The sequence below is a fragment of the Garra rufa genome, chromosome 7, assembly GCF_049309525.1.
Source record: "Garra rufa chromosome 7, GarRuf1.0, whole genome shotgun sequence".
NCBI lineage: Eukaryota > Metazoa > Chordata > Actinopteri > Cypriniformes > Cyprinidae > Garra > Garra rufa.
This window is the reverse complement of record NC_133367.1, coordinates 24503359-24575447: the sequence shown is the minus strand read 5'-3', so window position 1 is coordinate 24575447 and position 72089 is coordinate 24503359. Positions and strand designations below refer to the sequence as shown.

Sequence of the window (72089 nt, the reverse complement as noted above, 5' to 3'; positions counted from 1 at the left end):
AGAACTATTTTAGATTAAATGTAAAAAATATTAGCCTTAATTATAGTATCTATGGTCACCTTTTAGATGAAGACCCCCATGGCTCCTTGCATTTCACAAATACAACATCCTGAGCTGAACTTCCCATTTGAGGATCTTTCAAGCAAAACACCATCCTAAAAAATGAAGAATGAAAGTGCTTAAAAGTGTGTAAATGTCAATGCTTTAGAAAAAAAAAAATCAAATCAGGTGACTTTTATTGTGAAGAAAGCAAACTTTTAAACCAAAAGATTTTAAGAACATTACTTTGAGAAGCTAAAGCAGTAGATATGTTCAAAAGTATGATATGGTAGTGAAATGTTGGTAGTTCATAGTTAATGTGATGAACTACACCTGGTGTTACTCAGCTACTCTTAAAAATAAAGGTTCCAAAGGGTGTATTTGCAGTGATGCCATAGAAGAACGATTTTTGGTTCCCCAAAGAACCTTTCAGTGAACAGTTCTTAGAAGAATCATTTTAGACTATAAAGAACCTTTTCTGCATTTAAAAGGTTCCATGGATGTTTAAGGTTCTTTATGGAACCGTAGATGTCAATAAAGAACCTTTATTTTTAAGAGTGTCGTACACTTGTGTGAACTTGAGGAGATCCGAGTTCCTTAAAATCAATTAATTGATTTCACTCAGCAAAAGTGGATCGGAAATGTGAGTTTGAAGTGTACGAAAGCTTTTTATGTTCACTTTATCTTGTAATAACATCAGAAACATACTTCTTTTGTGTCTCCCCGGCTCTGACTCTAATTTTGTGGACGTGTACGCCAGAATTTGCAGAATCTCCGTACCACCACGAGGAGAGCCGAGTGAGTAAATTGGATGTGGATTCCTCCAACTTAAACTTCAGCATCAGAAGATCTCCAATGGCCTTCTCGGTTACCACGAGGAATGAGTGAGTTTTATTGGCCGTGATCTTCTCCTGTCTGTTTAATGAAGTTAGTAAAGAAAGTTAGCAAACAGAATTTGATTGGTATGCTAATTATATACTAATCTTTAAGATATATTTTTTGATTTCTCACATGTTCAACTGGAGATCTTCTGCTTCGCCATTGGTACCGTAAAGTGAGACTGTCAGTGCTGGCTCCATCGCTAATTGATTTGTCTCTCCATGGAAGTTGATTTTCAGCTGATAGTGGAAAACTAAAAATGAAAAAAAAAAAATGTTTTAGCATCCCACATTTGTTCTGCGTCTTCTAATCATGTCACATAACGTTGTGTCTTGTCATTATATCCTGTTTTTGGTTCGTTTAGATGTATTTGGTCCTTGTTGCATTCATATTTCATTCAAACCACACCAGAGTTCATTTGGAAGCAGGCCAAGACCCATCTTTTTAGATAATGTACTCACCCTCTTGTCATCCAAGATGTTCATGTCTTTTTTCTTCAGTTGTAAGGAAATTGTTTTTTGGGGAAAACATTTCAGGATTTCTCTCCATATAATGGACTTCTATGGTGCCCCCGAGTTTGAACTTCCAAAATGCAACTTCAAATGGCTCTAAACGATCACAGCCGAGGAAAAGAAGGGTCTTATCTAGCAGAACAATCAGTTTCTAAAAAAAAATTACAATTGATATACTTTTTAACCTCAAATGCTCGTCTGGTCTAGCTCTGTGTGTACTCTGTGTAGAGATCAAAAAGTATATAAATTGTAAATGTTTTTAGAAAAACCGATCGTTTCACTAGATAAGACCTTTCTTCCTCGGCTGGGATCATTTAGAGCCCTTTGAAGCTGCTTTTAAACTGCATTTTGGAAGTTCAAACTCAGGGGCACCATAGAAGTCCATTATATGGAGAGAAATCCTGAAATGTTTCCCCCCCAAAATAATTTCTTTACGACTGATGAAAGACAGACATGAACATCTTGGACGACAAGGGGGTGAGTACATTATCTGTAAATTTTTTGTTCTGAAAGAGATTACAGTTAGGGTGTGTTCACACTTGTCTTGTTTGGTTCGATTAAAAACGAATTATGGTGTGAACGCTCTGTTAGTGCGGTTCATTTGAATAAGTGTGAATGCTGCCATCCAAACCCTGGTGTGCACCAAACAAGTGGACCGAGACCGCTAAAAAGATGGGTCTTGGTCCGCTTCCAAACGGTTCAAATCAAATATGAACGCAACATGGACTAAATACTTAGTATTGACAAGTAATGATGGCAAGATGCTATGCAACATGATTTCATAAAGGGAACAAGCGGTGTACCCAAATCAAAATAAGCACAGGCAAGCGTAGAGCAAGGGTGGACGGCATTAGGTGTATTCGACTTAAAAAGGCACTGAGCAGACCAACTGGTGAATTGGTATTTTGATGTCATATACCGATCAGTCTGTGCAGCGCCACTTTATCCTTTTCAAACACTGACCTCTGAACGGCATGGCGCCTCGTGTCTGGGTAAACATCTTGACGCTTCTTGCCTTGCGAACTTTCCTGACGTCGTAGCCCACGGTGTTGCAGCGTTTCTTGCGACATTGGAGGCACATGCCACGGTCAAACATGTCGTTGCTCCCACAGCTATACGCTCTGCTAGCTTCTCCCTCATTCAGCAGCGAGTCGATGAACAGGTGGACGGACCTCTCGTGCTCACATCTGATGGCATTATTTAAGGCTAAGGGTATTAATGAAACATAATTGATTTGATTTTTGAACTTTTAGTCATACAAGTAAATAGGGCCAGATTTACTCAACATTTTCTCCTACAAATGCATATTCAATAAAGTCAGGCGCAAAAACTTTGTAAACGCCTTTTCAGCATGAATTCTTCACTGCGCGTCTTTAGTAAATCATGACAGTACTCTTTTAACGCCAAAAGACGGACCAAAAGACCTCGGCATCCTGGCCAAATTTGCCATCATGGCCTCCAAATCATCCCCATATTCCGATTGGCTTCATCACTCTGTCTTCTCTCCACCAGTAAGCTGGTGTGTGGTGGGCGTTCTGGCGCACTATGGCTGCTGTCGCATCATCCAGGTGGATGCTGCACATTGGTGGTGGACGAGGAGATACCCCTGACACTGTAAAGCGCTTTGAGTATCAAGAAAAGCGCTATATAAATGTAATGAAGAATTATTATTATTATTATTATTATTATTATTATTATTATTATTATTAAAAGATGATTTGCCCTGATTTAAGCTGTTAGTAAATCTGGCCCTCTTTTTTTTAGCAGATGAATGAGGTCATTGTAGAAAGGTTGTAGCAGGTTTCATTGTAAGTTGCCAAAACAGATTTGAAAGCCAGATTATGAACATAACTAATCTCTTTCCATCTTTGGGAAAGTTACAAATAACAAGTGGGATCTTTACCAAGGATTCCATAACTGGCAATTTTCTCCAGCGCTCCTCTCAAGTTGCAGCCAGGCTGGAAGCTTCCTCCATTGGGGTATATATCCACGTGGCCGACCGGCTGCTCGATACCGATACTGAGACCCAGAGAACCTCGGGTGAATGTGTGAAGGACGTCTACAAAATTAGCATCATCTGGTGAAAGCCGTCCATGGGCGTGGGCTCCTTCGAAGTCTGGTCCAGCTGGGTCTAGACCTGCAAAAACCCAAATCGTTACCTCATACGTTGCGTTTAAGACCTGTCCTAGGATTTATTTCCTAAAGAACGCCAAGGAACCTACCTGTGATTCGTCCAACTTTATTGGTTGCATGGCTTCCTGCAAAACCTGCGACGTGGGCGCCAAGACTGTAGCCAATGAGATGCAACTTCTCCAGAGGAACACTGGCTGCCTCCTTATGAATTGAGCACAATGATGCTTATTAAAAATCTAGAATAGCAGTATGTGTGATTTGATTTGATTAGATTTGCTAGCACAAACCTCTAACCAGTCTATAAAAAGTCCGATCTCTTGTCCCACCGTCTTCGTGTTTTGTGCCGCCACCACGTAATGGTTCTGCGCCGTGTCCAGCCAGTCCACGACAATGACGTTAGCATCCTTCTCCCTGTTATAAAGTGCAGCAACCATTTTCTCAACCCAGCTCTCAAACAATCCACTTACCTAAGGGGAAAAAGAGCTAATTTAACACATGGGACAGCTTGAAAAAGAGTCTGAAGTTTATTAAATGATCGAAACTGTTGATTTACCGTCCACCCATGAATGACCAAAAAGGTTTTTGAAGTGTTTTTGAAGTCGCAGATGTTGAGAGTGTCTGGTTTGCCACGTACAATGTAACACACGTCATCATCTGGTTGGGACGGGTTTCTGAGGGAAAACTTGACTTTGGCTTTGTTGATGTCTGACAGGTCCCTTAGATCCTGAAGGATATTATCTATGTAAAGATGAAAAAATAATATAGTACTTATTAAAACACATTAAAATGCCATATCACATAAAAAGTACATTTTTACGATTTTAAGAATTAACTGTAATATTAGAATTATAAAGCCAAGTATGTAAAAATATAACATCAATATAAAGATGTAATGCAAATACATTGAAATAAAACATAATATAAAATAAGTAATAATAAAAATTAGGTTTAAGGTGCGACATTCTTGGCATGCTTTATGAAACAGGTTCAGAGCAATAAATATTTCCATAGTTCAGCTCAGCTGACGTCCTATAGGTGGGTGGAGCCATAATATCCTTACTATACAATATTATCGCGCCTGTAATCGATGGGATATGAGATTGTACTCTGAAGATTAGCTACCTTGTGATGAATATGAACTTGAAATGTACTTTTAACAAATCCTCTTCTTAAAACAGCATATAAACATCATCTAACATCTAGTCAACTCGAAGAAATGTGAGGTAAATTGTCACTGGCAGTTACTACAGGCAAATTCATGGATTTAAAAGCTCAGATGCCGGATATTAAAGTTCACCCATCATAAATTCAGGATTTGCGGTGGGAAATCGAAAACACAAATGAAATTAAAGAATCGCGTCGCTTCTGACTCAAATAACGCCTCAGGACAGGTTATCCGCTTGCATTTCTCACGGCGCATCAACAAACATTTCAAATATCTTACCAAAGAGTTCGTTCGTGATGATTTCTTTCTCCAGAGCAACGACCAACAGACCAGCGAAGCTTAATATGAGCCACAAAATGCATTGAAATGACAAAATGTTCATGTCTTTTCTGCGTGAACTTTTGGCGCCCGTGATCCTCACCTTTCTGTCGCGCGCGCTGCCTGCTATAAAACACTCTGAGAAAATCAAATATTCGCAAACTCCTTGTCCCGCTTGAATAGTCGCTAATGAAATCTGAGCTTCAGACTTAAGTTCCTAAATAGCACTAGTAAGAGCCACTGGTCTCAGCCCACAGGCGGGGTAATACGGTTTGTTTAGGACTTAGTCAAGTGAGCTGTGTAAGTCTCACGAGGTTCTTTACCATTATAAAACATGCGGTTTTCACCTTGAACTGACCTTTTTACTCAAATGTGAAAATTCTGTCATTTACTCATGCTCAGGTCGTTTCAGATCTATGTGGACTTTTTTTCTAGCTTGAAACGGAAAAGGAGAGGTTCTGTGAAATGACCATGTTGCTCCTTTCCCTTTGGAGAACATCTTTTTTTACATTAGTTTGACGTTCTTCTAACGTTATTTGAATGTTATTGTTTCAGAAAGTTCTAAGAACATTCCCATAATGTTTGCAAAATAATGAAATAGAATGTTTCCATAATGTTTGTTAAAGCAATAAAAACGTTTTAAACATTTAAATGTTTATACATTTCAAAACGGGTCATTTTTGAATGTTCTGAGAACATTCAGAAATAATGTTTTAATAGCATAGTGAACATATTTAGAACATATTTTGTTAGCTTCTATCTATCTATCTATCTATCTATCTATCTATCTAAAAAAACTTTTTTATGTATTAGTTTGACGTGTGTCTAACGTTATTTAAATGTTCTTACTTATTTCAGAAAGTTCTGAGAACATTCAGAAATAACGGTTTATTATCATATTGAACAATAGCAAAACGTTCTTAGAATATAATTTGTTAGCTGGTATCTATCAAAAATGTTTTTTTTTACATGTTAGTTTGACATTTTTCTAACGTTATTTAGACTAAATGTTATTACTTTTACTTATTAAATTTGTCATGTATTTGCCTCACTTTACATTAGACACTGCACAGATCTTTAGCTTTTATCTAAAGCTTATAGGTTAAATAACTGTGCAAATGGGTCAGACAGGTTTTAGACCACTTCAAACTGACCTTTTATGTCAACAACCTGTTATGTCACGAATATTGCCATAACAGGTTATGTCAATATTCATGCAAAACACTATCAACATGGAGGAGAGACATGTAAAGTCTCCTTACTTGACATTTGAGAAAACAAAGAATCATAACTCATTATGTTCCAATACCCTCAGTGCCCTTTGCACGCATTGTGTCATAATCATACAGTAACACTCCGATCCTGCCAAAACTCAGAATGACAGCTGCTTTGTTGTAACAAGGACCAGGCTGCTAATTGCTCATCCAAAATATTTTGCAAGAACAAAATCGTTACTAATAACCTGTCACATGCTCTTTAGCAGATGGAAACGCTTTTAGAAATCATTGCCTACCATGCAAGAACTCAGAAGAGCTTGAATATGTATTCTAAGAAGAATTCAGATTTAAACCTCCATATCTAATGTTGATATTTCTTAATTTATATTTTTGATAAACTGGCAAAAGTAGGATATATTCCAAAATAATGAAAAGCTGAAATTTCGCAAGTCTCTTGCAGGAGGTTCTGACTAATGAAAGTATCGGAATGTTGTATTTTCATTCCCAGAACTTGTTCTTCCACGAAAAGGGGAGGGCATTTGGAAAAACAAGCTCCTTGTGTTTTGATTCGAGGTTACTGCACGTGAGTTGCTCTTCCATTAAACAATGTAAGTCAATTCACTCGCATTTTTTTTAAACACATTGTTATTTCAATGGATGACCCTCCATTCACTTAATATTTTATATGAATGAAACCAACATGAAGAAAATAACAGCAGGTGGTTGTCTTTTTAATTACTTTTTTCATTAGAATAGATTAATATATATATATATATATATATATATATATATATATATATATATATATATAAAATGCAGACATGAAATTTGCACATAAAATAAAGATTTAAATTAAAAACGCAAAGCGCTCACATACTGTAACATAACGTTTATTAAAATGACATCATACAGTGCACGGCATATAGATTCATGTGATCACAACTGATCATTTAATTTCCTTTCAGTCACTTCAATCAGTCAATGTTTGCTTATAAAAAATAGAGAGGCTACATTATTTAAAAGAATAGGGAAGGGCACTTTAGAAACATGGAATACATATATTATGTGCATAATATACAAAAATATACATTCAATAAATAGGAAAAAGAAACAGTTTTGATGTATTTGTGGCTATTATGTGGGGCAGTCAACCCTGGCAGGCCTGTAATACTGTCAACATTTCAGATCAAATGCATCTTGTTTTACTTTTTGGCTGGATCGTGCATAAACTAAAGTAGTTTCTTGCCTCATTGCTTTCTCAAAATGCAGACGGACACAATCTTTGAGTTTCTTTGAAGCGAGTTGCGAGAAACGCAACAAAAGTGGCAGAACTGTTTGTTGATTTTTCTCTGTTACCAAACAAAACTGAATTGAGGGAGGTGATGAAAAACACAACAAAAGTGGCAGAATCGTTTGTTGATTTTGTTCTTTCGCCAAACAATACTGAATCAAAGGGAGGCGAAGCCTTTAAAGTGACCTGTGCCAGACACAATAACCCAAGAAATGAGAGAAAGGTAGACATCTGAAGAGCTGTTTGTAGATATATATATAAATGACAATTACACATATTTACAGTAATAATTTTATCTTGATTCAGCAGAGAGAAGATTTGGTCCCGTTTTTTCGTTAAAGCAATTCATTCAGAATGGTTTTCAGTTGCAACAAACACAAAACTGAGGCAATAGGGATTAGCATAGCTACAAAACGGCTTTGGTATAACCTAATTCACAGTACAACCAAACAAACAGCTGGAAAAACCTAGTTTAGTCTCCAAGTGAAATTTTTTAAGAGTAATACTGATAAACCAAACAAACCATAACATCTTTTTCTAAAAGAAAAGAGTCTCTTTGGTGGACAACTAACTAATCCTTTTAACTAAGTGCAAGTCATTTTGAGATAGACTGGAACTGATTACTTGCATGAATATGTTGCATAGAGACTTGATTATCATTTTTATGGATTTAAGTCGCAGAGAAGATTGTCTATCCAGATGAGCATTATCCGAAGTGATGTTTTGTTCTAAAACTGCACAGCAGCAATGTTTTCAAGATGCGGATTCTTGCAGGATGTGTTTCTGGATTTGGATCGGGTGAAGGTTACTAGTCCGGATATTCGGGAGAGGTCAGTCTCTACCATTCCAGTTTTCCCTGGCAGGTTCTGTGCCAGATCCCAGTGGAGGTGAATTTTGATGTGCGTCTTTACTCGCTGCTCTGTTTGAACGAACTTCCGTGCATCTTCAACTTGTGCAATCTGCCAGTGTAAAGTGCAAAGGGTTTAGTCAAACAAAACCCACCACAACAAATAAAACAAGAACATAAAAACTGAGCGGGGGAAGGTCACGAGTGCCGTGTCAGCAGCTTGAACGGATCTCGGATGGAAATTTACCTCTGGTTTTTGCGGCTCGATTGGGATTCTTTGTCTTTCACAAAGACGGCGGCTTCGCCTCCACGGGAAAGGTAGGAAAATTCACCATCTTTGGCACTGAAGATGATCCTTGATCAAAACAAAACATACTTTTAGAACTCTACATGGTTTAAAGAAGGTTTAAGTTGTCAAAATAGGTTTCTCTGCTTACTTAGATTGTGTTTCTCCAGATTTGATGCGCAGTTTGCGGATGTGGAAGGCATCGGGGTTCCACCATGGCCAGCTGATGAGGGTGTCCTTCTCCCAGAAAAGTTTTACCATCAGCAGCTCGCCGATGTCCGCATCCGTGGTCAGCAGGAAAGACACAGTGCTGTTTGTGTTCAAAGCAGGCCTGTGGAAACAAAAAACATCTCAGTTCAGGACAGAATCCAATCTGAGGCAAAACGTGGTCAAATAGTTGCACAGTTTGTTTTTGGTACCTACACTCTTAAAAATAAAGCTTCCAAAAGGGTGACTTTGCAGTGGTGCCATAGAAGAACAATTTTTGGTTCCACAAAGGACTTTTCAGTAAACAGTTCATAAAGAACCATTTTGAAGAACATTTTAAACTTTAAGACTATAGAACCTTTTCTGCATTTGAAAGGTTCCATGGATGTTCAAGGTTCTTCATGGAACCAGCGATAAAGAATCTTTAATTTTAAGAGTGTAAGGTCGTAAAAATTGTTTTTTCTTGGTAAACATCTCAACATTGCATTTGTAGTTAATTCAGAACCTGTGGGAACTAAATACTGACATAGCCACCAGGAAAGGCTGATGACTTACAAAACGTAAGGGATGTTCTCCTTCTCGCCATGGAATCCATACAATGAGATCTTTATGGGCTGATCGTTGTAGCTTAGTTTTGTCTTGCCAAAGAAGTGGACCTTCACTTGATAATGGAAAACTGTGGAAAGATTTATATTTAGAAAGGATTTTTTTAAAATGAACCCCCCCCCCCCTCACAAACTTTGGTGCTCCTCACCTTTATATGGCATCACGTCTCTGGTCTTCATGTACATCTTGCTGCTCCTGCGTGTGCGAATTTTGTTGACTCCGTAGCCCACCTTGTTGCAGCGGTTCTTGCGGCAGCTGAGGCACATCCCCTTGTTGAAGCTGTCTTTGGAGTTGCAGCTGTAGGCCAAGCTTTCTTGCTCTTGGTTGACCAGCGAATCGATAAACAGGTGGATGGAGCGCTCGTGGGAACACTTCACGATCTGATCCATGTCTGTGGAGAACCAAGAGCAACGTTGAAGCTTATGTTTGAGATTTGAAACCTAAGAATATCTGAGGACAATGGGAACGTACTTCTTAAACCAGTGGTGGCCACCATCAACACGGTGTTCTGGAGGTCACAACCAGGTTGGAAGGTTCCTCCATTGGGGTAGATATCAATGTGGCCAACAGGCCTCTGAATCCCAATGCTGCGATCTGGAGAACCGCGAGTGTTGGTGTGGAGAACATCCACGAAAAGAGCATCGTCCGGGGAAAGGGTGCTTTGGGCATCTGCGTACTCAAAACTAGGGCCAGCAGGATCCATGCCTGAAGATCCAAGAAGGTCCATTTGAATGCATTTTTTAGCATAAAATGAAAAATTGACACCCGAAGAAACAACATCAAGTTACCTGTGATTCTGTTAACCTTATGTTTGGTGAGAAGACCAGCGATTCCTGCTACGTGAGCGCCAAGACTGTAACCCAACAGATGGAGCTTCTCCCAAGGATAGCCAATCTCCCCCTGGATGAAGAACGAGACAAGATTAAGTTTACTGGATAAAACAAACTTAACATCTTCATCAGATCAAACCATCTCCAAGTGTTTGAAATACCTGTAACCAGTTGACAAACTTGGCCACGTCCCTTCCCACTAGTTTCGTGTAGGCGGCTGACGTAGGGTAGTGTTGTTGTGCACGGGACAACCAGTCCACTACAATCACGTTGGCTGTTGGCTCTCGATCATACAGGGCTGTTACCAGTTTAGGAACCCAGCTTTCGAACATACCCGTGACCTGGGACGAAATAATTGGCGTTATGCTTTTGGACAACTTTGAATGTTCACTCAATGTTGTCAACAAGTGTAGCAGAAGCACTCACCGTCCATCCATGGATAACTATGAAAGTCTTGGTGTCTGGATTAAAGTTACATTCTTTGATGGTTTCAGGTTGACCCGGAACTATGTAACACAGATCGTCTTCGGGTTCCTCGCTGGTCCTGAAGGAAAACTTGGACTCGATGTCAGTGAAGTCCGTCATCCATTCTGTGGCATTTTCCAACATGTTGTCTGTTCGAAACCAGATCAACAATGAGTTTAACAGCTAGCAAGGTAAGTGCTGCTTACATTAAATATGTTTTACTTGTAAGCTGATTATAGAAATTTTAATGATTGAAGTCGTAAAGAAGAAGCTTATCTTGCACGTGCTTATACTTTTCCCTGACTTTGTATATGTAGAATTAGTTCCAAATGGCATGCTTGGAAGCTTTCCCAGTGCTTGTCTGGCTATACATAAAAATGTTTCACTGTAAGTCCTTCAATGTGTGTTCGTAACTGATTTTTTTGGCATATCAAATACATGAGTCTCAAACTCGAAATGTTTGACCTGATAATTACCATGCCATAATTCAACAAATTTGACTGTTTAATAAGTTAATAAGTTTTAATTATCTTATTAACTTTTTAATAAGATAATCAGTTTCAGAATGTTTACAAATCAAGTTTTCTGTGAAGTAAAAGTTTATGTAATTTGACAAATCACTATTAAAACAAAATAGACTGACCATAAAATAAATAAATAAAGGGAATTCGAAATTCACGAGTGCCATTCGAATTAAAAATGCTACATTATCACAAAACCCCAAAACAATAAACACATGTTTGTTAAATCCTTTTTACATTTATGTAAACGTAAAGAATACAGGTATATAATCAAAATTCAATAAAATGCAGTAAAATAAAGCCATGCCTGTAACGTTACATAACGACCTGTGCGGTCAAACTGCTGCAAGAAAAGCAATTTCTTATATTTGTAAATTGTATTATTCTAAGTTAGACACCGAAAACGTGAAACTTAAGCACTTTTTAAACTTTTAAAACAAGTTTCATTTTATGATTTCATAAAACAAATACATTTATACTTACTAAAAGTGGTGAATTCAATCGTTGGCTCAATCGTAGTTGCAAAACCCGAGGAAATGTAGACAAAGTACATCCAAGATATAAAACAAGCGTTGCTTACTCTCCCCATATTAATTTAAATATTATGATCACGGATGCAACAACTTATTAAACTAAGTGTAAAAGCCGTTGAGATCCGGGTATTTTCAGCGTTACAGCAGGTTAATATTCCAGTTGGGGGGTAGCAGCTGCTTGAGATGTCTTCTATCCACAGTTCCTCTGAAGAGTTTAAATCAGTACCGCTACAAGCGTGTCTTTATCCTCTTGTGCGGGACCGCATGCAAATCACTGAAATTCTATTGGTCGAGAGAGGCGGGGTAAGACCAGATATGACCAATAAAAGACCAGGAATCTCCACACTGACTCATCACAATTACAAGTCCGTGAAGTTGTGAGGCCCCTGAGAGTCTACCAGCAAGTCCATTTATCAAGAGCTTTCTTTTTAATCATTTTATTTATTTTTTTCTTTTGTTTTCTTTCATAACTTTCATTAGGCTATGCCGTTTTCTGAATTAAGGTATTTCAAAATATAAAACTACATTGCAAATGAAAATGATAATTGTTTACTTATAAATTCGAAGTTAATGTTAATTAAAAGTTACACTAATTAAATGTATAGACTGTTTAAAAAACATTGAGCTTTGAGATTAAATGTTAAAAATAATCAGGGACTAGTTGAAATTTATGCAATTTATTTACTTACCTACTTACTAGTTAAATGTTGGCAATATTCCTATATTTCTGATAGATTTTCAGGTTTATGTTACGGAAATCATTCCAGTTTGATCATCACAGCCTACTCAAGGTCATCACAACCGACTGATAAAATCGCCCACGCTGTTTGACCAGCGCTTTTTCAAAAGCTAAAACGTTAAATCCAAACACTGCACACTGTGTTCACACAGAATGAACTAAAACACACATGAGTGATTATTTGCCAACTTAAAAGCCAACAACAAAATTGTGTCCCCATTACAGCTTGCTCTGTGGAAGAGGTTTACAAATATTAATGTGATTTCCATTCAGGGAGACGGTCAGTGGGCGTGTTTAGCCACCTTCCGTCTCATTGGCCAGCCAGCGGTGAGCTGACAGACAGCAAAGACTTTTTAAAGTTTTAGCAAAGACAAAAATCACTGGCTTTTTGAGAACAAACGTAGAGGTACAAATATCAAATATCTCAGTACTAACTTTCTGGAACATCATAGTTGCTTATCTGGATTTCTTTTGTTTGTCTTCATCTGGATGCAAGTGCTAAACAAATACCGGGATTAATGCTAAAAATAAATGCAAGAAAAACACACGCACGTGCCTTTTCATAAACACACTCCTACGTGCGCATGGCTAAGCACCTATAAACATTTATACTCTTTGATTGCACATGCATAATCATTTATACTAGGCTACACTAGAAAAGTCACTCACAAAGATATGAAATTGGGTGCGACTGCTCTGGCACTACGGTTTACGCAAACCACATGTTTGAAAGCGTAGCTAAGGTGTTCATGATACAATAGTGGAAAAATGCCATCGATCAGAAACAATCATTTCGGTCACTGGTTTAGGCCTACAGTTCTAAATTCCATGTTTTGGAGTATTTAGTAGACATTATATCTCATTCTGTTCTCAGGAACATGAGAGGGTTTGCACTTACGTCACGGTTTGGTGAGTTATCGGCCATATTGGCGATACTCAAATGTATACAACAGCATTGCTTGCATGGTTAATGTACTACTGAATACATTGTTCTGCTAATTTATGCTGTCTAAACCATGGAAAAAACATGTGGAAGCTGCTAAATCATATGGAGAAGGACTTAGAAGGCAGGAAATGGCTCAATATTTTGACAAACTAAAGTTAAAAGGTGGTAAAGAAATGTACAAGCAGTTGAATTAAGATATTAGCCTAGAGTTTCACCTACCTCACTGGAAATGATAAGAACAAACACAAATGTTTTCAAGATTCGTGTTCAATTTGGCCAACCATAAATGGCTTTTGTGGATGGCCTGAGGGGGGTTAAATTTTCTGAATTTTTTTTTTTTTTTTTTTTTTGCGAACTATTCCTTTATGTTAAAAATAGTATTTTGGTTTGGATGAAGGACTTTTGGAAAGCTTAGGTAATCCTTAATGGCCCAACCCAGAAATTCCAAAGCAGACAACACCTGACATTTATGGTTTAGTCACATAATAATCAGTGTTAAAATTTGGTAGTTTGCTGTGCTCTGGTAATATTACGTAAATGAAAGACTGCAAATGAGATGTAGTTTCCACCTAAAACTTTTAGAGTTTGATTTGTAGTAGTAGGCCTCCACAATTGTGTTTTTACAGTTGAAGTCAAAAGTTAACATACACCGTGCAAAATCTGTAAATCGTTAATTATTTTACCAAAATAAGAGGGATCATACAAAATGGCTGTTATTTTTTATTTAGCACTGACGTGAATAAGATATTTCACATTAAAGATGTTTACATACAGTGCACAAAAGAAAATAGTTGAATTTGAAAAGTTCAGAAGTTTACATACATTATGATCCACAGCTATTTTTTCATTTAGTGATAGTTTTTTTTTGTTTGTCCTGAACAGTTAAACAGTCTGCGGCTCTTCTAAAAAATCTTCATATCCCACAAATTCTTTGTCTTTTCAGCATTTTTGTGTATTTGAACCCTTTCCAACAATGACTGTATGATTTAGAGATCCATCTTTTCACACTGAGGACATCTGATGCAACTATTACAGAGGGTTCAAACACAAAACGATGCATTAAGACCTGGGGGGTTAAAAAAAACTTTTGAACAGAATGAAGATGTGTACACTTTTCTTATTTTGCCTAAAAATCTTTTTTTTTTTTTTTTTTATCTAGTACTTTGTTTCCCAGAAAACAAAATAAGTTACATTTACCCTGATATTCATTTCAAAAGTAAGGCTCTTAATACATTGTTTTTCCTTCTGAAGTAATAAGCATTTGAACCCTCTGTAATAGTTGCATATGAGTCCCTCAGTTGTCCTCAGTGTGAAAAGATGGGTCTCAAATCATACAGTCATTATTGGAAAGGGCTCAAATACACAAAAATTCTGAGAAATCAAATATCTGTGGGAGCTGAAGGACTTTTCTGAAGAACAGCAGGCAGTTTAACTGTTCAGGACAAACAAGGCACTCACGAACAACTATCACTAAACAAAAAAAAAAAAAAAATGCTGTGGATAATTCTGGTAACAACACAGTATTAAGAATCAAGTGTATGCAAACTTTTGAACGGGGTCATTTTTATAAATTAAAAATCTTCAGGTCAGTACTAAATAAAAAACAACATGCATTTTGTTTGATCCCTCTTATTTCGGTAAAATAATTAACATTTTGCAGATCCTCCAAGGTGGATGTGAATTTTGACTTCAACTGTATACATTTAAATGGGTATTTGAGGATGCACTTGCATGGTAATGTTTAACTACATTTGCTGTTTAAATAGATGCGTATTTGTTGCATGTATAAAATGCAATGCAAATAGCAGCACCAAATACAACTCCCAGATTTACAACTTTTATCTTACACAGTTCGGGGAAATATGTTAACAGGGATTCCAAATGTTTGCGAGAGCACTAAATAAAACCCATCTGGTCAAGGCTGTGACCCAAACTTCCAAGGCTTTCATCTCTTTAGTCTTATCCTTCATTCCCATCTCGAGGTTAGCAAAGGTTTTTGATTACATAAATGAGACCAGTGCACGAGTCTCTCGATGGCTGCATCAACTGCGTTCATGTTGAAACATTAGGATTGCAGAGTCAGATCCCAATAGGCGCGAATGCCCCTTTCAGCTGCAAATGTTGTAACTTTGTCTGCTTAAATCGTCAAAGGGGGTAGTTGGAAAGATTTAGATTTTGCTTTGGTAAGGCTGTGATACTTATAAATAATTATTACTTTAATATACATTCGGTACTTTCTAAGAGAAGAAAATTATATATGTGACCCTGGACCACAAAACCAGTCTTAAGCAGCACGGGTATATTTGCAGCAATAGCCAAAAATACATGGGTCAAAATTATAGGTTTTTCTTTTATGCCAAAAATCATTAGGATGTTAAGTAAAGATCTTGTTCCATAAAGCTATTTTGTAAATTTCCGACCATAAGTATATCAAAACTTAATTTTTCTGATTAGAAATATGCATCGCTAAGAACTTAATTTGGACAACTTTAAATGTGATTTTCTCAATATTTAGATTTTTTTGCATCAGATTCCAGATTTTCAAATAGCTAAAAATGTACATTATGACTGGTTTTGTGATCCAGGGTCACATATTTAGTCATTTTTTTTCACCCACCAATAGTAAGAGGATGTGAGAAGTCTATAAACATAATCGGAAGTCTCACTTCTCAAAATTAATGGGTAAGAGGTTTATTAAAAAGATTTTTAATAAAATGTTTTATTTAGATTACGTTTGCGTCACTCGTCGGAAGTCATGTTGAAATTATGACTAATGTCAATGCAAAATGTCAAATTATGACTGATGTAGAATAAATATAAATTGCCAAGCAGCTGTTATTCATAGGAACCAAGTAAAACGCAATATGGGTCATATTACAAAATAGGTGTTTTCTTCTGGTTATAAAGTCATTTCTATATGATCTTTAAACATTTTAGGAGACACATGATGTGTTCATTGCATTTCGGCATCTTAATTCATTGTGCTTGAAGTCGTAAAACTACAAGGTGCTTCTTATAAAGATGGTTAGCATTTTAAGGTTGCTACACATAAAAAGAAATGAAGTAAAAAGAGAAATTCTAGCTTTCAATAACATTTTTTAATCAAAATAGGCCTGTTTGATATATCGCAAGATTTAAAATGGAGTTTCCCCGATTCTCCTATATGTACATCTATGTATTTTGATTTATTCAGGAGGGGTTTAGAAGTTTTGACAGAGCAAATAAAGGCTACAAGCCTTCCGGAAGAATCCAGTCACGTGTTGGTGAGGCTTTCTCTCAGCGTGTGATAATCCCCATTGTTTTGCTTGCATTTACGTACTGGACTGTGAAACCGCAAATAGTGAAGTTTCAGCGAATGCATTGGATTAGCATTACATTCACTTGCAGCTCTTTAGAGGAAGTCGTCCAAAATGTAAGGTTTCATAGTGAGCAACAGCTGGCCGACTCGCTGCTCTCAGAGAACTGTGGGAGAAATCCAAGTGTTTAATCTTTCCTAGACAGCTGGCCCCTGATGAAGAACACCCATGTGATTCCCTTTGCACACTATTATTTTTTTGGATACTGCAAGCACTGTTGCGGAAGAGTCAGACCATAAAAGACACCTACAGTTGTCTTTAATCCCCGAAGTGGTTCATTCAACGACAGCATATGCGACGCATCAGTTCATGCAACTCTTATATGGAATAACACGGTCGTCAGTAGGGGTCTTTGAGTTATGTTTTTTGTTAGCGATACTTTGCTGTACATCCCCCCCTTGTTCCCACCAGAGCATAGAGATCTCTGTTCCACATGCCACATCTGTTCCACCACATGTTCATGTTGTATGTAGCCTACGTCAAGCACGCAACAAAAAGCTTCATAACACATGGATGTTTTGCCGTAGCTCTCAGTGCTCTCTGTAATTTGAGAAAAGTTTCATGTTATTGTATCATCAATGCAGTGTTTGTTGTCTTACGCACGAAAAGCTGTTTGGAGTATTTTGTTGGGCTCCCCATTTGGAAAACGGTTTCACTTCATGCAAAGTTATTTTAAAAATAAAAAAACGGGTATAAAAATTGTTATTCATAATTAAGTTTTTATTAACTGGTGTACAGGCACAATATTAAAGGATTAGTTCATTCAAAAATAACCTTAGTTTACGCACCTCATGTTTTCAGCAAACAGGGAATGTTCTCAGAAGTTTGGCTTGCTCCGGCAAGGTTCGCGCAAATATACGAACAAACATTCTTCCAGGAAGGTTTCTAGAACATTCGTTCAAAGTTATTTCATTTTTAATAATGTTATCAAAACGTTAGCCCAAAAATGCTATGTTCATAGAACAATTTTCTTTTTTAACATTACTCGCGGTTTGTTTCAGACGGTTCAAAAGCAAAAGATGGTTCAGAACATTCAAAAGTAATGTTCTCCTGATGTTTGCAAAATGATCAAATTGAAAATTCCATTAATCTTTTCTCTAATGTTAAAGTAGCAAAATTAATTAATAAATAAATAGACATTTTGAATGATCTGAGAACATTCAGAAATAACCCTGAAAAAAAAAAAACAGCCTAGGCTGGTTGGCTGGTCGTAGCTGGTTTAGGCTGGAAGTAGCTGGTTTTAGCTGGTCTCCCAGCCTGGCCAGGCTGGTTTTAGCTGGTGATTTCCCAGCCTGACCAGCTAAGACCAGCCTGACCAGCCTGGGAGACTGGGCTACTTTCAGCCTAAACCAGCTACGACCACTGGGAAAGTGGCCAAAACCCCTCTACAACCTGCCTCCTGACCAGCTAAAACCATGCTGGTTGACCAGCTAAAACCTAGACTGGTTTTAGCTGTTTTTTTTTTCATCAGGGAATATTCCATAACATGATGGGAATGTACTTATGGTGTGTACACACCAAAAGCAAATTTAATTATTTGCATGAGTAGATTACATACGTAGTCAATTAAAAGACACAAATAGACGTGAATTCTAGGTTACGTGATTGGAACACTGGGTGACGTGATTGCACAAGTGACATGGAAAACATCCCGTGAGTAATCTATAATACAATGAGAATATTTGCTTTGCGTTTGGTGTGCACACAGCATTACTCACTCTAGTTTACTTGTGGGATGTTTTTCGGAGTCACTTGCACCAATAAAAACATAAAAACAACTCTAAAAAAAAAAACTGATACAACCGGAGATGTCAATAAGCTCTTTGGGCTTGAGCGACAACACATTGTGTGATTTTTTTTCCACGTAAATTAATGTCTTTTCAAGTCTTTGCATTGACTTTGTATGTAATTTAATTATTTGTGCAAGTGGATTACAAAGTCAATTCAATAACCCAATTCGCACCGGGCATCTTGAATAACGCTAACTCGAAGTCTTGTTGTTTACCAAAGGGTTCTTTAAAGGAATCCTATTTCACAGAGCTTACCAATCATAAATTCTATAAAGCATGTACAAAACATAAGACTTTTATTGAGCAGTGTATGTATTCATAGACATACTTCAAGCAAACATGGTTTATCCCCCCAGCACAATGAACAACACAATGAAAGGTAAATAAGTAAATTGAGTCCAAGAGGCACATGCAAAGAAGCAGTCCAAAAACTCCCAGCAAAAAGGCAAAAGTAAAAGTAAAACCAATCAGTCTCATCCATGTTATCTTCACAGGGATTCTTGGATTCCCCTGGCCATGCCACAGAAAAAGTGAGAAATTATCCACAAACAGTCCCCGGACAGAGAAAAATCCTTGTTCACTGAAAGCTTTCCCGTCAAAGCATGGTACTCCCCAGCCCCTTTATTTACCAGCTTCTCAACGCATGCTCCCCGTCACACCATGTGCAAATAACAACGTTCACAGATATTGCCCTTCTTACTTTTTGGCAATGATCCCATGACATCAATGCCAAGCATATAACCTGGCTCATATACTTCAGCTGATCGAAGAAAACACAGAGGTTTTGTATTGGAAGGTTTGTATCTCTGACACATAACACATTCTTTAACGTGTTTTCACACATCTTTCTGAACTTAAGGCCACCATGCCACCTCCAAGATTTTCAATTTGGCCTTCATCCTCCCAAGAATAGCCCCCAAACGACAAGTGACTCTGGCACCAACTGGTATTTGCCACCACCAGCGTATGGCATAACGCTCTATAACACGCCCTGCTGAATTTCCCATCTCATTCGATTACTCGTCTTTCATATCTACTTCAGCCATCAATTCCTTTATGTGCTCGTCTTGTTCTTGCGCTTCTGCTATCGCAGCCAGTTAGGTGAGGTCCTTTTGGCTACACACGTTGTCACAACTGCTTGATCTTGACTGGAACTTGACAGTGCATCAGGTACAACGTTCATTCTCCCTCTTCTATACTGAACCTGGAATAGGAGCTGTTGCAGTCTCAAGGTCCATCTGGTAAGTCTGGATGTTGTCTTTGGAGTGTTAAAGGTCCACGATAATGCTGCATGGTCAGTATATAATACAAAGAGTACCCCAAAGTAGTGATGCCATTTTTCTACAGCCCATACAACAGCCAGGCACTCTCTCTCTGACGTCAAATAATTTAGTTCTGCTCCCCTTAGATATCTTCAGGCATATGCAATAATTAATTCTTTATTGTCAATCTTTTGAGTAAATATGGCTCCCTGTCCAGTAGCACTGGCATTAGTTTGTACTTGAAAGCGATGTCAGAGATCTGGTTGGGCCAGCACAGGGGCTTGCTGCAGACTCTGCTGCCATTCTTTGGTCCAGGTAACATTTTTCCTTTGCAAATGATACAAAGGAGCTGCAAGCTCAGCCAAATGTGGAATTAACTTATGGTACCAACCAATCAGGCCCAAGAACCTCTGCAATTAAAGAAGATCACGAGGAATGGGATAGTTGGTAATAGCAGCTGTTTTTTCTGGATCCACTTCCACGCCTTTTCCTGAGACCACATGGCCTTATAATCGTAACTCGGTCATGAGAAAATGGCAGTTCAGGGTTAAGCTGGCATAGTGGAGTCTACTTCAAGATCTTGAAGATGCTGCTGTTTAGATGGTGAGTACGCAAGGATATCATCAATGTATACAAAACAGATGCTGCCCCTCAACTCTCCCAATACCCTCTCCATAAGTGTCTGGAAAGTAGCTCCTGAGATTTTTAGGCCAAAGGGCCTAGTCAAGAAATTATATAGGCCAAAGGGGATAATAAAAACTGTCTTTTCCTGGCTACCCTTCTCCATTTCCACTTGCCAGTTCAAATCCAGGGTGCTAAAATATTGTGCTCCGTGCATAATTTCTAAAAAATCTTGAATGAGAGGCATAGGATATGCATCTTGAGGTGTTTTGGCATTAAGACACCTGTAATCAACACAAAATTGTAGGCTTTGATCAGGTTTAGGCACAAGCACAATTGGAGAAGCCCAAGGAGATCGTGAAGGCACAATAATTCCATTTTGGGGTAAAAGGTGAATGAAAGGTAAATAAGTAAATTTAGTCCAAGAGGCACATGTAGTTATGAGTTCAAGAGTCCAATGAATACATATATAGCCAAATACAGTGACTCAGAATCCACAATAAAGACACAGTCCAAAAACCCCCAGCAAAAAGGCAAAAGAGGAAAAAAAAAAAAAAAAAAAACTGATCAGTCTCACGTTATCTCAGGGAGTCTTGGATTTCCCCGGCCATGTCACAGAAAAATGGAAAAATAATCCACAAACGATCACGGACAGAGAAAATTGCTCACTAAAACCTTGACAACAATCAGGCAATCCTCAAATCAATATGCCATGTCAATCTTTATTTAGTCCATGGTGCAGGCCCCATGAGAGCATGGTACTTCCCAGCTTCTGTTTGCCAGCTTCTCTACGCATGCTCCCCGTCAGACCATGTGCAATCAAAATGGCTGCCTGTCACCCCTTTCTGGTAAAGTGACTGTTTACAATTCATATATTAAAATTCAATATAATGGACAAAGTAATATACAAATACAAATAACAAAACAAATTATTTTCACCACATGGTATTGAAGGTGGAAAGAGCGCTGTTCATTCACGAGCTGAAATTTTTCAATTTGTCCGAAAAATTCCATAACGCATGTTTGCGTCAATTGTGTCATCCAGTTTACTTCGTCCTGCGCAAATTCACAACTAATCATGTCTTTGCATTGACTTTGTATGTAATCTGCTTGTGCATTTAATTAAATTCACTTTTGGTGTGAACAAACTATTATGCTGTTTGCACACTAAACACGAAAGCGAGTTATAGATTACTCATGGGATTTTTTTCGTGTGACTCACGCAAATAAAATCATTGCATAATGCTTTCCTCCATTTTCTGATATAACCAGCTGTGTCAATAAGTTCTTCACTGATTGGCTTGCGCAGCAACACTTCAATGCAAATTTTCTGCTCAATTTTTTTTTCTCAATTTGCACGCAAGACGCCATATCACACATTGGCATCGCCAAATTCATATCATTTGCATTGTACGGTGCAAATTCTTGTCTATTCACATCTTGTCATTGACTTTGTATGTACCCTAATCTACCAATAATTAAAGTCACTTTTAGTGTACACACACCATTAAAGCATTTTTTTTTTATTAGCTGGGTCATTCTAGGAACTCAAAAAGAAATGAATAAAGGATCCCAGGATAGATAGTAACTGTCCATTTTCAGATGGTTTTGCCTCCAAACAGATAAAACATACACAAATACCATATTCTAAAGCCCTTTAAAGCCATTTGATAGCTTTGTGAGCTTTGTCGTATTTACTAAAATAGTCATTACTGATTCATTTCAGCTGGCTGGCTTGTTTGGACGGTTCATTTAAAGGAACACTCCACTTTTTTTTGGAAATAGGCTCATTCTCAAACTCCGACCCGAGTTAATAAGTTGAGTTTTACCATTTTGAAATCCATTCAGCCGTTCTCCTGTTCTGGCGATGTCACTTTTAGCATAGCATAGCATACATCATTGAATCCTATTAGACCAATAGCATCGCGTTCAAAAATGACCAACGAGTTTCGATATTTGTCCTATTTAAAACTTGACTCCTCTGTAGTTATATCGTGTACTAAGACCAGCGGAAAATGTAAAACTGCGATTTTCTAGGTCGATAAGATTAGGAACTACACTTTCATTCCAGCGTAATAGTCAAGGAAGTTTGCTGCCGTAACATGGCCAAAGCTAAAAATTATATATATGTTAATTTGTAGTGTAGCTACTTCTAGCAGTTTTGGAGTAGCCATAACACTGCTGGGCATCAGAGAACCTCTGAAGATACCTTTCCCCTGTGATATGTACCTGTCTCTACAAGTCTGTTTGGGTGTGTGTGCGCATCTTGTGAGTAATTGTGCGACGTTTGGCATATCTTGTGCAGCAGCTTTCATGGGCCATGCGTGCCACAGAATTTAGATGCACTTGGCACACCCTGAAGGCTTTTCTCTCAGCGGGAGCCTCACCGCAGACTACTGCAAACTGCGTTTCACAAGTCCTCACTCCCAAGAGCATCAAACTGAAGATGCTAGTTCAACCTCTCCCTCCGCAACTTTCACAATACTTCTGATTAGAGCAGGCGAGTTCACATCCAAATGATTTGTGTTGCTTTTGGTTTTCCGCCAATTTAAAAATGCCCATTTTTCTCTGTCTGTTTGGTTCCTCATTATCTGCTGAAACTATTTCTTTCTACACTCACTTCCAAGAATGAATTCCACAGGAACACTATAAGGATGTTTTCACAGCTTGGGATAGCTCTGTCCTAGATTGCTCTCTGATGTTGGACAGATTGGACACTTGCCACTGCAAAATATAGTCTAGCATGCTGTGCGTTAACAACATGCATCATGTCACCTGATGCTTGCCGGGTTTGAGCCAAGTTTCTTAAACGACAGAATTTAAGTGAGAACATCAGTCATTGTTTCTGTTTGAATGCATGTCTTCAGGCAGGATGCAGGGGCCTCTGATTGTTTTCAGAGGATAGAGCAACTGGAAGAATGTTTTTCATGCAAGCCGAGAGCTCAGTTGGGAATAGGATGGATTAACTTTTGGAATTAGGTTGATAGATTTGGAAGAGATTTGTTGGCTTGTCTACTTTAATAGTTCCGTTACTTAGTCAAGTTGATAATTCATGTTTTTCATTAAGCATGTAAATGCAGCGGCAAGTATTAATAGCAATGGCGGCTCTGTCTGTCTTTCATTGGTTGGATAAACAGGTCAACACTTTCATCGTTCTGATTTTGAGACACTAAAGAAAAAAACGTTCTTTAGTGCAATTGACCATTACTTATTTATTAAATGTTTTAAAATTAAGTACTTGATTTTTAATGTAATGATTAATGTACATGAAGCTCTGTGTAAAATCTGAGATCACCTGTTGTGCAAACCACCATAAAAGTAGAATTTTATTCATACTTGGAGTAATTGCTCCCTCTGCTGGTCATTATGAAAGTTAACAAGTTAACTTTGCTTAACGAATATATCCATTCATTCAGTATTTATTCATTCAAACGAGATCTATATGATCGAGTCCATATCCGTCACTAATGTTTCGCTGATGCTTTTGTGTAAGAGTTACAAACATCTTAGTAAAAAGTGTCTTTTTCCACAAATCCAGTAATATATAATTTAAAAAGAAGGGTTTTATATTGGTCTATTAAGAGTTTGCTTACGTCTTGTAAATATGTTTAAAGTCCCTAAAGTTAGGGATTCATTAGTTTGAATATACATTGAACCAAACACGATCCTAACATCTTAGTTGATAATTCCGCATACTTTATTTTTGACAAATCGTTCCATGTTTCGGTCGTGACTGCACATTTTTGGTAGTGACAATAATGTTTTGGTAGCGACCACATGACATTCCAGAATTTTACTCGCATACTAAAATACCAAAAATGTAGATGCTTGTAGTAAAATTTTGTTTATTTCTTCCAAATAATGGATGATGTGTTCCCTTTTGTCAATACCGAAACAATGACGACATGTTTTAGTCGTGACTGTTACAGTAGTGACCGCTAAAAAACAGCTAAAACTAGCCTAGCTGGTTGGCTGGTTTTCGCTGGTCAGCAGGCTGGTTTTAGAGGGGTTTAGGCCACTTCCTTAGCTGGTCAGGCTGGGAGACCAGCTGGAACAACCAGCTAAACCAGCCTTGGAGACCAGCTACTTCCAGCTTAAACCAGCTAAGACCAGCCAACCAGCATAGGCTGGTTTTGCTGTTTTTTTTTTTTTTTTTTTTTTTTCAGCACATCGTTAGCTAACAGTAACACTAATACTGTTGTACACATTTCAAGATTTCTCTCCATATAATGGACTTTTATGGTGCTCCCAAGTTTGAACATCTAAAATGGGCTCTAAACGATCACAGCTGAGGAGAGAAGGGTCTTATCTAGCTAAATTATAGGTTATTATCTTTTTTTTTTTATTTATATACTTTTTAACCTTAAATGCTTGTCTTGTCTACTCTAGCTTGGCAAGAAGAGCGTTTGAGATTAAAAACTACATAAGTTGTAAATGTAAAAAAAAAAAAAAAAAAAAAAAACAGATCTTTTTGCTAGAGAAGACCCTTCTTCCTTGGCTGGGATCGTCCTTTGAAGCTGCATCTAAACTATATGGAGAATATTCCTGAAATGTTTTCCTGAAAAAACACCATTTCTTCATGACTGAAGAAAGAAAGACGCACAGTAAACATCTTGGATGACAAGGGGGTCAGTACATTATCTGTAAATCTTGTTCTGAAAGTGAACTACTCCTTTAAGTATTTTTTAGGAGGATCTGCACTTTGAGTACTCTGAGTTCTGGCTCTTTTTCCCAGAATTGCGTGATAAAAAACTTAATTCTGACTTTTTTTTTTTCTCAGAACTGGGTGATCATTGCAATTGCAAGAAATAAAGTCAGAATTGCGAGATATATTTTTCTCAGAAATTGATGCTATAAATTATTAATGATTAACTTTTTTCCCCTCTGAATTGGGTGATATAAACTCAAAATTGTGAGAAATAAAGTCAGAATTGCAACTGATGATTCAGACTTTTTTTTTTCTCAGAAATGGATGACAAACTTGCAAAACTGCAAAAAAAAATGACATTTACTTGTAATTTTACTTTCAATACTGAAGTACATTTAAGATAAAAAATACTTTTTGTACTTAAGTACAATAAATATCACATACTAATATATCACATATAGTAATATTCCAAATGGTGACTTCTACCAAATTCGTTTTCTGTTAAGATATCTGTACTTTTACTTAAAGGAGTAGTTCACTTTCAGAACAAGAATTTACAGATAATGTCCTCACCCCCGTGTCATCCAAGATGTTCATGTCTTTCTTTCTTCTGTTGTAAAGAAATGGTGTTTTTTTGAGGAAAACATTTCAGGATTTCTCTCCATATAATGAACTTCTATGGTGCCCCTGAGTTTGAACTTCCAAAATGCAGCTTCAAAGGGCTCTAAATGATCCCAGCCGAGGAAGAAGGCTCTTATCTAGCGAAATGATCGGTTATTTTCTAAAAACATTTAAAACTTACATACTTTTTAATGTCAAATGCTCATCTTGCTGAGGTAGAAAAGATGGGCATCTGAGGTTAAAAAGTATATAAATTGTAATTTTGTTTTAGAAAATTACCCATAGTTTTGCTAGATAAGACCCTTCTTTCCTCGGCTGTGATTGTTTAGAGCCATTTAAAGCTGCATTTTGAAAGTTCAAACTCGGGGGCACCATAGAAATCCATTATATGGAAAGAAATCCTGAAATGTTTTCCTCAAAACACATAATTTCCTTACGGCTGAAGAAAGAAAGACATGAACATCTTGGATGACAAGGGGGTGACTACATTATCTGTACATTTTTGCTCTGAAAGTGAACTACTTCTTTAAGTATGGCTTTCAGGTGCTTTATACACGACTGCTTAAATGCATTTTTAGTTTGGAATGGGTACATTATATGATGCAGTTACTTACTTTGTTCACAAGATGGCGGAACTGAGCTTGGAAAATGAGTCCGAGTCTCGCACATGGAAAAAACTGGTTGTGGTCAAACTAGCGACTGATTAGCATCTGTTTCAAGTCCGACGGTCTGCAGTGCTTGCTAATACACCACAAGGGGGCACTTTCGTTTTTGCTAGTTCTACAGTTTGATGGAATCAGTCGTGAGTGTTTGCATAACTGTTAGTGACAAAACTCTTCAGTACAGACTGCTACCAAACGCGTTTCAAACAAGCCGAAATCTTGTATTGATGTGGAATAACATGTGGGAACGTTTGAGGCTAAACCTTAATGTAATGTTAATTAATATCTAATTTAATGTAAAGTAGGTTTGTAAAGCAAACTGGTGACCGCCTCAGCATAGCTGTGTTGTTTTAAAGCTAACGTTTCCTGTTTATCATGTCACGTTTTAAGCACTAGGAGATCAGAAGTACTACTATGTGGCTGTTTCTGTCCATCTCTCTCTTAGCTACTGTTAAAATCCGACTTGCGGCTGCACTTTCTGTGCTCTTGTTTCTTTAAATCGAGTTATATTTTATAACAGCTATTCCCAAGACAGGCAGCCAGCGGTTTGGGGGAATTTTTACCATAAAAGGTCATGCTGAGCTGCGCTACGGTTTCCTGTGGGAGGGGCCTGTGATATTCTGCCTCCGTTTCTGTCTCACTCAGTCATCTCCTCTTGTCTTATCTCCAGCTGAATGCCTGCATTTCCCACAGAACAGATCATTCTGCACTTTAAAAAGGTGTAGAAATACATCAACAGTTAAGAGGGAAGTTAAAACAAATATATGTGTGTGCTTAAAACAAATATATGTGTGTGTGTGTGTGTGTGTGTGTGTGTGTGTGTGTGTGTGTGTGTGTGTGTGTGTGTGTGTTAGTTTTGGAGAAGCTGCTTTACAACTGTAGCTTGACAGGCTTCTCTTCTGAATGTTTCTTTTTGTTTTAGTGACATAAAACGTATTAAATGTCAACATGAAATGTCATCTTGGCATCTATAACCATTCCTATGTCCATTAGCAGTCAAATAGTACTAGTAGCCCAAGGACAGACTTTGTGTGTAATATCTTGTCGCACTAAATGCCACGATAATTGAAATTGTTTTGAAAACAGCTGCTGTCATGCAAGTGAAAAATGTAGTTAAGTTAGTGGTACTAATTTTAGTTAGTTTCTTTGATCGTCCAAAGAAAAGAGACACTCCTTGCGATTGTCCTTTGTCTTTAGTGTGGTCGACTCCCTTTTGGCACGTAAACATGCTTTAGAAAATATAGCAGACTAGTACATATTGATCTTGCATGTACATTCCATCATATTAAGCTTAGTTGAAAGGAATGCTGATATCTATGGACAGCATTTAAGGCATGTTAATTACTACAGAAAAAAAGAATGTTGATTAGTAATTCAGTTTTAACAAAACAGAACTGTGTTCACACTGTGTGTAAACCCCTTTCAAATTGTAAATGTAATGAAAGTTAAAATACAGTTTTGAAAATATAGCCACAAGACTTAATCATTACTGTTAGTGTAGAATACAAATATTTTTACTTACTTTTTACGTTCTTATTAAAAATAATAATACATTTGTTGATGAGGTAGTCCCGCCACAAAATGATGATTTAGATGATTTACATTTACAGTAACAGCTTTTTAAACACTTTGTTTACACATTCTTTACCAATTATACACTTTCTAAAAGAACTTTTAAAGTTTACAGCTCAATATTTTTTGTTAATAAATAATGAGGAATCATGCAACAATATATCAATTTAGACTTTACACTTCAATTTTTTTACTTTTTTACACTAGTTTACACCTTCAAAAAAACTTTACTTTACAGCTATTTTATGTCAGTAAATATAATTAGTAGTTCTGCCACAATATGACAATTTAGACTTTACACTTCAGAATTTCTCTTTTTTTTACACAAGTTCACACCTTCTAAATAAACTCACAGCTATTTTTGGTCAATTAATGCATTAGCCTACCATAATATGACAATTTAGACTTTACATTTCAGATTGTTTTACACTTTGTTTTTGCACAAGTTTACACATTAGATTATTTTACCTTTTTTCACTTTTAACATTTCAGAATTTTCTACACTTTTTTTATTTACAAGTTTACACCTTCTAAAATAAATGTACAGTCCTGTCACAATATGACATTTTAAACTTTACACCAGATTTTTTTGTCACTTTTTTTCCACAGGTTTACACCTTCTAAAATAACTTTACAGCTATTTTTGTCAATAAATAATGAGTAGTCCTTCCTCAAATAAGACAGTTTTGACTTAACACTTTAGAATTTTCAACACTTTTTTTTTTACAAAAGTTTACACCTTTTTTAAAAATACTTAACAGTTTTTTTGTCAATAAATACTTAGTAAACCACAATACGACAATTTAAACTTTACACTTTACATTTTTTTACACAGGTTTACACCTTTTAAAAGACCTTTACAGCTATTTTTTTGAATAATGACAGTTTTGACTTAACACTTTAGAATTTTCTACACTTTTTTTTATCAAACTTTACACCTTCTAAAAGAACTTTACAGATATTATTTGTCAATAAATAATGTCACAATATGACAATGTAGACTTTACACTTTTTTTTACACAGTTTACACCTTCTAAAAAAAAACTTTACAGAGATTTTTTGGTCAATAAGTTATGAGTAGTCCTGCCACAAAATGACAGTTTAGACTTTATGTCTTAGAATTTATTAAACTTTTTTACACAAATTCACACCATCTAAAAATAACTTTACAGTTTTTTTTACAGTAGTTTTGCCACAATATGGAAATTGAGACTTTACAATTCAGATTTGATAATTATTTTACACAAGTTCACACCTTCTAAATGAACGTCACAGCTATTTTTGTCAATAAATAAAGCACAAGCCTGTCATAATATGACAATGTAGACTTTACACTTCAGATTTTTTTACAGTTTTACACTAATTATCACACAATTTTATACCTTCTAAAAACTTTACAGCTATTTTCGTCAATAAATAATGTGTAGTCCTGCCACAATATGGCAATATTGACTTTACACTTTAGAATGTATTACTTTTTTTTACACAAGTTTACACCTTCTAAAATAACTTTACAGCTATTTATGTGAATGAGTAATGAGTAGTTCTGCCAAAATATGACAATTTAGACTTTACACTTTTTTTTTTTTTTTTACTTTTTTAACACAAGTTTACACCTTCTAAAAAACGTTACAGCTTTTGGTCAATAAATAATGAGTAATCATGCCACAATATATCAATTTAGATTTTACACTTTACACAGAATTTACATTTTACACTTTTTCCACACAAGTTTACACCTTCTAAAATAACTTTACACCTATTTAAATAACAAGTCGAACTGCCACAATAGGAAGATTTAGACTTCACTGATTTTTTGCACAAGTTTACATCTTTACAGCAATTTTTTTGTAAAAAATTAGTAGTTCTGCCACAATTTAGACTTCTTATTTGTTTTTACATTTATAAAATAAAAAAACTTTATGGATCAAATATTTGTGTAAGCAAAAATGTTTGTCAGTAATTTTGTCAATATTTTATGGGGTAATCCACCTTGAGTTCAACTTTCCCTTTAAGCATTTTTTTTGCTTTCTACCTGCATTAAATTAATTCTTATGTTTTTGTCCATTGGCCAAATTTACAAAGTATACTTTGTGTTGTACTCGTCCCTTAAAATATTTCCATGACGGGGCATTGCCCAATAACGTGACACACATTCATACTTCCCTTTATCCTTAAAGCACAGCGGGTCAGGCACGAGTTAGTAATGCTGAACAAAGGCCAAACAACATTACGTCTTTTCCTTATAAAAGTGCCTAAGGGAGGCCAACAAAGACAGGGCACACTGTAGTGGGTATGCAGGTGCCAAACATCTGTGTATTGCTATGACATCATACGTAACGATGACATGCAGTAGACGTCAGAGATCTGTTTGTCTGGAGCACAGGTGTTTTTGGACACTCTTCTCAGAATGCTCATCCAGGTGTTGTGGAGAGTGAATCATCTGTTTGACAGACGAGTATGTCAGAGGTACATGCCGAACATGTCTCAGAGTTTTACCACCTTGATGCTAAAGTTGTGGTTTACGGCATGGCGGGAATCCAAGTGTTTGTTTAGTTAAAAATGTGTTAAATAAGAACTTACGAGTGAAAATAAAACTGAGACACTTTTTTAGAAGAAGCTAAACGACACTGTTAGTTGTAATTCACAAATCGTCTAATGGAATGGCTGGGGTCCAATAGCAGTTTAGAGAGCCAGTGGGAAAAGAGTGTTACATTCTGCACTTCTGCTCTAGTTTTTAGTGCCAAAGCAGTTAAACCCAGCGGTCTGACCATTTAGCACTTTTTTTGGGTCTTAACAACTCTAAATCAAGTGCGTGCAGTTGCTTTATGTGAGACTTGACTGAACAAGACATGAAAGGAATAGAAAGCAGCATTGTTTGGTTTCAATGTAGGCATGATTAACTCTTGTCTACTAAATTAGGACCTCAAATATTCTTCAACGTGTAAATTAAATATATACAGTTGAAGTATGTTGTTACCTGAATGATCCACAGCTGTTTTTTTTTTTTTATTTAGTGATAGATGTTCATAAGCCCCTTGTTTGCCTTGAACAGTTAAACTGCTTGCTGTTCTACAGAAAAGTCCTTCAGGTCCCACAAATTCTTTGTTTTTTCAGCATTCTTGTGTATTTTAACCCTTTCCATCAACGACTGTATGATTTTGAGATCCATCTTTTCACACTGAGGACAACTGAGGGACTCATATGCAACTATTCCAGAAGGTTCAAACACTCACTGATGCTTCAGAAGGAAACACGATGCATTAAGAGCCAGGGGTGAAAACTTTTAAACAGAATGAGGATATGTGCCTTTTTCGTATTTTGCCTAAATATCTTTTTTTTTTTTTCATTTAGTACTGGCTACAGAAGATACTTACATGTTCCCCAGAAGACAAAACAAGTTAAATTGACCCTGATCTTCAAATTCCAAAAGTTTTTACCCCCCCCCCCCCCTGGCTTAAAGGGATAGTTCACCCAAAAATGAAAATGTGATGTTTATCTGCTTACCCCCAGGGCATCCAATATGTAGGTTACTTTGTTTCCTCAGCAGAATACAAATGAAGATTTTTAATGAAAACCGGTGCAGCCTGCCAGCCAAATAATGGGAGTGGATGGGCACCAGACCTTTAAAAGTAAATAAAAACATGCACAGACAAATCCAAATTACACCCTGCGGCTCGTGACAATACACTGATGTCCTAAGACATGATCGTTTTTTGCAAGAAACTGAACAGTATTTATATCAGTTGTTACCTTTCATGAGCACGAGTTTAGCATCAGGCATGTTACACATGTACGCGCTCTGGCGTAAATGCCGTAAGCGATCTGTCGCATGTATACGACACTCATTGTTTACACAGTGCAGAGATTGTGGGTATAGCGGCTATTCAAAATGGTAATTACTTGCGCTTACCCTGACTGTTCAAAATGATTTAAAGCTAAAAGATTACATTTGCTTGCGCAAACTCATCCGGGACTTTTCACCGATTTCCCCTTCCGGCGTTCGCGTATAGGGGCCTACTACGCCAGAGCGCGTTCACATGTAACGAACCGGATGCTAAACTCGTGCTCATGACAGATGGACGTGGCTGTGTATCAAAGGTAAAAAATTATATAAATACTGTTCAGTTTCTCGCAAAAAAACGATTGTTTCGTGTCTTAGGACATCAGTGTATCGTCACGAGCCGCAGGGTGTAATTTGGATTTGTCTGTGCATGTTTTTGTTTACTTTTAAAGGTCTGGTGCCCATCCACTTCCATTATTTGGCTGGCAGACTGCACCGGTTTTCATTAAAAATCTGCGTTTGTGTTCTGCTGAGGAAACAAAGTCACCAGAGGTGGGTAGTAACGAATTACATTTACTTCGTTACATTTACTTGAGTAAATTTTTGGGGTAACTAGTACTTTTAGAGTATATTTAAAGATTTTTTACTCTTACTCAAGTACATTTATAGTGAAAAAACTTTACTTTTACTTCGCTACATTTGATGGCGTTCCTCCGTTACTGTCCTCAGAAACGTGTCGTTGGAATTTTCATTTCATGTCTGATAAAACTGCGTTAATACTGCTGTGTATACAGCTGTTACTATGGAAACCGTAATATTTCAGCGCTCCTGAAGCGCCCCCTCGTGACAGATAATTAATTTTTCATTTCCAATACATTTTTTTTCAGCTGTTTATATGGTCAAATGATTGCAATTATCGACCCATGTTTTTATGCAGCAAACATAGAGTTGTAAATGTAAAAAGTTATGGTGCCTTCTAAAAATCTAAACAAGTACAAGTAAACAAGTAAATGCCATAGTGTAACATATTTTGTTTTGGTGTGAAACTGTATCTGAATTTTAAATCATGCCATTTTATGACTTAATATTCTACTTTACATTGTCCGATCCCATTACTGTTTATTTTAGTTTCGCAGATCTTAAAAATGGTTATGAATTGCTTTAAATTAATATTTAAAAATTCTGCAGGTACACTAAATGAAATAAATATAATGAAATAAAATTACTTCCTTGATATTTGTTTATATTTGTGTATTAAAAACATTTTTGATTAGACTCCTATCTGATTTTCTATATTTAAAAAAAGGTCTTTTTTTATTTGGGCTAGTTAAATTAATTTTCGGGGCTACCAAAAACTGAAGAGAACCTGCCCGAAGGGCTATCAGAAATTTTGCGAGCCGTGTGTGTGTGTGTGTGTATATATATATATATATATATATATATATATATATATATATATATATATATATATATAAATAATACAAATATAATGTTTTCAAGGAGAGGTGTGCGGAAGCTTTCCAAACAGTTTGAAATTCAGGGTCTTCACTTCATATCAAGAAGTAACTAGTAACTGGCTACTTGAGTAAATTTTTCATCGGATACTTTTTTACTCTTACTCAAGTAACTATTAAGATTGTTACTTTTACTCATACTTGAGTAAATATTTGTACTTGTACTTTTACTTGAGTACAGATTTTGGGTACTCTACCCACCTCTGAAAGTCACCTACATCTTGGATGCCCTGGGGGTAAGCAGATAAACATCAAATTCTCATTTTTGGGTGAACTATCCCTTTAATGCATTGTTTTTCGTTCTGAAGCATCAGTGAGCATTTGAACCTTCTGTAATTGTGTTTTAACAGCTTAAAATCTCTCTTTTTTTTTTTTTAAACCACAATGTTAAATGTCTGTAAAAGATACATTTTCATGACCACGTATGCAACGTCACGTGAGCCTATAATCGCAATAGAGACGAATGTTGGTTGACAAATTTCTACCAGTTAATCGTTGAGCGAATACTACGAATATCTGGCCTCCCAATACTGCGACTGACTAATAAGAATGACGTATTCCAGAGAGCTACGTAATAAGAATCATTTATTTTTTTTAAAGGGTTAGGGATTTTGGAAAGTACCTAACCATAAATGTTTGCAGTATTACTACTGATATTTGAATGAGTTCTATAGGCTCTTTTTTAGATAATTGACACCTGAAATAAAGTTTCAACCATTTTTGGTTCCTCAAAAAGAGCCTTTCAGTGAAAAAAAAATGTAATTTTAAGGACTTCCAGTGAAAGTTCTTTCACACTTATCCTCTATTACGAGTTAAATCTGGACACAGGTCCTATCTTCTCACCTCTCCATCTCATGGTCCTTGTTTACAAATAAGGAGAAGTGCTTTAGTGATAGTTGTTCATGAGTCCCTTGTTTGTCCCACAAATTCTTTAGTTTTTCAGCATTTTTGTGTATTTTGAACCCTTTCCAACAATGACTGTATGATTTTGAGATCCATCTTTTCACACTGAGGACAACTGAGGGACTCATATGCAACTATTACAGAAGGTTCAAACGCTCACTGATGCTTCAGAAGGAAACACGATGAATTAAGGGGTGCCAGGGGTGTAAAGTTTTGAATGGAATTAGAATCTGTGCATTTTTCTTATTTTGCCTGAATATCTTTTTTTTTTTTTCATTTAGTACTGGCCCTCAGAAGCTACAGAAGAAACTTACATGTTCTCCAGAAATCAAAAAAAGTTAAATTGACCCTGATCTCCAAATTCCAAAAGTTTTCACCCCCATCTGTTGCAATGCATTGTTTTTCCTTCTGAAGCACTGGTGAGTGTTTGAACCTTCTGTAATTGCATTACAGAATGTTAATGTTAAAAGACGTCTGAAAATTATAAATTTTCTGTGACCATGTAGCACAGCAATGTCACATTAGCCTATAACCGCGATAGAGGCGATAGTTAATAAACTATAATAACTACAATAATCATTTATTTTTTGCTAAGAGTTAAACTACTGATATTTGAATGAGTTCTTTAGACTCTTTTTTTTTTTTAGATTGTCTAAACTTAGATGAGTTTTTGCAGCAATTCCACTAAAGAACCATTTTTGGTTCCTCAAAGAGCCTTTCAGAACCATTTTCTTCTTAGTTCAAAGAACCTTTTTCTACAGAACGTTAAAAGTTCTTCATGGAACCATCAAAACCTGTATTTTTAAGGTCTCCCAGTCAAAGTTCTTATCCTCAATTACGGGTTAAATCTGGAGGCAGCTCCTATCTGCTCACCTCTCCATCTCATGGTCCTTTTTTAAAAACAATATGCACCACTCCAAATAAGGAGAAGTGCTTCTGACTGTGTTTGGTCCAGGCCATTCCTTCTCACAAGTGGTTAGATATGGAGACGGGTGGGGGAGAGAAGGGGGGGGGGGGTGTTTTAGACTTCGGTTGGGTTATGTAGAGCAATCCAGAATTGCTGGCAGCTCTTGGTTGCAGGCAGCATCAGCTGCATTCTTCTCCCCTCCTAAATCTCCACGCATCTATTAATCTGACCACACTTTCGGCTGAAGGACCGAGAACTGCACTTCGTTCGTAGCTCCCTTGAATTTCAGATTCAACCCAGACACTAGATCAACCTGCAACCATGGAGGCCATCAAGAAGAAGATGCAGATGCTCAAACTGGACAAGGAGAACGCCATCGACCGGGCGGAGCACGCCGAGACGGAACAGAAAGCTGCTGAGGACAAATGCAAGCAGGTAAGAATTCAGAAATTCAGGTAGGAGTCCATAGAGAAGTATGAAGTGAAAAATATGAGCGGTTTTAACAAAAGTGCTGGCAATAGGATCTGCCCAGGCTGGACTGTATGATTGTAATCAAGGAGAAGTGAGCCAAGACCTCATGCTTGAAAACCAAGTATGCATTTGAAGCTGCAATTCTGGGTCTTTCACAAGAGTGGCTACTTATTTTGTGCAATTATGAAGGAATTCGTAAAAAAAAAATCCAATAGTTGGACCTAACAATGAATGATAGTTTTATGGTATTTATTAATCTTAGTTAATGCTATTTTTTCATATACTAATCCATTTTTAGTTGTATAGGTCAACAAAAAATGAGCAATTTACTGCTCTTTGCAAACAGACAAATACCTCAGTAAATGAATATTGGCTGTAAGCCTATCCATCAGTATGTCTTTCACCATTCATAACACCTAAAGGTTATAAATGGACAAGAGAAGTCAGGCTGTCTGGAATCCTACTAGTAGATTAACGGACGCTCTCTTAAACACAAGAACCCAGCCAAACTGATAGCCCCAGATAGCAAAGTGTTCGTTTATGTCACTTCTCACTTTACAGCAGACTCAAATTAAATATAGTTATCTGTTATTACAGACAGCAGGCCTATGATTTAAATATGAGTTACCAAAATGTTTTGATATGTATTTTTTAATGCATTTAAATGTTTAAATATTTATTTTATATATATTATTATCAAAACAAAAATATTTTGTTTTGATAATATAAATAATTATGTATTATTATTATTATTTAGTGGCTGTACTCTTGAACACTAATAAAAACAAAATGATAAATAACATGATTATTTTTATGTGTCATAAAATGCACAAACATTCCATTTATAATAATCATGTTTTTTTGTTTGTTCCCTTATTCACACCACTGGACTATACAGCAATAAAATAATATTATTATTATATTTATTATTAAAATTATATATATATTAGATATATGTTCTTTTAATAATAGTTATGTATGTAATTTAAATAATAAATAGAATATAATTTTAATAATGTTTATTATTATTATTATTATTATTATATACAGCGAAAAAAATAATATTAAAATAATATTATTGTTTTATTAATTACATAAATAATAATTATTTATAATTGTTTATTATTATTATTACTATTATAAACAACCACTAGACTATACAGCAATAAAATGTATATTTATATTATTATTTATATTATTGTTTAATCAATTAATAATAATAATAATAATAATAATAATAATAATTATTATTATTATTATTATTATTATCAACAAGCACCACTGGACTATACTGCAATAAAATTATTTTTATTATTAATAATATATTATTATTATTATTATTATTATTATTATTATTATTATCAACAACCACTGGACTATACAGCAATAAAATGATATTTATTATTAAAATTATATTGTTTTATTAATACATAAATAATAGTTATGTATGTAATTAATAAAACAATAATGTTATTTAAATAAGAAATATAATTATTTTTAAATGTTTATTATTATTATTATTATTATTATTATTATTATTATTATTATTATTATTATTATTATTATCAACAACCACTGGACTACACAAAAATAAAATAATACAAAAATACAAAAAAAAAAAAATAATTATATGTATTATTACAATGTTATTATTGTTTTATTAATTACAAAAATAATTATTATTTTTAATTGTTTTTATTATTATTAATATAATAATAATAAACAACCACTAGACTATACAGAAATAAAATGTATATTTATATTACAATTATATTAGTTTAATTAATTACATAATAATAACAATGATTTTTATTATTATTATTATTATCAACAACCACCACTAGACTATAAAGCAATAAAATGTATATTTATTATTACAATTATATTATTTGTTTATTAATTACACAAAGAATAATAATTATTTATGTAATAAAACAATAATATAATTTAATTTAAATAATACATATAATTATTATTTTTAATTGTTTATTATAATATATATATATATATATATTATCATAAACAACTTCTATACTATACAACAAGAAAATTATATTATTGTTTAATTACATAATAATAATAATAATATGAATGTAATATTTAAATTATATTATTGTTTTATTAATTACATTAATAATTATTATTATTTATGTAATTAATAAAAGTAATATAATTTAAGTAATAATTTTAATTATTATTATTATTATTATTATTATTATTATTATTAATAATATAATTATAATTTTTATTGTTTATTATTAACATCAACAACCACACTATACTATACCGCAATAAAAATTGATTTAATATTAACATTATATTACTGTTTAATTAAATAATAATAATAATAATAATAATTATTATTATTATTATTATTATTATTATTATTATTATTATTATTATTATTTATTATTATTATTTGCAACAACTACCACTGGACTATACTGCAATAAAATTATATTTATTATTTTAAATAATAAAATGCATACAACTTTTATTGTTTTGTTTATTTGTAAATCTATATTTTTAAATAATAATAATAATTATTATTATTATTATTATGTACCATAAATATGTTTATTTATGTAATAAATAAATTGTATTTATGTAATAAATATGTACCATAAATATGTCATAAATATATTTATCAAACATTTTGCTTTTATAAAATGATGGATAATATTATGAGTGATAATTGTTCATAATCATACTCATAATATTACTAATATGCATTCCAGACAGATTTGTTGCTTGAACGTCTGGGATATACTCCCTTAAGTTATGTCATGTGTGCAGTGCTCTGACATGTTTACTCACTCTTCTTCATTCAGCTGGATGATGAGCTGGTCGGCCTGCAGAAGAAGCTCAAACAGACTGAAGATGAACTGGACAAGTACTCAGAGGCCCTGAAAGACGCCCAAGAGAAACTGGAACTGTCTGAGAAAAAAGCTGCTGACGTAAGTGAGGCATTCCTTCAGACTGGGGTTCAATAAAACAGAATCAGACATGACTCCTCTACAATAAACAACTTGAGTAATTCAAGTTTTGTTATGATGCTTTCACTTCCTGTCACTGGGGCTCTCATTCCAGCTGGTCCATTTCAGGGTCATGGCACCATTGCGTGTGTTTCAAATGAGGATTTACAGGGCAGTAAAAAGCTTTACCCCAATAAAACATGTCAACACAAGACGTGAATCTTTGAAAATACTTCTCTCCTCAGGTTTACTTTTGTAATGTCTTGTAACTGACACTGACACTGACACTCACTAAAAAGATCATTCTCAGGCTTTAAAAGGAATGGTTCACACAAAAATGAATATTTGCTGAAAATCTACTCACCCTCAGGCTATCCAAGATGTAGATGAGTTCGTTTCTTCATCAGAACAGATTTGGAGAAGTATAGCATTTAATCACTTGCTCACCTTTGCAGTGAATGGGTGCCGTCAATATGACGGATTACATCACAGTAATCCATAAATAATCCACATGAACAATCTATGAACGATGAACGATCAATCTATCAGTTAACATCTTATAAAGTGAAAAAGTGTTTTTAAGAAACAAATCCATCATTAAGATGTTTTAACTTTAAACCATCGCTTTTGGCCAAAAAATTTGTCTATAATTTATAACAACGCTTCCTCTAGTTGAAAAAGTCCATCCTTTGTTGTCCTATCATGTCAAAATCCACCTACAGGTTTGTTTAGAACTGTTTTGGACTGTTTCTAATTGTAAACGGTGTTTGATCTATGTATATTTCTCTCCTGATTCAGATGAGATGACTTTTTCAGTAGATAAAAGCAATATTTTGGATAGAGAACTCATATTTATGACAGCGTTTTATTGCCAGTAAAAAAAAAAAACTACGATTACGATATTAAAGTAGTAATATTTCAAGAATAAAGTCAAAGTATTACGAGTATAAAGTTGAAATATTACGAGAATAAAGTAAAAATGTTTAGAGAATAAAGTCTAAATACTATGAGAATAAAGTTGAAATATTTTGAGAATAAATTCTAATTATTTCAAGAATAAAGTCTAAATATTACGAGAATAAAGTCAAAATATTACGAGAATAAAGTCGAATTATTCCGAGAATAAAGTCCAAATATTATGAGAATAAAGTAAAAATATTAAGAGAATAAAGTAGAAATATTACGAGTATAAAGTTAAAATACTACGAGAATAAAGTCAAAATATTACGAGAATAAAGTCACAATATTACGAGAATAAAGTCACAATATTAAGAGAATAAAGTCAAAATATTATGTGTATACAGTCGAAATACTATGAGTATAAAGTTGAAATACTACGAGAATAAAGTCAAATTATTACGAGAAATGTTTCGACTTCATTCTTAAAGCATTTTGACTTTATTCTCAAAATATTTTGATTTTATTCCTGTAATTTCGATTTTATTCTCAAAACATTTAGACTTTATTGTCGTGATATTTCAACTTTATTCTCAAAACATTTAGACTTTAATCCATTAATCCATCCATTAATCCACTGGTGAGCAAGTGATGAAAAATTTCCCCAAATCTTTTCAGATGAAGAAACAAACTCGTCTACATCTTGGATGAGTATATTTTCAGCAAATGTTCTTTTTTGCTTGAACTATTCCTTGAAGTTTCACCTGTAGAAACGTGTTTGGCCTTGGGGCAAGTGAGAAAATTGCGGTAATCACACCTGCGTGGGTCTGAAGTGGTCCATCCTGTCCGCTGCTCTGATAAGCTCGGGTTACTCCTCACAACGTGACCTCAAAGGAAATGACTGCATAGTTTAAGAAGGAAGCCGAGGAGGGGCGAATCAGTTGTTTGTGAATTCTTAATGATTCCAGCATGGGGGTAAATCCATTTGCGACACAGAGAGATGTTCTCCACATTGTCGTTGACCACAAAACACTTCTACAAGACACACCGTGGCATTCAATAAGGGGACAAATGCAATTTTCAGTGAGCTTCATTTCCTGTAGAATGTTCTAGCTTTCTGATGGCAGACCAAGAGGCCTGAAACTGGGAATACGAGCGTTTTTTGCGTTCCTTGGAGCGCTGCCCTGAATATTTGCACCAGACAAGCGTACCACATGTCATGCATTAGAGGAAACTGTAAACTAATTATACATCTGCATTGGCAACACCAAAGAAGTAGGTAAGATACTCTCAATGAGCGAGGGATTTTTTGAGGCCTGTTAGTGATAAGTCGGCGAGCAGCAGGGGAGACTGGGACTTCAGTTGCCATGTAGCAGCCCAGGAATCCCAAGAATGTAGCGAAAGCAAACACAGAGGGCCACACTCCTGTGACTAATGAAATCAATGCTCTGCGATCGCTGGCTCGTCTTTAGAACAAAAGCACGCTTCTGAGGAAAGTGTGTCACACATGAAATGGTGTGTAACGTCAAGAGCGGAGGATTTAATTGTGGGGGTTGTAATTACAAAATTGTGTTTAATTGCTTTGTTAAAAGTGAAAATTTTCTCACCCTCATGTCGTTCCAAACCTGTAAGACCTTCGTTCATCTTCAGAACACAAATTAAGATGTTTTGGATGAAATCCAAGAGCTTTCTGACCCTGCATAGACAGCAACTATCTCTTTAAGTAGATGGAAACAAAAACATTGATATGATTAAAACATTTACAGTGAATATCAATATACAGTTCAAGTCAAAAGTTTACATACACCATGCAGAATCTGCAAAATGTTAATTATTTGACCAAAATAAGAGGGGTCATATCAAATGCATGTTATTTTTTATTTAGCACTGGCCTGAATAAGATATTTCACATAAAATAAGCACACATATAATTCACAAGAGAAAATAATAGTTGAATTTATAAAATGACCCTGTTCAAAAGTTTATACTGTGTTGTTATCTGAATCCACAGCTGTGTTTTTTTGTTGTTGTTGTTGTTGTTGTTGTTTGTTTAGTGATAGTTGTTCATGAGTCCCTTGTTTGTCATGAACAGTTAAACTGCCCACTCTTCTTTAGAAAAATCATTCAGGTTCCACAAACTCTTTGATTTTTCATCATTTGTGTGTATTTGAATATATTTGACAACTGAGGGACTCATATGCAACTATTACAGAAGGTTCAAACGCTCACTGATGCTTCAGAAGGAAAAACGATGCATTGTGAGACGGGCTGAAAACTTTTTAAATTTGAAGATAAATTTAACTTATTTGTCTTCTGGGAAACATAAGTATCTTCTGTAGCTTCTGAAGGGCATCACTAAATGAAAACAAGATGATATAATAAAAAAAAAAAAAGGACACACCCTCATTCCGTTCAAAAGTTTTCACCCCCAGCTCTTAATGCATCGTTTGATCCTTTTGCAATAGTTGTATATGAGTCCCTCAGTTGTCCTCAGTGTGAAAAGATGGATCTCAAAATCATACAGTCATTGTTGGAAAGGGTTCAAATACACAACAATGCTGAAAAACCAAAGAATTTGTGGAACCTGAAGGATTTTTCTGAAGAACAATGGGCCGTTTAACTGTTCAGGACAAACAAGGGACTCTAAACTTTTAAAAACACAGCAGTGGATCATTCAGGTAACAACACATTATTAAGAATCAAGTGTATGTGAACTTTTAAACAGGGTCATTTCTATTGTTTTTTGTTGTGGACTATATGTAAACCTCTTTTATGTGAAATACCTTATTCACGTCAGTGCTAAATAAAAAATAACATGCATTTTGTATGGTCCCTCTTATTTTGGTAAAATAATTAACATTTAGCAGACTTACATTTGACTTCAACTGTATTTTTTGCTTAAAAGAAATGGATATACTGTAAAAATGTTTTGTCAGGTGATGTAAAAATCTAAACCTGCATGGCCTTATTCAAAAGTATTTTTTAATATGATCGAATACATTACGTTACATCAGCTAAAGTAATTTTAAAGGAGAGATTGGTTGGAAACAACAGTGTTGGCATGTAAACTGTCAAGAGGGATGGAAGATGATGTTAAGTTATTTATAAGATGTTAGAATGTAACTTAATAAAATGTCAACAGCAAAAATCAAGGTGTATAACATGATTTGTAATGTGACCCTCAGCTACTAAACATACAGTTCTCCAGACGCCTGGAAGATAATAATTGTGGTTATTTTACTGTATTTCCACATTACATTTCTGTTAAAAATGATTTTACACTGTAGTATAAAGTAATCAAAAGGCTGAATTAATTTGTTCACAATATTGCGAAATGTTATAACGATATGTGACCCTGGACCACAAAACCAGTCTTAAGTCGCTGGGGTATGTTTGTAGCATTAGCCAAAAATACATGGGTCAAAATTATTGATTTTTCTTTTATGCCAAAAATCATTAGGAAATTAAGTAAAGATCATGTTCCATGAAGATTTTTTGTAAAATTCCTACTGTAAATGTATCAAAATGTAATTTTTGATTAGTAATATGCATTGTTAAGAACCTAATTTGGACAACTTTAAAGGTGATTTTCTCAGGATTTTGATTTTTTTGCACCCTCAGATTCCAGATTTTCAAATAGATGTATCTCGGCCAAATATTGTCCTATCCTAACAAACCATACATCAATAGAAAGCTGATTTACTGAGCTTTCATATGATGTATACATCTCAGTTTTGTCAAATTTAACCTTATGACTGGTTTTGTGGTCCAGGGTCACATATATAAAAATGGTTTCTATTTTAATGTACTTTAAAATATAATTTACTCCAGTCTTTAGTGTCAAATGATCCTTCAGAAATCAAATAATATGCTGATTTATTTTTAGAATTATCTATGTTCGCAACAGTGTAATGAATGATGCTGACAATTCAGCCTTGATCACAGGAATAAATTCGATTTTAATGTATAAAATAGACGTTATTTTCCATCGTAATAATATTTCACACTATTACATTTTTTTTCTGTATTTTTGATCAAATGAACGCAGCCTTGATGAGAAACTTCTTTAAAAAAAAACATCGTACTGATCCCAAACTTTTAAATGGAAGTGTATTAAACAAACATTAAACAGACGAGTAAATCTAAACCAAAGGAGCACTTAGTTCTATGGTTTACAGTTGTCACGCTTTATACAGAAATGTAGGCTAATTATCATAAAATCAGACTGAATTGTGACTCAATGGCGCCCCGCCCACCGTGACGTCACCGGGACCTGACTTTTCCACAGTTACATTGAAAGTTTTCTGCAGAAGTTCTGCCTCCTTACATTCTCTCACATTCCAATGACTCCATGAGACAGAAATAACCTCCTGCGAAGATAGTTTTTTTGTTCATTGAACCGTTTTGTATTCATCCGGACTGGGAAGTTTTGTTGGATTGCACATTTCGTGTCGTTTTCTTCTTTTTCTTTTTCTTTTTTTTGCACTGGCCATCCAAGTACATTAGCATTCCGTTATTGTTTGTAACATTCCTATATTCGGGGATTATATATATTTTAGGCTTTTGACGTATTTATTATTTTATAGCCTTTTGAAAAGTTGTTTCCGTTGTTTTTTTGCACATCGTTTTATTTTTCCTGACCAAAGTCGCGGTTCGTTTCGTTTTTACTAGTAAATATAATATAAGAAAAGTATCTAAAAATGACAGGTGCGACTTCTTTGGACGCAGTGAAGAGAAAGATCCAGACTTTGCAGCAGCAGGCGGACGACGCAGAAGATCGAGCTTTGGTTCTTCAGCGAGAGCTGGACAATGAGCGCGAGCTCCGGGAGAAAGTGAGACAAATCTTCTTCTTTCTTTCTTCTTATTTACCGTCTTTACGCTCTCCAGACTCCTCTACCCGCTCCCTCTGTGAGCCCAGGCGTCTATAAAAAGCTCCCGGGCTCCTCTGAAGACTATAATTGTATGTTTAGGTGAACAGTCGGACCTGGATGCAGACGTGAGGTTGTGGAATGAAAGGCGTTGGTCCAAAGGGACAGTCCGACCCCCAAATCTGCTTTTGGGCAGTTGTTAGGCCTCAGTGTTTTCTCATACAAGCTTGTTACACCGTTTTACCATTCTTTAAGTCTTAAAAAATCGTTTTAATGTACACAATTAACAATTTAGTTGTTTTCACTAACGTTTTTGTCTTCTTATTAACCTGCTTAATACTATCTATCTATGAGATGCTTCTCACAGGTCTAACTCTTAAAAATGACTTTTTTTTTGGTGTAACCTAATCTATTCATTCTTAAAACCATCAACCCATTTCTACAACAGGACAGAAAAACTGTAAAATGGTAGCTATTGCAGTTATAGAAGCAATTTCTACCTAATTCATTGGAGTAATCATTCATTTAGACCTAATGAATAATCTCTTTTAATTGAGAATATGATAAAATGTTGTATGTTTAGAAGGTTTTCCATGATATGAAGATGCTTGTCAAGGAAGCCCTTCCCCCACAGTCCTTGGTGGATTTAGATGCTCCATTTTATGAAATTTTCTGAGTCATAATTTGTGGAGCACTTAATGTGCAAGCTGCTATGAGAAAATACGGCCTGAATCCTCCTGGCCAGAATCCTGCTGGTATTGGAACTGTAGGAAGCGAATGTTCTCCAAGTCAAGTCAAGTCACCTTTATTTATATAGCGCTTTTAACAATACAGATTGTGTCAAAGCAACTGCACAGTATTTAAACAGCACAATAGTGTGTAAGTAACGCATTATTGTAAATAATCAGTTTTCAGTTAAAGGCAGTTCATCAATGAATTCAGTGATATCATCATCCAGTTCAGTTCAAATAGTATACGATATCGCTGGAAAGTGTCCCCAACTAAGCAAGCCAGAGGCGACAGCGGCAAGGAACCAAAACTCCACAGGTGACAGAAATGGAGAGAAAAAACGTTCTCCAGCTTTGGTTTAGACAAAGAAGAATTGTTAGATCTTTTGCAGAACCCAAGAATTTGATTTTGCGGTTCTCAAGGAAGACCCAAAGGATGTCCCATCTAGAGCTCCCAAAGGAACTGAGTCAGGATGTTGCTTCTTGCTCCACACTGGAGTTTCCTGTGGACCCTCTTCGTATTCAGATGACCATGCAGATATGCAGGAAGCTGGCACAGCTTGAGAAAAGTCCAGTTCTTCAAGTGTTTGTAGACTAATACTGTGTCTTTTATCTAGATCTTTAGAAGATAGATGTTAGGAGGTTCTTGGTCCCTACATCAACTTCCTTCTTTCTTTGTGGTGTCTAGTCTTACAAATTTAGCTGGCTTTGCTTTCACAAGTGGGAGTTTTCCCACTGTTAGTGTGACAGAATGCTGCTGGACTTGATCATGATGTGACCAATGACCTCTTCATGATGGTCCTAATTTATGTAGGTCATAATTCACTTTGGGGTTAAAAGTCAAGAACATGACCAGAAACATATGTGAAGCCTGCACAAAAACCATTAGGCTCCTTAAATTTGCATTGACAGCTTCCCATGGTGTTAGAAATGATATCAAGACCTCTTTTGCATATCTTTTCAAAGTTTGGTCACATAAGTGATCACCTATGTTGCAATACTCTAATAATCTTCTGCTCTTCTTTGCGTTAGTTAGGAAATAACCAATATTTTGGCATCGGTAACTCTCTCTTTTGCTCTTTTACCAGTAAGACCTTTAGAAAGTGATCTGGAGAATAAGCGTTCACTTCTTTCACTGTTTCTACTGTTCGTTTTCATCCGATAGGCCTTATTTTCATAATATCAGCCTATAAAAAGGTCATTTCACTGATAGGGTTCGTCTCAGTGTTTGCTCAATGTCACATACAATAGTCCTGTGCCTCAGGAAGTCGACAGCAGTCCCAGGTGATTCCCCTACATTTCAACCCTAAACGTATAATTGGACTCAACGTCACAGCGGCTCTAACAAGATCTGAGTACATTGGGGTTTAAATGGGCCTGGGTTAACATAGATCTGGGAATGTCGCCGTCTCATATCACACATATGGGTGTTTGGGTTCGTTTTGTACGTGATAAAATGTTCAAGGCTGCGTCCAGACGCTTCTCGATAACATATGGCTGTTTTTTTTGCTATTCTTTAGTTTTTGGCACTTCACCACCAGCATTCTCCAGAGCTTGTTTTACCATATATGGCTTGCATCTAAAGCAGCCAGGGAACGTGGTGACTAAGGAAAGGGCATGGCTCATGAGGGAGTATCCTGACCCTGAACTGAATGAGCATTTCGGGAGGGGAGAGGATGTGGAGTGTGTCCATTTCCTGTGCATTTTTCTCCTCCCCTCTCTGGTTCTCTTTATTTGAAAGGGGGTCAACCTCCTACTCCATTGATGTGTTGGCTAAATATGTTCGAATAAATGTTCAATTGACCTCTTATTTAATGATGTCAGTACTGAATAGCATTTTTTAAATACAAACTCGCACATTGCAAAATATAAAAGATAAAGTCACTGTTATGAGAAAAAAGCCACAATTACACGTCTTGAAATAAAACATTTCATTACAAAATTACCAATTTATCTCATAATTGTGAGATATGAAGTAATTTTTTTCAGTCACAATTTTGAGAAAAAAGCTGTAATTGTGAGAAAAAAGTTTGCAATTACAAGAAATATTTTACATTACACAATGTGAGATATAAAGTTGTATTGTGGGATATACAGTAAAGTGACAATAATAAGAAAAAAGTACTGATTACAAGAAAAAATGATGAGAAAAATATTTCTATACATAAAGTCACATTGGCTGTTTCCATACAGATTTGCGCAAAACTTGTGCAATATTTTATAAACAAATTATTGCAAAATGACAGCGCATTCAAAAAAACGTCATGTGACTAAAATACATGTTTTTCGTCTCGCAGGTAGGTTTATGTATAGCGCAGCCACCGCAGTAGCCATTATTTTTGATCAAAGAAGACTAGGTGTGTATCTTTAGCCCAGCAGCACAATATTGCGATATTTTTCGAATCACCTCACATGAGCCTTAAACTTTTTTTTGCGATATATGTGAGTTTTTGCGAAATTGAGGTGTTTCCATCGGCCGTATTTCAATTTGCGCAATTTGAAGAGTAATGGAAACACAGCTATCCGATACGGATAAGTTATAAAGTCACATCGCAAAATATAAAGTTGTATTATAAGTCACAATTTTAAGAAAAAAGCTGCCATTACAAGAAAAGAAGTTGCAGTTATTAGAAAACATTTGCAACTGTGAGGTTTGGAGTCAGCAATATTTTACAAATGTCGATTTAAAAAAAAAACATTGCGAAATGATGCCTTTCCATTAACCAATGTCATGTGACTAAAACTTCTTTTTTTGCGACAAGTCATGGTGCCGGATATTGGTAGGTTTACGTAAAACATGCGTAATTGTTTGGAGTCAGGGCCCTATTCTTTATTTTATTGTGTTAATTTGTTTAATTTATAGATCGTTTTATGCCATCCAGTAGCAAACTAACTATAAGAAACGTTTGAACGTACTGTGGTATGTCAAACTCCTAAAAATAAAGGTTCTTCAATGGCATCGATGGTTTCATGAGGAACCTTAAACATCTATGGAACCTTTCAAATGTAAAAAAGGTTCTTTATGGTGTTAAAGTTCTTTGGATTTTTAAAAAGCTCTTCAAAATGACTCTTTCAAGAACTGTTCTATGGCATCACTGCAAAAACACCCTTTTGGAACCTTTGTAAAAGTTCTTAAATTGGCATCGATGGGTCCATGAAGAACCTTGAACTTCCATAGAACCTTTCAAATGTGAAGAGGTTGTTTACAGTGGAAAAAGTTTAAGATGGTTCCATAAGGAACTGTTCACTAAAAGGTTCTTTGGGGAACCAAAAAATGTTCTTCTATGGCGTCACTCCAAAAACACCCCGTTGGAGACTTTATTTGATCTGTTTACTACCATTCACGCTCGAAATAATCCACTGGACCTTAAAGAAAGCAGCAGGAGTCCGTAGCAGCAACTCTGACTCAAAACAAAGATGTGATCAGATCAGAAAATGGACGATTTGCTCTTTTTAACTTGTCCCCTATGCCTTGTTTTTCTGTCTCCTCTTAAATTTTAAACCCAGATGCAGTTTCCTGGCTGCGAGATTTTCCTACTGTTCTGTGTGTTCGCACGTCTGCACTGGGAGAGAGCCATTGCTGATATTTGTCATAATTATAGTTGCAATTATCAGTGCAATAACTGGGCGGGTTTGGCTGTGAGGTCTCTTTAAAGCCGAGAAATGTCACAGAGGCAGCATTGTGTTCATTCTGAGGCCAATCTTTGTTTGAATCACAACGGGTGGTGGTGGTCGTAAAGGGTGCAAAAATGTTTTTTCTGTCACAGTTGATTGTGCTTTGTGCAAAAAAAAAACTGATGAAAATGACATGCCATCATCAGGAGAAAAATATTAAAACGTATATTTTTGTAGTTGTATATAAATAACCTTTGACCTTTTTTGTCATCAGGCTGAGGGTGATGTGGCGGGTCTGAACCGCAGGATTCAGCTGGTGGAGGAGGAACTGGATCGGGCTCAGGAGAGGCTGGCAACTGCACTGCAGAAACTGGAAGAGGCGGAGAAAGCAGCAGATGAGAGCGAGAGGTCAATGGAAAGCTTTAATTTGTAAATAATAGTGGAATGAATTGATGTAGGCTTCGGGTGCAAACCACATGGTTTGGTGGATCAGAACATCTTTGTCTCATTGGAAAACAATCCACAAGCAAATGTGTAAGATGTTAGCACAATGTGAGAATTAAAATATAATTTTAAGAGTAAAAGTAGTTACTTTTAACCTTGTTTGAGAGGTTATGGTTCTCGAGTGAAGACCTAAGAGGGTTTTACCTATGGAAACAAACTTATTGTTTTTTTATTTTTGGTTTCCAACTTTGGGAACCAATTTTAATTTTAAAACTGAACTGAGAAGAGAACTTCAGAACTGAGGTAAAAGGAAATTTCCCATGAATTTTCAGAAATTCCACAGATGTTCCACAAAATGTTTTGAATGATTCATTAGCAAATCTGAATCAATGTTAAAAAAAAAAACTTTTACAGTAAACACAAACAACCAGAAAGCTCATGGAAATTCATTGGTCTGTTCCCATTTCTAGATTTCATGACCATGCTTTTGAATATGAAAAAAGTTGATCCGCAGCATATCAACTGAAGAGCTCATCAGTAACTAACATCTCCCATCGATGATCTAATTACTAACTTCTTGTTTCACCTCCAGAGGCATGAAGGTAATCGAGAACCGTGCCATGAAGGATGAGGAGAAGATGGAGATCCAAGAGATGCAGCTGAAGGAGGCCAAACACATCGCAGAGGAGGCCGACCGCAAATACGAAGAGGTGAGTTACAAGCGTCTGAAGGAACAACGCTTCCAGATGTTTAACGTTTGAAGCTCTTCATCTGAATGCCATTTTTGCTACAGGTGGCCCGTAAACTGGTGATTCTCGAGGGGGAGCTGGAGCGAGCTGAGGAGAGAGCCGAAGTCGCTGAATGGTATCACCTGCCTATTCTCACAGTTTTGTTCTCACACTTTAAGTTTTGGTTAACCAGCTAAAACACTGTTTTCTTCTCAAACACTTCCAGCAAAGCTAGTGATTTGGAGGAGGAATTAAAAAACGTTACCAACAACCTTAAATCCCTAGAGGCTCAGGCAGAGAAGGTAAGTCAACATCTCGCTTTTATCTGTTATTGTTCACAATTCAGTTTCAGAGCTCTATAATAATCATCGCTCGGCTTCAGAGCCTGATAATTGCTTTGAAACTAAATCACAGTAATTTACGGTTGAAGTTCTCACGACACAAGTGCTCAGAGAGCGATACAAGTTTATTCAGATTTGCTTCATCCGTCTTTGTTTGCGTGTTTCAGTACTCAGAAAAAGAAGACAAGTATGAAGAGGAAATCAAAGTTCTTAGTGACAAGCTGAAGGAGGTAAAGAAGTCAACAAATGAGACGAGGTCAAAGATAAGCTGCTCTTTCTCATCCCGAATGTCTTTTTTTCAACTTCCTTATTGTGTTTTTCAGGCCGAGACCCGTGCAGAGTTTGCAGAGAGGACAGTGGCCAAACTGGAAAAATCCATTGATGACCTGGAAGGTATGAACATAGTCATTTTTGTGTTAAATAAGTTTACTGTGGAGCCAAAAGTTCAACTGAAAGTCTTTTGCAATATTGGGGTGTAAGTAAATGAACACTGAGACTCTGGTTACTTAACTACATTTTCTAGAAGTGCAAGTGTTTTCAAAACAGTAAACTGTAGCTTTTCCAGTAATTAGCAATGACTTCTGTTGTTGCTGTTTAGCATGACAACATCTTGACTCATTGCAGTGAGCTGGTTGAATTGTTTCATTCAGATAGTTCTTTTTGTTTGAACTTGTTCATAAGGAGTTACAACAATTTTATTCAAAAACCAGATTTGATTGGTTTGGGTGATCTGCTTTAGTGAATCACTTTATTCTGATGGAATGAACCGCTTCAAAACTAGATTCGATTTGTTTTGGAGGTTTGTTTTTTTTTGCAGTTTTTTCCATTCATAAACCAGATATGATTGGTTTGGGTGGTCCGTCTTAGTGAATCAATTTATTCTGACGGAATGAACCGGTTCAAGATTCGAATGGTTTTGGAGGTTTTATTTTTTTTGCAGTTTTTTCCATTCATAAACCAGATGTGATTGGTTTGGGTGGTCTGCTTTAGTAAATTGCTTTATTCTGATGGAATGAACCGGTTCAAAACTAGATACGATTGATTTGAGAGGTTTATTTTTTGCAGTTTTTCTGTCAAAAACCAGATTTGATTGGTTTGGGTGGTCTGCTTTAGTGAATCACTTTACTCTGATGGAATGAACCAATTCAAAACTAGATTCGATTGGTTTGGGAGGTTCGTTTTTTGCTATTTTTTAATTCAAAAAACAGATTTGATTGGTTTGGGTGGTCTGCTTTAGTGAATCACTTTATTCTGATGAAATGAACCGGTTCAAAACTAGATTTGATTAGTTTGGGAGGTTCGTTTTTACAGTTTTTTTTTTTTTCATTCAAAACCAGATTTGTTTGGTTTGGGTGGTCTGCTTTAGTGAATCACTTTATTCTGATGGAATGAACCAATTCAAAACTAGATTCGATTGGTTTGGGTGGTCTGCTTTAGTGAATCACTTTACTCTGATGGAATGAACCAATTCAAAACTAGATTCGATTGGTTTGGGAGGTTCGTTTTTTGCTATTTTTTAATTCAAAAAACAGATTTGATTGGTTTGGGTGGTCTGCTTTAGTGAATCACTTTATTCTGATGGAATGAACCGATTCAAAACTAGATTTGATTGGTTTGGGTGGTCTGCTTTAGTGAATCACTTTACTCTGATGGAATGAACCAATTCAAAACTAGATTCGATTGGTTTGGGAGGTTCGTTTTTTGCTATTTTTTAATTCAAAAAACAGGTTTGATTGGTTTGGGTGGTCTGCTTTAGTGAATCACTTTATTCTGATGGAATGAACCGGTTCAAAACTAGATTCGATTGGTTTGGGAGGTTCATTTTTTGCATTTTTTTCCATTCATAAACCAGATTTAATTGGTCTGGGTGGTCTGCTTTAGTGAATCACTTTTGTCTGATGGAATGAACCGATTCAAATATAGATTCGATTGGTTTGGGTGGTTCGTTTTTGCAGTTATTTTCATTCAAAAACCAGATGTGATTGGTTTTGCTGGTCCGTTTAAGTGAATCAGTTTATTCTAATGGAATGAACCAGTTCAAACCTAAATTCGATTGGTTTGGGCGGTTTATTTGAGCTAATTGCTATGTTCCGATGGATAGAACACAAATTATTATTTTACATTGCTATTTTTTCTTTGTAAACGATGATGTAGCTAACAACCTATTCAAAAAAGTCATTTTTGACTCGTTTGACTTGGCAAGCAACACTACACATTGAACTGTTATTATGAAAATTTTAGTGAAGGTAAGAAAGTGGCTAAATGAACTTTTCACCTTCAGAAATGACCAGTGGCGAAGCAGGACACATCGAAAAGTCTTGCGTGGAAGGGGTTTTGCAGGTCATAGGCGGGTCATGCTCCCGGTCTGTGAAAGGGCCATAAAATCTTTTGAAACACACAACACCATATTGTTTTAGACCAGTTTTGTCAGAGTTCCAGCAGGCTTGTGTTTCAACTGCTTGAACCTTTCACTGGAAGATGATATATTCGGCTCAGTGTATGGAATTGGTTTGAACAGGCCTGGTATTGCTTGTGTCCCAAGAGAAATGAAGTAGGTCTGTTTCCTACAGCGCAAGTCAACTCTTTACAAGACCAAAGTCTGCAATTGCTTATTAAAAGTATTTATGACTAGTAGAAGTAACTTGGGAGCATATCTTCTCTGAGCCGGATGGAAATTTTACAGTCGTTATTGGTTTGCACATGATTTTCCTGGTAGTGAGCGTCATAGCATGTTTGTTCTTCATACATCCATCCATCCATTAACTTCTTGTCTTTCTCTTTTTCATTTGGTTTCTGTCCATTGCTGCTTCTCATCCTTCGCTTTCCTGCTTCTCCTGCCGATCTTCAGATGAACTCTATGCTCAGAAGCTGAAGTACAAAGCCATCTCTGAGGAGCTGGACCATGCTCTCAATGACATGACCTCTCTGTAGATCCATCTCCGTCTCGCTCTGCTGCACCTCCTTTCTAGACACTTTCTTCATGTTTGCTTCATTTTCTTCAATGTGTCTTCGCTAGTCTCAATAAAACACTCCTGTTGTTTCATTTCAGACTCTCAATCTTCTGTTTTCATTGATAATAATTCATTTTGAAGATTGAAAAGGGTCTCTATGATGATGGAAAACCTGGAAATATGAGGAATTTTAGGCTTAGATTAAATATTATACTTGCTCCTCATGTAGTGATGTCCGATTTGTAAGGGAATTGTTCTATTGACTGCAACGCTCAAATTTCGCCACAAATTTGTCTGAAAATTAAACCCATTAATCACAAATGACTGGAATGGTCATAAAAATTAATTGGTCATAGAGATTCATTGCTCAAAAAGTATCAGATCCTTTGAGAAATTTGAGATCTTTACGCAAAAACGATATCAGACTCAGTAACTAAATAACAATATGCTCGGCTCAGCCCAACTCCCAACTCAGACCTCATTTAATCTACATTTATTAAATATATTAACTATATGTGACCCTGGATCATAAAACCAGTCACAAGTAGCACTGATATATTTGTAGCAAAGCAATAAGTCAATAGTTTTTTTTATGCCAAAAATCATTAGGATATTAAGCAAAGATCATGTTCCATGAAGATATTTTGTATATTTCCTACCATAAATATATGAAAACTTAATTTTTGCTTGGTAATATGCATTGCTAAGAACTTTGTTTGGAAAACTTTGAAAGGAGATTTTCTCAATATTTAATTTTTTTGCACCCTCGGATTCCACATTTTAAAATAGTTCTATCTCAGCAAAATCCTAACAAACCATACATCAAGGTGATGTATAAATCTCAATTTCAAAAAATCGACCCCTATGATTGGTTTTGTAGTCCATGTTCACATACTAGAAATGTTAAATGTAATATATATTAAATATTCTTAAGTTTCCTACTCCTCTCTTACAATATTCTGCTGTCCATAAAGGTGAGGTTGTATTTCCCACTTATACCTGTATTCATTTAATATATATTGACAATGTAGTATTTTACTAATCTTCACCTTAGAAAAGTTCTTTAGACGTACACTTTGTTTTTTTAAATACTGTTACTGACACACTGACCATTCAACGCAAGCAAATGAAAATCTTTAACTATTGTGTGGTTGTGGATCAAATGCACTATACTGACTGCAGTCCTATTTTCACGTGTGTACAGTATACATATTTACAGCAGCACTATCTGACAAGCTATTTTCATTTTTGCTTTCAGAAAAATTATCTTCTGCAAAAGAAGAAAACCTCGGAATGCATCAAGTGCTGGATCAGACGCTTCAGGAGCTGAACAGCTTATAAGAGAGAGACGATGAGAGAGAATGACGTCCATCTTACAACATTCCACAAATACTCTCCTTCATTCCAAATCGCAAGCTATTGAGCCCTATTTTTTTCACCCTCACAGAATAGGCTAATAATTTAATTTTGGATCTGAGGTATTTCTTTCGCGCTTTTTTCCCCAAGTTGGCTCGACATCGCTACTTCCAAAAATAGCCAAACAACCTGAGGTGCTATGTTTCGAGTTTTCCCACTAAAGCAACGTTATTATATGTAGTTTACTAAATGGGAAGGTAAAATGAATATGTTAATGTGCTGAGCAAATATTCACTTTAAGTTTCGCCATTAATGTAACGTATTCCGGTCAAATGAAGACGTTAATGATGGTGTTTTCATTGCAGTGTTTCTCAAATGTACATCATGAGCTCCATCTACTGGCCACACGATGGTATTTTTGACATACCATGGTATATATCAAAAGTACCTAAGTTTGTGGAATTTTGTGGAACCACCTCAAAATAGGGACCAAACAAAGACCAAAGAAACATATATTTCCTCAAATTTCTGTGAATGCGTTGTTGCTTTTTTCCCTGTCAAATGAGTATTTCAAAATGCCTCAAACGTTTCTTTTAAACTTTCTGTGTAATAAATTTTTATAAAAAGTCTGTTTGTGTTTGGTTATTGTCCAGAATGTTACATGGACAACATGCAAAGCTTCATATTTCTAGACTTCCAAGTTATGCTTGACTTATGCCTATTTTTATTTTTTATATTTTTTATCTCACACAGTAAAAGTGGTAGGCCTACTTACAGTAAATAAGTATCGGTATATGACCACCTGAGGCAGACAAAACAAAGCTCAAAAATGATATCTGAACCGTTCTGACCTGTTGTTACGAATCCCACCAAAGCGAAGATTTTGCTCATACATATTAATTAGGTTACGTGACGTTCTTCAAACAGACCTACCTAATTGGCTGAGAGGCAAACTATCGACTACTTAATATTAATTACGTTACGTCAAGCAGTCCTTCCTGATTTGCTGAATGGCTTACTTATGAATATTAATTAGGACGTGCGACTGGACGCTTCAGGAAAGTAAACACGTAATTAATATTAATTATATCAAGTCATACGGCACATAACGCCCCGCGTTCAAACTGCACTCGTCTATACTCTATTAACTGATAAACGTATATGTTTTTACCAGAAACACAAAGTACAAAGTTGAAGTACAAAGCGTTAGATATTTATAGCTTATGATATGGTGTCGTTCAGCTTTTATTTAAACCACACCCAGCAGAACAGTTTTAACAGGTGAGGTCACTTCGGCTCCCGTCATTACACCGTGTCACTCGACAGGTGAGTTATGGGTTATGAAAACATTACATTTTCAGTGTATTATTGTTTATATCAGCGGCAGTGTTTTTAAAACACCTTTAATTCAAGCGGGTATTACTTAGAATAGAGTGTAATGTTTGAATATAAGCAAAAAAGCGCAATTAAACGAAGTTGAGCTTCTTTTTTGTTAAATGCACATTGAAAAAGTTTGCCAATTTTGGAGTGAGTAATCAAGATTATGTAAGTCATTAAACTGCTGAGCAAATTTGAGACATTTAAAATGTTTATAACTTGTTATATGTGATTTTATGTGATTTAATTTAACATTTATTTTTTTACGTATGTATATATGTAGTAATTTATTTCTTTAGTTATTTATATTTGTGCCCCTGTACCACAAAACCTGTCATACGTGTCAGTTTTTCGAAATTGAGATTTATACAGCGCATGAAAGATGAATATATAAGCTTTCCATTGATGTATGGTTTGTTAGGATGGGATTTGGCTAAAATACAACTATTTGAAAATCTAAGGGTTGCAAAAAAATCAGAACATTGAGAAAATCAAGCAACCTTAAAGTTGTTTAAATGAAGTTCTTAGCAATGCATATTAACTTTTGGTCACACTTTATATTACAGTAGGTGGCCTTAACTTTTATGTACTTACATTAGAAGTAAGTACAATGTACAGTACTTAATGTGGTAGCACTGTATGCCAGAGTCTCTGGAGCTAAACCTCCAGGTCTCTCTCATGCTGCAGTGTGTCTCTCTGATAGTCAGGTATGCATTTATGAGGTTAATTGCATTGCAAAACACTTTTGCTTCTATTAAGGTGGGAAATGGGTAAGGTTAGGGACAGGTTTGGTGGTTTGGGTAGGTTTAAGGGTGGGTTAGGGGGTAAGGGATGGGTCAAAATTGGTAATTACAGAAATTAATTACAAATGTAATTACAAATATGTTTTTTAAGAAAGGATAAGTACAGTGTAAAAACATGTATGTACACAATAAGTACATTGTACCAAATGATTAATTTAAATGTAAGTTAAGGCCACCTAATGTAAAGTGGGACCTAACTTTTTGCTTTATTTATGGTAGGAAATTTACAAAATATGTTAATGTAACATGATCTTTACTTAATGTCCCGATGACGTTTGGCATAATTTTGACACATACAATGTATTTTTGGCTATTGCTACAAATATACCTGTGCTACTTAAGACTGTTTGTGATCCAGGGTCACAAATGAAAATGATTTTAAGATGTTGAAAACGCGTTAATCATAGATGTTATTGTCTCAATGATAATTCCTGAAAGAAAATGAATGTGTGCATTTTCCCATCAAATTATTTGTGCGGTTAGGACACGCTGGATGTCATGGCTGGGCCTTTACCTCAAGACTGCAGTAATGCAGCATTCGAGTGGTTCACTGAATTCCAGCGGAGCTGCATTTTGAAGAATGGAATTGTTCCAGAATGGTTCCACGGAGTAATATCCAGGAAGTAATGTATCCAATACTGTATTATGTCATAAAGCTAAGCAGACAGACTCTGTAATATGTGCTTGAAGGCTCACATTATGTCTTATTGTGAACACAGTGACATCCCAGAGCAGAGAATCAGGTTACTGATATCTGTCAGATAACATTTTTTTTTTGTAGGGCCGCGGAGGACATGCTGATGTGCAAACCTCCTGGTTACTTCCTCATTCGTGTTGGCGAGAGCAGGGTGGGTTATACATTATCTTATCGGTAAGTCCGTGTCAATGTGCCCATTGTTGTCAGTCAATAAACTGCATTATAAGGAAGTTTGATTCAGAAGTACTGCACATGAATGAGTTTACAAATCAACAGGTCACTTAAATCTTTCTCTTAGAGCTGAAGATCGCTGTAGGCACTTCATGATTGACGTCTTGCCAGATAACCAGTATATTATAGTGGGAGCAACAACGCCGTTTTCTTCCCTTCATGATATGGTGGCCTTTCATCGCAGAAACGTCATTCTCCCCTACAATGACTTGCTCACTGTGCCCTGCGAACAGGTATAGAGTTACACTTTCAACAGCACGATAGGGGAAAGAGTCAATGTTTATTTTTACCATGAACGTTAATCGTTATCTCAGTATATATCTAACTTTTGGGATTTTTTTTTTTGTGGTCTCATTTGTGTACAGGGTGGCAAAAATAACTACGTCGAGTTGTTGTTTCCTCGGAGGAAAGATGTAAATCCCGGACAGGTTGAATGGATTCATTTTACAAATCCAACACAAACAGCTCATTCAAATATCTCTGAACACAACCCGACTTCGCCACTTCAAACCGAATTTCCAGCGCTACCTACAAGTCCTTCTGTGAGACTCTATCCCAGCTTGGAGACGGAATTGAGCTCTTTGAGTGTACAGAGCATGGTAATACAACATTAACAGATTAGATAGTTATATTTATAAAATGGCTACTTCTGAAATCAGGCTTGAAGTACTTGAATTTGACCGTTTGAAATTTAAGGCCTGGAAAACCCTTGAAAATAGCAGTATTCCTGAAGAGGTGCTTGAAAAGTGCTTGAATTATTGAAAGACAATGTATAATTTCTTAATAAGCGCATATGTTTTCATGCAATTTAAAAAACATATTTTTTTTGACTATTTCAGTTGATGTCATAAAACTATCAAGCTAAACCAGTAGCAGTACTGACTAAAAACATGGCTAAAAACGCAAAAAGAGGTACAGATGAACCAAATCAATTGAGTGAGTCATTTAAGCTGGAACCGCTCCAATTGATTCAAACTCGGGACTTTGTGATTCACTATCAAAAACCGGACCAAATTAAAAGAGGCATTCATTTTCAAATTGCGACATCGCTTTGTAAATAATTTTTAAAACCACTTAAAAACCATTGTGTTGCAACATGCTTCACTGTTTTGAAGCTCTCCTTTTGGATCTCGTATCGTGAATCATTTGATTCAGCTTGGCCCTTTAAATCGCGTATCACGATTCATTTGATTTAGATCAGGACCTCAAAGCAGGTTCGCAAATCATTTGACTTAGATCGGAACTTTGCAAGTCCCAAATCAATTGATTTAAATTGAAATCTCAATTTGCGTATTGCAAATCTTTTGATTTAAATCGGAACTAAGCGTATCATCAGTCATTTGATTCAGATTGGGAGTTCGGAGCGTGTATCATGAATAAATTTAGATCGGAACTTCAGAGAAAGTTCTTGAATTATTCCGCAAATTAAGTGATTCACGATCCGCTCCGAATCCTGGTCTGAAATGATGGTTCGCGAATCATTATTCAGATCGGGACTTCAGAGCGTGGGTCCTGGAATCCTGAAATCCTGGAATCCGGAATAATTTGATTTAGATCGGAACTTCAGAGCGAGTTCTTGAATCATTCCGCAAATTAAATGATTCACAATCTGTGCCCCAAATCCTGGTTTAAAGTGATGGTTCGTGAATCATTATTCAGATCGGAACTTCAGAGTGTGGTTCTGGAATAATTTGATTTAGATCGGAACTTCAGAGCAGGTTCTTGAATCGTTCGGTGTATTAAATGTTTCACGATCTGCGCTTCGAATCCTGATCTCAAAAATGGTTTGTGAATCAATATTTATATTCAGAGCGTGGTTCTGGAATTATTCGATTTAGATCGGAACTTCAGAGCAGGTTCACAAATCTTTTTTTTTAACAGTAGAAAACATCAAACCAGAAGTAAGATCTCTGATTGAAGTTCTTAAAAATAAAAAAGTAGTGCTTGAAAAGTTCTGGAATTTTCTTTTACAGTATCGAACCCTGTGAAATATTTATGTAGTGTTAAGAATAGTTCACGCAAAAATGAAGATTTGCTTAGAATATACTTGGCCTTAGGCCATCCAAGATGTAGATGAGTTTGTTATTTCTCTTATTTGGAGAAATTTTGCATTTGATCACTTGCTCACCAATGGATCCTCTGTAGTGAATGGGTGCCATCACAATTAGACTCCAAACAGCTGATAAAAACATCACTATAATAAAAAGTAATCCACAACACTCCAGTCTATTGCTTAACATCCTGTGATGTGAAAAGCTGTGTGTTTCTAAGAAACTCATTCTGACAGGACCCATTCACTGCAGAGGATCCATTGGTGAGCAAGTGATGTAACACTACATTTCTCAAAATCTTTCCAAATATTTGGGTGAACGATTGTTTAAATGTTTAGTTCAGTCCTGAATTCAAATTTCTTGATAATTTACTCTCCTCCATGTCATCCAAGATGTTTATGACTTTCTTCTTTCATTCAAAAAAAAGGTTTTTGAGGAAAAAATTGCAGGATTTTTTCTCCATATAGTGAACTTCAACAAGTTGACGATCCAAATTGCAGTTTCAATGCAGGGCTCTACATGATTCTAGCCGAGAGATAAGGGTCTTATCTAGCGAAACGTTTAAAAAAAAAGAAAAAAAAATAATTAAATAATTTTTAACCTCAAATGCTTGTCCTGCACTTGCTCTTAACGCATTACGTAGTAGTAGGAATGTTGGAAAGATCACGTGTGACGTAGGCGGAAGTACCGATGCAGTGTTTACGAAGCGAACATGCAAAGAAAGTCAAACATGTTGGACGATTTTGAAGATGGAGAAGAAAATGAGATGAGTTTCTTCGTCTTATCCTACCTATTTGATCAGAAGTACACATAGACGAAGAACTAACCACACGTGACCTTTTAAACGTGATTACGTAATGCTTAAAGTCCAGCTAGTGCAAGATGAGCATTTGTGGTTAAAAGTATACACTTTTATTTTTTATTTTTTTTAAATGACTGCTTGTTTTACTACATAAGACCCCTATTCCTGGGCTGGGATCGTGTAGAGCTCTTTAAAAACTGCTTTGAAACTACAAATGGGATCTTCAACCCATTGGCCACCATTGAAGTCCACTATATTTTGTATATTTTGTCGCATCGCATCGCGCTGCTCACATACGGTGTAGACACGGTGCTAGATGTGAATTAAGGAACAGGTTGGTTAAAGTCTAATATTATTTGTTTTATTTCAGGATCAGCCAACAAAGCCCATTCCAAAGCCTAGATCAATATTTACGCCCAAAACACCAACTGACGACATGCCACCACAGTTGCCACCCAGAGCATGCTTGCCAAATCGCTCGCAAACCACCGCAGAGGCCGACAGATCACAAGGGTTAACATCGGTAAGCTCTGACAGACATCAAATCCCACCCGACACACCTGTCGAAGGCCGTACCCACCAGAAAAACACACAGCCATTGAAACCGGTGGCCTTGGGCCTGGCGCAAATTAAGAAAAAGCTTAAAAAGAACAAATCCAAGGATCACATGTATGAGGAGATCTCTCGAGATGCAGGATGTCAGGAAAATGCAAGTATTTCAGCTTTGCAGAGCAGTAACATGAACCCTAAACAAATGGAAGGAAACGACTATCAGGAGTTACCTGAAACATCCACAAATGGCGGAGGTCGTCGGACATCTGATGGGATTCCCAACTTTGCAGATAGAGAGTTACCATTTGAGTACCTAAACCCACCTCCTTTTGCACCTGGCTACTAGATAAAAGCATAAAGCTGGGCGGTTTTACTTAGAGCATTTGTTTTATTCTCATTGAATAGCATGGCAGCATCAGTCTTATTGTTGTGATGTTCCTTTTTGCTATGCTGCATTTCAATTTCTGACACAGAACATTTTGCACAGAGGTTTGTCATCTGGAAAAACCTGTTGGACAACGTAATTTTTTTTTATATATAACAATGACAGAATGTGTTGTGCCCATAGGCATGAATTTGAATATACTTCCAGATTCTACTTCCTAAAATATGGCACTTTACATATCAGGAAAGATAAAGGAAACATTGTAAATATTAGCTATTTCTGCAGTTGGTCAATAAATGTATGATTCTGCGTGATTCTTTTCATCATTTTGCAGGTTTAAGCAAGTTTGTCATGGTTTAGCTGGTCTTCCAGGCTGAAAAGCCCTCTGAAACAATCAAATCTAAAACATATGTTGTTTTGCTTTTACATCTTGGCCTTTGATTAAATTAAATTAAAAGCACACAGTTAATAGGGAAAATGTCTATTTTCCACCTTTTTCTTTCCATAAGTGTTGGTCTGGCTTCCGTTCTCATCCACATCCAGAATTTTTTAGCTCTACTATTAGCTCGTTTTGCTGCTTAATATTGCAAATTGGCGTATTCTACCTTATTATTTTAATGTATTGCCTTAATTATGAACACACTGGTTTGTAGTGCAAACAGTTCTACCGTTTACTGTAGGCCTATAGTTATTGTACACGTTATTTCCCTAATGAACCTGGACGTTGTTTAATAATATTGTCTTAACATTATGACAAATATTCACAAAGTATAGTAATTCATTAATTAGCTGGTTTGTGATGGTTTTTAGTTGAATTTCCAGGCTGGACTATAGTTGATTTAGCTGGTAACAAGCACCCAAAATCCCTCTAAAACCATCTAAATGTACTTAAAATTAGCAAACCACGTTTTTCTTCTTCTTTGGAGTATCATGGTCTTTGTTTAAACTCTTTATCCGATAGTCTCAGAAGATCTTTGATTCTTAATTAAATTTTCATGTCGTGGTTAGGCCACTCAAGTGTATTCAGGCTCGTTTCATGTGTCGCGCGCTCAAGAGCACGCGCTTGCAGAAGCCAGTTGTGTTCGCTCTTCTGTGCTTACACATCTGACACGAAAACTGATTATGTTGTAAGTTATTTGAATTACTTTATTATCGCGGAGATAGCATAAGGGCGTGTGTGTGTGAGTGAGTGTATGAGAGAGAGAGAAGGCGCTGTCCCGTGCACGCGCACGCACGCTCTCGACTGCCCCTGGGTCGTCTCGGTTGCTTAGCTGCGCGGTGTTTAACTACTAGAGCAGGTCACTTAAAACACAAAAACAAACCAACGAGAGACACGTGTTTATTTGAACAGGGTCGCCGGCCTTTGTCATGTATATTATGCTATGAAAAGACCATCTGGAGTACCAGCTATCTTACAGAGGAACCGGCTTAATTGCAGTAAATTTAATGAGGAGTTTATTTTCGCCTGACGTTTAGCATTTGATTCTGACAGATGCCTGGGGGGCGAAAATTTACGCGAGACTCGCGTCGTCATGGTAACCAGCCGAAGTTAAACAATAAAGTGTATTTCCTGGTGCACTTGGAAGAAGCGCTGGGTGTAAATTAAATGAGTTTATGATACGAACTGATAAGGAAGGATAAAACAGTAGCCTAATGTGGGGAAGCGAGAGTTTTTGTAAAAGAAATGGACAGGGGATTCAGGAATGGCCGGATGGATGTAAATATGAGGGGGAATTTGTGAATAACCTGAAGCACGGCACTGGTATCTTTACATGGCCAAATGGAGAGGTATTTTTCGCTTTATATGTAACATTAACACAATAATAATGGTCTGTTGGTTCTAAGGTAAAGTTTTAATTTATGAACTCAGATATTGTTAAAAACAAACAATTATAACAATTAACAATTATACAACGTAATATTAAGTAGCACTTTCTTCCAGATCTTGACTGATCTAACAATTTAAATAACAGTGTCATAGTTTTCACAGTCTGCCGAATTTCTGTTCTGTTATTCGTAATAAAATTAGTACACATAATATTTAGCTGTGTCATGTGTGGCATTTTATAGGGGTCTAAGTGCATAACGCTGAAACCCCATTGTTACTGTTAAAGGGATAGTTCTTCCAAAAATTCTGTAATTACTCAGCCTCAAGACCTTTGTTCATCTAAAAACACAAATTAAGATATTTTTGATGAAACTCCAGAGCTTTCTGACCCTGCATAGACAGCAACACAACTGACATGGTCAAGACCCAGAAAGGTATAAGGACATAGTTAAAATAATCCATGTGTTCACCCGTAATGTTATAAAGCTACAAGAATACTTTTTATGCACAAAGAAAACAAAAATTATGACTTTATTCAACAATTTATTCTGTTCTGTGTAAGTCTTCAATGCATGTTCAAAGCATACAGTTTGTTCACGAAAGTACGCTTATGTTCACAAGAGTATCACAATGTTCACGAGAAAACCATGACACGTGTTCACAAGTGTATCATGACGCATGCTTTCATGAGAGTACCACATTTTGAAATCCATTCAGCTGTTCTCCTGTTCTGGCGATATCACTTTTAGCATAGCTTAGCATAGATCATTGAATCCTATTAGACCAATAGCATCGCGTTCAAAAATGACCAACGAGTTTCCATATTTGTCCTATTTAAAACTTGACTCTTCTGCAGTTATATCGTGTACAAAGACCGGCGGAGAATGTAAGGATGTGATTTTCTAGGCCGATAAGATTAGGAACTACACTCCCATTCCGGCGAAGTAGTCAAGTAAGTTTGCTGCCGTAATATGGCCGAAGCAGGGGCAGTAATATCACGTAGGGTGTTTTTTTTACACAACTATGGAAAATTTTCAACTAATTTTTAAGCAAATTATAGACTTTCCATTAAGACCCCAAAGAATCATGTGAACGTCTAGTGTGCAGCCAGCTTTAGAACTCAGTCTGAGGTCACATGAGAAAATTCGCCAGTATATAATATGACAAAAACATAAAACGGCTATAACTAGGCATCAATTAGTCCGATTGACTTGAAAATTCACATGCCGTGTCTATCTCCAAATGCCACAGCTGTCTATGAGCATGTATCTCCCGATGAAGTTCGAGCATCTATTAGACAGGGTTAATGGAGGCCGATCGAAAGAAAACTTTGTGTGCCTGCAGTTCTGGGCTGCGTTCTCCGATAACGTTGTCTCTTAGCGCGCTACGAAGACTCACAAGGTACACCTTAACTACAGGTATACCTTTCTTACGTGTGTTCTCCGAACTACACCTTAGGATGTTGCTTAAGGTAAACCTTCTTAAGTGCGACCTTAGCAGGTGCTGTCCATGGTGGAGGTGCTGAATAGGTTGATATCGAAGCCTCGATGATCGATTGTGCGCTCTTTCTTTCTCAGCGGTATAGGTAAAGTATTGAGAAAACAATGTTCTTTATAAAGAAGCGTTTTAGAAATAGTATAAACTGCATTTATCGGGGCTCATTAAAATATGTGTATGTATTTATAATTTAGCAAGTGAGCAATCCCACACCCTCACGGCCATATGTGTTAATGTTCTCCACAACGTATGCTGATTACCCACTAGGCACTAGCCGTATCAAATTATACACTGTATATAAATAACACGACTTTGCAATAGCGTGTAATGTATACGCCAAAGTCCAATTTTGCGTGCATATGATACGCCAATCCTTCCCATTAACTTCAATGGAGAGAGGATGCTTACAAATACCACGCATCATCTTTTATATAGATGATATATATTTATATATCATATAACTTGAACTTTGGCTTATATATATATATATATATGGTATTTGTACGCATCCTTTCTCCATTGAAGTTAATGGGAAGGATTGGCGCATCATATGCACGCAAAATTGGACTTTGTCGTATGCATTACACGCTATTGCGCTCCGTGGACGGCGCCGTCTTTGTTTTAAAACAAGTTCTTGCTGTCTCACTGCCATAGCTATAAAGTTTGTGTAAACTCATCTTTCTTTATATAGACTCCTAAGCCTTTTCTGTCAAATGGTTTGCGAGCTGATGTGCCTTGAGATAGTAATTAAAAAAGCTAACAACCATTAGTGTATGGAAACTTTATTAATGAAAACACTTCCACTAGGTTTAGGCCATTAAGTATTTTATGTGTAAAATTTTAAAGTAAAGTAAAAATGTAATTTTAATACTAAATCAGATTTTATATTAAATGTTTATATAAAATGTTCTATGTGTAATTAAACTGCGACGTAAAAAAGCTTTTTGCGTAGTGGTGGCCACTAGCGGTATGAACCGTCAGCAGCGATAAGGTATAGCTAAGAGCGCTCCAGACCAACCTTACGAACGTATGACTTACAGAAGTGCCGTATACTTAACTAAGAAGGTTTCGGAAAACACATATTAACGATAAGGTACTTCTTAAGGTACAACTTAAGAACGACGTAGCGTTAAGGTGGTTTTGGAGAACGCAGCCCTGGGCCTTTTTCAAGAATGTCATTGATGTGACATTTTTTTCACTCATAATAGAGAACCACTGCTGTCAATCAAATGATTTGTTAATTATTCAAGATTATTTAAAAACCTACTTTTGCGAAATGAAACTCTTGATTTCATTTTTGCCAAAATATTTGTCAAATTCTTTTTTAATATTAAAATTATATTTAATTATTTGAAAGTTAAGCATTTTTTTTAAGTATTTCATTGTTTCGTTTAATTTATTATTTTATTTTTAAATGATTAATTTAGCTATTTTATGCAATTATTTTATTGCTCACTGTAATCATTATTGAGCACTTTCCACTTTAACACTAAATTATTGTCATGTTTTATTCAGTTCTATACAGGTTCATTTTTTAGGGATTATCGGCATGGGAAAGGCATGTATTCCTGGCCTGATGGATCCAAATACACAGGAAAGTTTTATTTGAACCGAAAAGAAGGATACGGAGTACAACTTTTCCCAGATGGATCAACTTTTGAGGTGAATAATTCATAGCTCACTAACAATAAGATTGTTTTCATCATATAATACATAATGAAACAAAATCTGTTCTACTCATCTTCAGGGTCTATATCATGCTGATGAACGCTTTGGCCCTGGAGTCATGACATACCCTGATGGGAGTCAGGATGTGGGCCTATGGCACAGAGAGAGGCTACTCCGACTTTGCACCACACTGGAGGGTGGCTTCAGTTTGGAGGACTTCCCAGAACACATGTCCAGACTGCCTAGGAATCACCTGAAACAACCTCAACTACTTCTTGATGTGGAGTTGAGTACAGACACCGATCAGGGTCTATCAGAGGACGAGGACCGTTTCATCCTGCCTCCAGACATTGAGAGCTACTCCACAGATTCAGACCATCTGCCCGTCCCCAGATGTCTACGGCGGGAACTGGACCTTCACTTTTTTGGTACGAGTGACATCAGTACAGAGCAGCCGTCACATTCAACAGCCTTGCCGCTACAACAGCGCATGAATGCTCACATTCAGAGACACAGGTAAGAAGATTGCTGTTTTGTAACCTGGGCTGGTTACCCAGAGTTTTATTTAATTTTATTTTAAATGCATTAATGTCAACAATTTTAATAAAGAAATATCATTTTATTTTATTTTATTATTTTTTTTTAGATGCATTAATGTCAACAATTTTAATAAAGAAATATCATTTTATTTTATTTTATTAGATTTTTTTAGATGCATTAATGTCAACAATTTTAATCTATATTTGCCTGAAGATAGCAGTTTTGTTTGATTTTATTTTGTTTTGTTTTGTTTTATTATTTTAGTTTATTTTGAATGCATTAATCAACCATTTTAATCAATATTTGCAGAACGAGCATTTTAATTAATTTAATTTAATTTAATTTAATTAAGTTTATTTTAAATGCATTAATCCACAATTTTTATCAATGTTTGCCAAAAGGTAGTATTTGTGTTTTATTTTATTTTATAAATAAGAATTTATTAAAAGGATGATGTTAGATTACAAATATTTCTATTATATTGTTGTAATAATTGCGTTAATAGTTATATAAAAGATAGGATTTTTATTTTTTATTTTATTAATACTGGCAATTAATTATAATTATAATTATTAATTATAATTTATTTTTCTTAAATGATGAAGTTAGATTACAATTATTATAAACGATTGATTAATAAATGCATCAATATTGATACAAATTAAAGGATTTTTATTTCATTTTTATTTACACAGGCAATTCATTACGATGAAACCATATAATTATTAATTTGATGTAAGAATTTATTAAAATGATGACGTTATATTACAGATATTTAAAAGATGTATAATATTGTTTTGAAACATGCTTTAATATTGATACAGACGATTTTCTTTTATTTTAAATGCATTAATGTCAACAATTTTAATCAATATTTGCTGGAAGATAGCATTTTTATTTTATTTTATTACAGCTGGCATTTAATTATAATGAAACCATATAATTCTTAATTTGATGTAAGAATTTTTTAAAATGATGACGTTAGATTACAAATAATTAAAAAAGATTATTATATTATATTGTTTCAATGCACTGATATTGATATAAAAGATAGGATTTTTATTTTATTTTAAATGCATTAATGTCAACAGTTTGAATCAATATTTGTCAGGAGATCGCTTTATTTTATTTCATTTCATTTATTTTATTTTATTTTATTTTATTAATGCTGTCAATTAACTAATGAAATTATATAATTATTAATTTGATGTTAGATAATTTAATCTACAAAGTAACATTTGTATTATTATATTGCATATTTTATTTTATTTATTTTATTAAAACTGGCAATAAATTGTAATAAAACCATATCATTATTAATTTAATGTAAGAATTTATTAAAATGATGACGTTAGATTACAAATAATTTAAAAGATCTATTATATTGTTTTAATAAATGCATTAATGCATTATGTTAACAATTTTAATCAATATTTGTTAGTAGATAGCATTATTCATTTTATGTCATTTTATTTTGTTAATGCTGTCAATTAATTATAATGAAACCATATAATTATTAATTTGATGTAAGAATTTAATATACAAGGCAGATTTATTTTTGGTTATATTATATTATAAATATTTTAAAAGATGTATTATATTGTTTTAAAAATGCTTTAATATTGACACAAACGATTTTATTGTATTTTATTTCATTTTAAATACATTAATGTCAAATATTTTAATTATATTTGCTGGAAGATTTTTTATTTTATTTTATTACAACTAGCAATTATTATAATGAAACAATATAATTATTAATTTGATGTAAGAATTGATTAAAATGATGACGTTAGATTACAAATATGTCAAAAGATCTGTTATATTGTTTTAATAAATGCATTGATATTGATATAGAATATAGGATTTTTTTTTTTACAATTTTTAAATGCATTAATGACAACAATTTTAATCAATATTTGTCAAAAGATAGCATTATTTTGTTTTATTTAAATTTATTAATACTGGTAATTCTATTGTTAATGAATTATTAATTATAATATATATATTATATAATATATACAATATATAATAATTATAATATAATTATATTATATTGTTTTAATAAATGCATTTATATTGATACAAACGATATGATTTTTATTTTTTATTTATTTTAATTTATTTTAAATGCAAAAATGTCAAGAATTTTAATCACGATTTGTCAGAAGATATTTTTATTTTATTTGATCAATACTGGCAATTAATAATAATGAAAAATGAAACCATATAATTATTAACTTGATGCAAGAATTTAATCTACAATGTACTTTTTTTTAAAGGATGAAGTTAGACTAATTAAAGACTAAAATTAGACTAAACTATTTTCAAATATTTTAATTAATATTTGCTGGAAGATTACTTTTTTTATTACAACCAGCAATATTAATTTGATGTAAGAATTGATTAAAAAGATTACTTTTGATTTTTAAAATTTTTTAAATTATTATAGTATAGTTATAGTACTATTATAGTATATATAGTACTATATTATAGTGTATTATAGTACTATTATAGTATAGTATATTAACTATTTTTAGATTAATTATAAAATGATATTTGGCAGTATGGCAGAGTGCATATATACTGGTATACATACCTTTCTGTATGTAGCTAATGTTAATTAATACATTTATCAGTGTTGACACTTTAATTAATTAATTAACTTACTACATTTTTTCCTTCACAGATTTGAAACAGACACATTAGACTGGGATGTCACTGCAGTGCTGAATTTGAACAGGACTCAGTTCGGACCCAAAGGTCCCTTGGAGCTGAACTCAGAGAATCTGATAAAGGAGGCTTCACATGGTGAATGCAGGAATGTTTACCGAATCCTCAGAGATGCAAAAGTCCATCCTGACGTGAGCGACGCACGCGGACATACGCCTCTCATAGCAGCCACGGTAAGCTTCACTTTTAGACGGTCTAACACAGTAGAAATACTCATGGTAAATAGCTTCTAGTCAAGTAAATAGTGACTAAGATTGGCCAGAAGGTGGCAGCATTGGTTTTCATTTTCACAGTTTTGAAGAAACATTGGATGAATGGATAAAATACAGCTTTCAGGGGTGTTGTGTGTCTGCGTAGGTTAATTGTCATGACAGTGTCATCCACAAGCTGTTGGACACCGGGGCCGATGTCAATAAATTAAATGATGAAGGCATGTCTGCTCTGGCTGTCTGTCATGTCCTCTACTACCCACTTCAGTCTTTACATGAGACTCTGGCTGAGAGAGTGACGCAGAATATCAGCCCAGAGCCGCAGGTAATAATATACAGAGAGGAAGTTTGGGATACATTATGGGTATTTCTCTATTTCATTTGTTGTTCCTCCCTTTTTTCTGTCCGTTGCGCTAAAGAACAAGCCTTGGGAAGACGTCTCCCATGAATCCTCTCCAGATCCAATGACAGGAACACCCAAAGATGAAAGCTGCCAAGAGTCATTTGAGACACCAAGAGAAAGCGACCAAGTTGACCGAAGTCTTGAACCAGAGAACCTCAATAACTTGGAGAAACTTGAAGCTCAAGAGCAAATAAATGCCGACGATGAAGACCTCAGCAACTCTGAGGAACCTCAACTTCATTATCAAATGAATGAAAATACAGATCCCAACAAGGAGATGGTTCTTCAGCTTGAACATGAAGAAGACAAACCGACAGAAGAGCCATATATTATCATCATGTCAAGATCTATTCAAGTGTTTGATGATAAAATCCCAGTGGGTTCTGTATTGTGGCAAGAGAAGGGAGCAAGGACAGTGGTTGACTCTGTGGAGGAGGTGACAGATCTGGAGATTGAAGAAAACCTGGAGAGGAGCATCCGATCAGATGATCCTACTTTTGATTCTGCACGTTCTATGGCTAGTTTTCACATTGATGTCACAGAGGAGATCCTGCAGAAGAGTGCTGAGATCCTGTGCCAGACAGGAGCAGTGACTCTGGCAGACAACCAGGAGACGATCCGGAAAATTGCACTTCTGAAGACAGAGTTAGTTGACAAATTTGTACAAATGTTTTATTTCAATTTGTCACAAAAATATATTGGTAAAATAAAATAAAATAAAATAGTGTGAATAAATGTATAATAATAATTAAATAAAAATATTTAGTGTTTTTAATAAATATTTTAATATTGACGAAATGCACTAAAAAAGGAATACTGTATATATTCAATATAATATAATATTCATATTAACTATAAACTATTTTTAAATTAATTATATTTTATTATATTTGTCAGTATGGCAGTGCTCATATTTAATGGTATATATGCCTTTCTGTCATATAAAAAGTAAGCAATATTTGCCAGAAGATGGCATTTATTATTTTATTTTATTTTATTTTATTATTTTAAATGCATTAATTTCAACAGTTTTAATCAATATTTGCAAGAAGATTTTATTTTTTTTTGGAATTTAATTTTATTTTGTATTTTATTTAATTTTATTTATGAATACTGGCAAATAATTATAAACCATGTAAACCATAATTATTAATTTGACGTAAATAATAAGGAGTAATAACTTAATCTGCAAAGTATTTGATTTCTCGAGTTGATTTTAGTTTATATTTTGAAGTATATTTTTTAAAAGAGTATTTTATTTTTAAGTACATAAATAATAAGAATTTAATCTACAAAGTAGGTTAGATTATGTTTTAAAATTATATTATTATAATTTATATTGCATTTAATTATATTAAATATTTTTAGATGAATTATATTTAATTATATTTGGCAATATGGCTTTTCTATGTATTTATCTGAATCTCACAAAAATATATTGTGGCCTTAAATTAATGAAGACAAGGAATTATTGTTATGAGCATTGAGAATAGCTGGATGGCTGAAACGTCTGCTCTTGCTCTATTAAAATAATTGATTGTTTTTGTTAAAGACTTTGTCTAGTTTTTCAGAGTGCGAACCATCTACAGTCTCTTCTGGCCTTAAATTAATAAAAAAAAAAAAATATATATATATATATATATATATATATATATATATTTTAGAAGGTCTATTATATTTTAATAAATGCATTAATATTGACATAATGCACTGAAAAAAGGAATATGTATTTAATTATATGAAATATTTTTAAATTAATTAATTA

General features: G+C 35.2%; 5 protein-coding genes across 6 annotated transcripts in view; 3 read left to right on the top strand and 2 right to left on the bottom strand.

The window, feature by feature from the left end:
• Positions 1 to 5247, bottom strand: part of LOC141338416 (lipoprotein lipase) — a 5415-nt gene extending 168 nt beyond the window's left edge. Inside the window, exons 1-9 of the mRNA XM_073843956.1 lie at positions 5008 to 5247; positions 4117 to 4301; positions 3851 to 4030; positions 3653 to 3764; positions 3334 to 3567; positions 2394 to 2636; positions 1051 to 1171; positions 748 to 954; positions 60 to 155 (exon numbers count right to left, since the gene is read on the bottom strand). Of these exons, the coding sequence (XP_073700057.1) occupies positions 60 to 155; positions 748 to 954; positions 1051 to 1171; positions 2394 to 2636; positions 3334 to 3567; positions 3653 to 3764; positions 3851 to 4030; positions 4117 to 4301; positions 5008 to 5110 (1481 nt within the window). The 5' untranslated portion in view covers positions 5111 to 5247. The remainder of the gene's footprint in view (positions 1 to 59; positions 156 to 747; positions 955 to 1050; positions 1172 to 2393; positions 2637 to 3333; positions 3568 to 3652; positions 3765 to 3850; positions 4031 to 4116; positions 4302 to 5007) is intronic.
• A 1890-nt stretch (positions 5248 to 7137) lies between these two features.
• On the bottom strand, positions 7138 to 12048 carry lpla (lipoprotein lipase a). The gene is made up of 10 exons (XM_073843836.1): positions 11800 to 12048; positions 10757 to 10944; positions 10492 to 10671; positions 10289 to 10400; positions 9972 to 10205; positions 9649 to 9891; positions 9450 to 9570; positions 8839 to 9018; positions 8649 to 8756; positions 7138 to 8513 (listed from the first exon to the last, which is right to left on the bottom strand). Exons 1-10 carry the CDS (start codon positions 11903 to 11905, stop codon positions 8462 to 8464), a joined length of 1524 nt encoding a protein of 507 aa, XP_073699937.1. The 5' UTR covers positions 11906 to 12048; the 3' UTR covers positions 7138 to 8461.
• Positions 12049 to 35302: 23254 nt separating this feature from the next.
• Positions 35303 to 55177, top strand: LOC141339207 (tropomyosin alpha-4 chain). Of its 2 annotated transcripts, XM_073844834.1 has the most exons (9): positions 35303 to 35609; positions 38477 to 38602; positions 49003 to 49136; positions 49765 to 49882; positions 49966 to 50036; positions 50127 to 50202; positions 50409 to 50471; positions 50565 to 50634; positions 54451 to 55177. In XM_073844834.1, exons 1-9 carry the CDS (start codon positions 35496 to 35498, stop codon positions 54531 to 54533), a joined length of 855 nt encoding a protein of 284 aa, XP_073700935.1. In that variant the 5' UTR covers positions 35303 to 35495; the 3' UTR covers positions 54534 to 55177. The 2 variants fall into 2 exon arrangements, with proteins under 2 accessions (XP_073700935.1, XP_073700936.1); XM_073844835.1 differs by lacking the exons at positions 35303 to 35609; positions 38477 to 38602 and adding an exon at positions 43850 to 44349.
• A 2038-nt stretch (positions 55178 to 57215) lies between these two features.
• Positions 57216 to 61874, top strand: LOC141339257 (hematopoietic SH2 domain-containing protein homolog). Its single transcript, XM_073844888.1, has 5 exons — positions 57216 to 57351; positions 57510 to 57599; positions 57724 to 57889; positions 58022 to 58255; positions 60880 to 61874. The coding sequence occupies exons 1-5, from the start codon at positions 57227 to 57229 to the stop codon at positions 61405 to 61407; spliced, it is 1143 nt and encodes a 380-aa protein (XP_073700989.1). The 5' UTR covers positions 57216 to 57226; the 3' UTR covers positions 61408 to 61874.
• A 1225-nt stretch (positions 61875 to 63099) lies between these two features.
• Positions 63100 to 72089, top strand: part of LOC141338055 (ankyrin repeat and MYND domain-containing protein 1-like) — a 14416-nt gene continuing 5426 nt past the window's right edge. Inside the window, exons 1-7 of the mRNA XM_073843623.1 lie at positions 63100 to 63234; positions 66287 to 66433; positions 66519 to 66955; positions 69669 to 69885; positions 70070 to 70246; positions 70341 to 70730; positions 70776 to 70969. Coding sequence (XP_073699724.1) covers positions 63100 to 63234; positions 66287 to 66433; positions 66519 to 66955; positions 69669 to 69885; positions 70070 to 70246; positions 70341 to 70730; positions 70776 to 70969 — 1697 coding nt within the window. The remainder of the gene's footprint in view (positions 63235 to 66286; positions 66434 to 66518; positions 66956 to 69668; positions 69886 to 70069; positions 70247 to 70340; positions 70731 to 70775; positions 70970 to 72089) is intronic.

Coding starts and splice junctions, on each gene's coding strand:
- lpla (XM_073843836.1), bottom strand. CDS start 11,905: ATGGGGAGAGTAAGCAACGCTTGTTTTATATCTTGGATGTACTTTGTC. Junction 9,571..9,648: donor AGACGTGATGCCATATAAAG/GTGAGGAGCACC, acceptor ATCTTTCCACAG/TTTTCCATTATCAAGTGAAG. Junction 9,019..9,449: donor GAGAACATCCCTTACGTTTT/GTAAGTCATCAG, acceptor TTGTTTCCACAG/GCCTGCTTTGAACACAAACA.
- LOC141339207 (XM_073844834.1), top strand. CDS start 35,496: ATGGAGGCCATCAAGAAGAAGATGCAGATGCTCAAACTGGACAAGGAG. Junction 35,610..38,476: donor CTGAGGACAAATGCAAGCAG/GTAAGAATTCAG, acceptor TTCTTCATTCAG/CTGGATGATGAGCTGGTCGG. Junction 50,203..50,408: donor TAGAGGCTCAGGCAGAGAAG/GTAAGTCAACAT, acceptor TGCGTGTTTCAG/TACTCAGAAAAAGAAGACAA.
- LOC141339257 (XM_073844888.1), top strand. CDS start 57,227: ATGGCTGGGCCTTTACCTCAAGACTGCAGTAATGCAGCATTCGAGTGG. Junction 57,600..57,723: donor GGTTATACATTATCTTATCG/GTAAGTCCGTGT, acceptor TCTTTCTCTTAG/AGCTGAAGATCGCTGTAGGC. Junction 57,890..58,021: donor TCACTGTGCCCTGCGAACAG/GTATAGAGTTAC, acceptor ATTTGTGTACAG/GGTGGCAAAAATAACTACGT.